General features: G+C 40.1%; 4 protein-coding genes across 4 annotated transcripts in view; 1 reads left to right on the forward strand and 3 right to left on the reverse strand.

The window, feature by feature from the left end:
• The window catches only part of LOC110898736, a 2810-nt gene extending 209 nt beyond the window's left edge, over window positions 1-2601 (reverse strand). The window contains exons 1-3 of the mRNA XM_022145568.2: window positions 2318-2601; window positions 1114-1497; window positions 1-583 (exon numbers count right to left, since the gene is read on the reverse strand). The exon at window positions 1-583 is cut by the window's left edge and continues 209 nt beyond it. Coding sequence (XP_022001260.1) covers window positions 1-583; window positions 1114-1497; window positions 2318-2462 — 1112 coding nt within the window. The 5' untranslated portion in view covers window positions 2463-2601. The remainder of the gene's footprint in view (window positions 584-1113; window positions 1498-2317) is intronic.
• An 18663-nt stretch (window positions 2602-21264) lies between these two features.
• On the forward strand, window positions 21265-24452 carry LOC110903004 (probable polyamine transporter At3g13620). The gene is made up of 2 exons (XM_022149253.2): window positions 21265-21869; window positions 23586-24452. Exons 1-2 carry the CDS (start codon window positions 21292-21294, stop codon window positions 24397-24399), a joined length of 1392 nt encoding a protein of 463 aa, XP_022004945.1. The 5' UTR covers window positions 21265-21291; the 3' UTR covers window positions 24400-24452.
• Window positions 24453-24804: 352 nt separating this feature from the next.
• LOC110898737 (protein LURP-one-related 15) lies at window positions 24805-26422 on the reverse strand. The gene is made up of 3 exons (XM_022145569.2): window positions 26151-26422; window positions 25210-25431; window positions 24805-25142 (listed from the first exon to the last, which is right to left on the reverse strand). Exons 1-3 carry the CDS (start codon window positions 26373-26375, stop codon window positions 24951-24953), a joined length of 639 nt encoding a protein of 212 aa, XP_022001261.1. The 5' UTR covers window positions 26376-26422; the 3' UTR covers window positions 24805-24950.
• Window positions 26423-29651: 3229 nt separating this feature from the next.
• Window positions 29652-39651, reverse strand: LOC110898738 (lysine--tRNA ligase, chloroplastic/mitochondrial). The gene is made up of 14 exons (XM_022145570.2): window positions 39340-39651; window positions 37499-37717; window positions 37311-37422; window positions 36663-36771; window positions 35582-35639; window positions 35373-35441; window positions 35181-35288; window positions 34296-34388; window positions 34083-34187; window positions 32827-33033; window positions 31907-32001; window positions 30912-31002; window positions 30639-30806; window positions 29652-29983 (listed from the first exon to the last, which is right to left on the reverse strand). Exons 1-14 carry the CDS (start codon window positions 39631-39633, stop codon window positions 29891-29893), a joined length of 1821 nt encoding a protein of 606 aa, XP_022001262.1. The 5' UTR covers window positions 39634-39651; the 3' UTR covers window positions 29652-29890.
• Between the last annotated feature and the right edge of the window lie 32438 nt (window positions 39652-72089).

The following is a 72089-nucleotide window of genomic DNA, read 5'->3' on the forward strand; positions in this document are numbered from 1 at the left end:
TCCTTAGGCGTCAAAATAAGTGACTCATCTCCCGAACCAAGTTTCACAACAATAACAGCAAACGCAAGCGCCAAAGCCAAAGTGGTCACCTGACCTTTAAACCGCCCAAACATCTGGTCAAGACCCCCGGTTCGGTCTAGAACTGGTGACGGCAGCTCATCAACCGATCTCTGCAACAATAAAAGATAAAGAAAGCCACCGATTCCACCGGTCAAGAACGCAAATGCGGCGTTTTCACCGGCGGTGAACGATGCGATTGTTGATCCGGTGACGATAAGGAGTGCGTCGTAAAGCAGTAACGAGAACTTTAAATCGGCGTACTCTTTCATGCTTTCTTCGTTTGTTGTTGTACTCGTTAGTAAAGATGACTCGGAAATGTTTTGATCTAAGGTTATATTGTCGGTAGAAATGTTGGTTATTATGTCCGGTCTAAGTTCTACCATGGAGGTATCGTTTCTGTCACCTAGCAATACGTTATCCGCCATGAAATCGTACTGGAAGATACTGTAATCGTGAGTTTCGTCTTCGTTAGAAGAATGTCGTGACCAACACGTAACGCTCGTACCTGCGAGCCTCCACTGACCTACAAAATCCATAATAAAAAAAAATTAATCTATTATTAAATTCACTATTAAGTAAAATGCCATTTTCGTCCCTGAGGTTTGGCCAGTTTTGCGACTTTCGTCCAAAGGTTTGTTTTTCCGCATCTGGATTCAAAAGGTTTGAAATCTTGCCATTTTCATCCGGCTTGTTAACTCCATCCATTTTTCTCCGTTAAGTCAGGGGTATTTCCATCTTTTTTGTTAACTTAAGGGTATTTTCGTGTTTTTTGAACACTTGTACATTATGCTAAATGTTTATACATAAAGTGAATAAGACCGAATTGCCCTTTAAGTTAACAAAAAAGACGAAAATAACCCTGTCTTAACGGAGAAAAATGAACGGAGTTAACGATCCGGATGAAAATGGCAAGATTTCAAACCTTTTGGATCCAGATGTGGAAAAACAAACCTTTGGACAGAAGTCACCAAACTGATCAAACCTCAGGGACGAAAATGGCATTTTACTCTTCACTATTTTATAAAAATATAAAACTCAATGCATTATCTTAACCTGAGTCAAGGCCAATCCAAAGAGCTTCAAGCAATCCAATCGCGGGTCCTTCAAAAGTGAAATGATCAACGCCCCCCCGTCGAAACTGAACCAAATCGGAAGTATCTTGATCGTTTGATTGCAGAGGATTATCTGTACTTGCAGTCGCGGAAATCCGTTGTAAGATTGAGTCACCGTTTTTGTCTACCAAACAGAGTAATATCCCAGAACTTGAGTCGGATAGATCTGATCCATTGTAATTACTCGTACGAATTGTGAGTTTGTATAAGCATTCATGTGTGTCTTCTTTGAAAGATGTGACAAGTTTCTGTAATGATGTTTCTGTGGTTGGTTTTACTTCATCGGCTGGCAAAAGGCGAGCGGGTTTTGCATAGCCCTGAAAATCTAAAGTGATACTGCGTTTTAAAAGCGATTACAAGATATGAAATAAACATATGATCGGTTGTAAGTTGTAACACGACTGCTGCAAGAGTTGGTGTTTGGATGTGCTTCTGCTGTTTGGAATAGTGATTAGGTTTGTAAACGAACCGAATGAAGAACGAGGCATGTTCGTGTTTGTTCGTTTAACTTAACCGAACAAACGATCAGACACGAACAATTAAATAAATGGGATTTTCTTGTTTGTGTTCGTTTGTTAAGAAAATGAGTGTGTTTGTGTTCGTTTATGCTCATTCGTTAATCGTACAAACGAACGCTTCACAAAATTGTATTCAGTGATATTTTGATTTCACAAAACTAGACAAATTTATAGTGGGCCAAAAATTTAAATGAATAATTGAACATTCAAACGAGCGTAAACTAACTAACTAACTAACGTAAACAAACAAACATAAACAAACATAAATGAACGTAAATGAACGAACATAAATGAATATAAAAGAACGAAAGTTCCCGAACATAAACAAACTTAAAACGTACACGGACATAAATGAACAAACGAGACATTTGTTCATGTTCGTTTATTTATCTAAACAAACAAAAGAAACTGTTCATATTTCGTTTATTCTCGCCAAAACAGTTCACGAACCGTTAACCGAATATTCAGTCAGATACTAATAACTAATCTATTTGAGTGTTTGGCACATATGATCAACTGCTTACAAAAAAAAAAAAAAAAACCTCAACAACAAACAGCTGTACAATTATCTACTACTGACCAGCAAAATTGTTATCTTATAAGAACAAATTTAGAGTTTTTACTGACCTTGAAAGTTGGATTTTTTGGAACGTAGGGGAAAACTGGTGTTCCGATGAGCCCTAATTTTAGCAATTGGGGTTGAAATTGGAGGGTTTCTGAGGGGTATTACTGTATGAATACAATTGAAGTGTGTTGCAACGAGTGATTCCATTAACGTCGTGCAGTTGGGTTCTGATTTCAGGTGATTATTATCGGTTTAGGGTGTTTTTGATTTACACGTCTGATCGAGTGAGACAGATCTGGTCGGATGTTGTGTTCTGGGTCGGATCTTTTGGATAGGAGTTTCTAAGCATGTGACTAGTTTCCTCCTGCGTTGGACTTAGCAACAACTTTCGACTAGTGATATGTTTGTCGGATAGACAAGACTAGGCATGTTCACATTCTGAATTAGGGATGGCAATGGGTCGGGTTTGGGACGGGTTTAGGTAATCCCAAACCCAAACCCGGTTAGATAAGCTTGTCCCAAACCCGTCCCAAAACCCGTCGGGTTTCTAGCGGGTAAATACCCATCGGGTATCGGGTTACCCGCGGGTTTCGGGTAAACCCGTTAATTTAAAAAGATTACTTGTTAGGTATACTAATCTCAAAACCCATTGGGTATCTATCGGGTAACTACTAATCGGTTACATTTTGTATTGTCATTATAAAAATATATATCAAATAACTACAATGTATATGGAATAGAATACCTATATGTGTAAAAAAATGGATGTATCATATATATACATATATAATAATATAAAAGCAATTATATCGGGTATACAATCGGGTAAACGGGTACAGTTTATCGGGTAATTGGGTCGGGTAAACGGGTATATCACTAAATCCCAAACCCGTCCCAAACCCGCGAAAAAAATAAAAACTATTCCCAAACCCATCCCAAACCCGATTAACCGACCCCAAACCCGTCCCAAATGTGTCGGGTTTCGGGTTTACCCAACGGGTTCGGGTTTAATTGCCATCCCTATTCTGAATTCGTTGAGGCCGTCCATGTTAAAGTCCTACACTAGCCTGAACCCAAACATTCAAGTACAACTCTAGAAAACCAATTTTCGAACATTTGGCTCGTGACACTAAAGACCTAGGTGCTGTTTGTTTTTTACCCAGAAGCTCTTCTGAGCACTTATGTCTGCGTCGCGCAGAGGCGCGCAGACATAAGGTTCCTGCAGGGTGTTTGTTTTCTTGAAGATCTGCAGACCAAAAACGTCTGCGAGGCCTCTTCCCCAAGCAGACCTGTCCACAAGTCTTCTAACCTCTGCAGACCTTTTCACCCTCTTCAAAACATTCATCTGCCCCACATCTCCGCCACTACCTCCCTGCTCCGCCACCACCTCCACTCCGCCACCACCTCCACTCCGCCACCACCTCCACCTCTGTTATCATCATCATCAAAACCCCCAAATCGAACCCCTGCTCCGACCCCAAATCGAACCCCCAAATCATCAAATCGAACCCCAAATCATCATCATCAAAACCCCCAAATCATCATCATCAAAACCCCCAAATCATCATCATCAAAACCCCCAAATCGAACCCAAATCGAACCAAAACCCTAAATCGAACAAACCTCGAAATCTGTGTGTTTTGTGTGGTGACGATCATGTCGTTCAGCTCCTCCGCAAATCTCGAAGAACGGTGGCCAGAGTCGTCGACATGTCGTTCAGCTCCTCCGCAAATCTCGAAATCTGTGTGTTTTGTGTGGTGACGGTGTGAAGGCGGAGGTGGTGACGGTGGTGGTGATGATGGCGGTGGTGAAGTGGTGGCGGTGGTGAAGTGGTGGCGGTGGTGATGATGGCGGTGGTGCAGATTTTAGAGAGAGAGTAGAGAGAGATAATACTGTGTGTTTTGTGTGTGCAGATTTTAGAAGAGGTTTTATATAAAAAAAACAAACCCCCCTTCTCCTTGCAGACTGCAGACATTTGGTCTACCTCTTCTCCTGCAGATGCCTGCAGATGTGGTCCGCAGACTGCAGACCTTTTCCTACAAAAAAATCAAACAGCACCCTAGATTTCGATCACAGTCATAGGACACGAGGACCTAATGCTTGCATTATGACCATCGATACTTTTTACTTTTACTTTTACTTTTGTCATGAGTGACAGTTTTAGTGTTACAGAAAAGTAGCTTTATATGTTTTAATGAAAAATTGATTGGTTTTTATCATTATTATCGGTCAATGAATTATAATTTGGATTTGTAAATTTTAGTTTGGCAATATAATGATGTATTATTATGTATGTGTTTATTTATGTATTATGTGTATATGGTTATACAGGGTAGAGATATGGTAAAAAGTGTCTAAAATGTAAGAAGGGTAAGAAATGTTTTAAAACATTGGATATTTGATCTAATGGTTGAGATCAATAGGGTATAAAAATGTAAATTGTGTTTTAATTAGAGGGACCTTATGTAAAATTGAAGGGCAATAGTGTCTTTTTCAATGTTTGAAATATGGTAACCATATCATACACGACCAAAAAACTCCTACATTCACTCCTTTTTCCTTAAATATCGGAATTAATGATTCACCTTAATTGTAGGAGGTCTTTGGTTGCATATTCGTCATACATTATCATAAAGAGAACTGTAATCAGGTTCATGGCATGGTGTTTTAAAACAACTGGATAAATTGACTATGATTCAAGTCATGGTGTTTTATCTGGAGACATTGTTCATGGCGTGGTGTTTTAAACATCTATGATTCAAGTCATGGTGTTTTATCTGGAGACATTGTATAAAAATCGTAAACACCATGACTATGATTCAAGCCATGGTGTTTTATCTAGAGACATTGTTCATGGCGTGGTGTTTTAAACATCTATGATTCAAAGTCATGGTGTTTTATCTGGAGACATTGTTCATGGCGTGGTGTTTTAAACATCTTTGATTCAAGTCATGGTGTTTTATCAATACACAACATTCCCAGAACATCTATGATTCAAGTCATGGTGTTTTATCAATACAAAATATTCCCAGATTTTAAAACACCATGACTATTGACGAGGTGTGACCCGAATCGGTCAACCCGACCCGGTTACAACCTATTATTTTAATATAAATATAAATGATTATTCTAGAACTTTCCATATCCGCATGGAAGTTACACAACCAAATCTCCAACTTTTCGGGAAGATCATGTAAATCCCTAACTTACCGGAATATATCCTAGGTTAGAGGAAACCCTAATGGAAAACCTATAAATAAAGGTAAACGTATAAGGTACGATCATCTTGCTCTCATATAACTTTCTCTTCCCAATTTCCTTTTACTTCCACAAACCGAGACTTATTCTCACGCCGGAGGGTGGTTACAGGAATAACCCCATTCCTGTAACGAGTCCTAACGGTGTTTCTGTTTTGCAGCCAAGCGTTCGGGTCACTAATCATTGAAGTCCTAGCCCATAATCACTACATAGGTCAGTGTTTCTTCATTGGCGCCATCCGTGGGACCTATTCAGTGACAGAACCTCATGGCAAGTGATCAGAACGTAGCAGATCAAACGATGACAAACAATAACCTGACGTTGGGGGCGAGCCTCGGTGCCACCACACAGTCTTCCCCAGTCGTTACGAGGTCGCTGGACCCAGAGTTCGAGGCAGAAGGACCACCGCCAGGTTTTGACAACATCACCACCGTCTCTTCCCAGCCTGTGGTGACGAGTCCGTTTCTTTACATGCCCTCACAACTACAATCAAGGGAGTTGGGGGGGGGAACTAGCGGTAATATATTCACCCCAGCGACAACTACTAATGCACAGGCTTCACGCCTCTCCTCCGTCCCTGTCATCGCATCGGCGAGCCCCAGCACCATCGTATCACAAACTAGCATGCCTCAATACTATCAACCTCTGATTTCCAACTCGATGCCACCGCTATACTCAGCGGCGCTCACGGCGGCATTATCAACACCGCCTCACCAGCCGGTCGTCATGCCGGCCAGAATTATGAACGCCCCCGTCACACCAGGAAACCAAGTATACTTCCCTGGGTATTGTTATGCACCCCCTTATGGGTATTTACCCTCGTACGGGGGTTCGGCGTATCCGCTCCAGGGAACCACGCAGGGTAGCACTCAATCGCCATATGCGGCTTACATGCCGCCTTGGTGGAATGTCGCAATGCCACAACCGGTTTATACCCAGACTCCGCCTACGGCTGAGCCTGTGTACGACAGGGGAAACACGGTCAGGCCCCGAGTGTCCCCAATAGGAAACTCCAACCCTATAGTGGGAACTGCCCCGGGTATGGACGCCCCACCAGCACAGCCTATAAATGTGGAAGAAGATGAACTTACCAGACCGTACAAGCCGATAGACGCGACGTTCCGGTCTAAATTCACTCGAAGGATCGCCGAGGCTCCTATCAAGGAAAAACCCAAGATGCCCCAAACGGTTGGCAAGTATGATGGTCTCGCCGACCCGGATGATCATCTCAGTTTATTTAAGAGCGCCGGCGAAGTGGCCTGTTGGTCCATGCCCTTATGGTGCAAAATGTTCGTACAAACGCTAGTGGGCGCGGCCCGAGTTTGGTGGGATAGCCTACCCACAGGTGAAATAGACAGCTTTGAAGATTTAGAATCAAAGTTTATCTTACAGTTTACCCAACAGCGCAGACACACGAAAGATAGAAACGAGCTCCTCCACATCCGTCGGCGAGATAATGAGACGGTAGAAAACTTTATCATCAGATTTAACAAGGAAAGCCTGGCGATCCCGGGCGTGACGAATGATCTGGCATGTGGAGCTTTCCTCCAGGGGGTCAATGATGACGAGTTACTGAGAACACTACATGGAAGGGATGGCGTACCCCCAACAATCGATGAAATACTTCGAATAGCCAAAGTATACGTCATACAAGAGAAGGCGGTAGCAGCTAGCCATGCAGCCAATAGGAAGAAAGAAGCCCTAAAGAACCAGGAGGAAAAAGATCACCGGGGATCTAAAAGCAAAAGTAGGGGAGACCGATACCAGAGAAACGACAAAGACGCGCGGTATGACAGACACCGAAACTCCTATTCAAGGAATGAGCCGTCGAAACCTCGATCCGAATACCCCAACTTAAGCAAGACACCGGCTGAAATTTTAGCCTCAGAAAACCTCAGGCTTAACCCACCAAAACCATTGAAAGATAACCCTAACAAGGATACGAGTAAATACTGTGAGTACCACAAAGGGAGCGGGCATGACACCAACGATTGTTTTCAGCTTAAGAAACAGATCAAATATTTTGTAAAGTCGGGCAAATTGGCACACCTAGTACGAGACATCAAGCAAGGCCCGCCTGTCGTCAAGGAAGAAAATGACAAGGCGGCAGGCAAGAGGCCGCGTGAATTGAACATGGTACACGCGGATATGGGAAGGGGGGCAAAACGGAGTTTCTCCACGCTCGAACCTTGGATGTTGGCAACAATGACCATAGAACCTCGAATGGAGGACTTGCACCTCACTACAGATGCCCTGATCATATCCGCGGCAGTAGGAGACTACCGCATGAGGCGAATCCTGGTCGACACTGGGAGCTCGGAAGACATTATCTATGAACATTGCTTCAACAGAATGCAACCAGACGATAGAAAGTTGCTTGAATCAGTACACGCCCCCATCAAAGGGTTCACAGGGGAAAAGGTTGACCCTATCGGTCAAATCACTTTCCCGGTAACTTTCGGGCAGTCACCTAAAGAAAGAACCATACTCCTGACCTTCCTTGTGGTTCGCCCTGAGTCGTACCACAACGTGATAATCAGAAGATTCACCCTGGGAAAATTGGATGCCATAGTCTCCACAGCAAGAGGTTTCATGAAGTTTCCTACACCGCGAGGTATCGCTACTGTGTTTCGTGACAAGATTGGAGAAGTACTGAGTACCAAAAGATGCCGCCAAGGGCCCACCGGAGCCACGGGCCCAGAGAGATGGGTACTAAGCACACGCCATCCGGACCAGATGGTCACAATCGGGGACACTTCCAGAAGTTAGAAACGACCTGAAGCAATTGTTAAAAAGAAACGTGGATATCTTCGCTTTTGAGCATTCTGACATGACAGGAGTCCCCCGTAATAAAGCAGAACACAAGCTTGCCACGCTCCCAGGCGTTAAGCCGGTTGCTCAGGGTAAACGTAGCATGGCCCCGGACCGACGGGCAGCAGTTGTCAAAGAAGTACGGAAATTAGTGGAAGCTGGAATCCTCAGGGAAACGCAATACCATACATGGATATCCAACCCGATTATGGTAAAAAAGCCAGATGGCACGTGGCGAATGTGTATTGACTTCAAAGATCTAAATAAGGCGTGCCCCAAGGACGCATACCCACTACCCGAGATTGATTTAAAGTTCGATTCCTTGGTACCCTACCGATTCAAATGTTTCCTGGACGCTTACAAAGGGTACCACCAGATCAAGATGTCCAAAGAAGACGGAGAAAAAATAGCGTTTCATACCGATGTGGGCAGTTTTTGTTACACAAAAATGCCTTTTGGTCTACGGAACGCCGGAGCTACTGTAACAACTGTCACTAAAATCAATAATTAGGACGATAATTAGTCAAAAAGAAAACCCTAATTGAGACACCCAAGTAATTCTGCATTAGCCTTAAAATTTTCAGAACAATCGGAATCAGGATCAGGACCCCTAAAACTCAAGGGGGGCAAACCCTAGTTGAATAATTATCTAAATATTACGTTGCTTAAAGCTGATTGGCCAAAAGTTTTGATTCATGCAAGCTAGTCCCGAGCCTAGGCAGCCTATAATTAGACTGCTTAGCTTACGGACCGTAAGGGATCAGGCATACGGTCCGTAAGGGAGTCCCAAAAATTAGTATAAATAGCCGACCTTGGGACTTGAACAATGAAATGAAAACGACGTAAGAATTCTGTCTGTGCGACGAGTTATCAGAGAATAATCACAATAAAACACACACGAATCACGAGGTGCTGCCGCAATCAGGGTAATAACTCGATCGCTATTACGATTCAACGTCCGATCGATTATAACTATCCAACGATTGTTTGAGTGCTGCTCAAATTGAGCTGATACTTTGTTATTCATTGTGATTTCGACTTGAATGTTTGAGTGCTGTTCGAATTCGGACTATGCTCTGTCATTCGTTGTGAATCCATTGAATTATTAAGTATTGCACTTATTAATTGTTGTGAGGGTTTAATCTCGTGAATTGACGTAACTGCTGAATTAGTTACTAACCCGTTTGTGTGTGTGCATTTTATTTAAATTAGGTTAATCACAGGCAAATCAGTAAGGCTTAAACTCTGCTCGTAAAATCTGCAAAGTGAGTCATTCTCTTTTTGTCAACTGTTTTACAAAACTCCAAATTATTTTCAAAAGTTATAATTACAGGGATTAAGTCTTTGTAATCACCAAGTTACAGCCGGTATGTGGGGTTTTGTATACATTACTTGATAATCTTCAACATTGGGGCAGCCAATGGGTGATATGACCATAATCACAGACACCACTGGACAGGTGGGCCAGTGGGTCGAGTGGTAAAGTACCGTGGGTAGTTGGTTTGATAATCAGAAACATTGTAATCGCTCTTAATACTGTGAATTATAACTAATGTGTCGTTTTAGTAAAAATGAATGATTCACTCAGTATTTCTCCGCTGACAAAACCTTTTTCAAACATGTTTCAGGTGATATGTTGTGAGCAAAGAAAGAGAAGTGCCGTGAAGCACTCCCAGCTTAGAAAAGTGGCTCATTGTAAATAAATAAAAGAAACATGTTTTGAAAATAAAGATTTCTCGGAGAAATCACATTATTGTAAATTAGGGGATTTTATCCCTCAGTTATAAAACGGGTAGTTTGAATTATTAAAAGATCATGTTTTAAAAAAAGACTTCCGCTGTCGCCTAAAATTTAAATACCGCAGGATTTCTGTCACGCGGCTCCTGAAACGGGTAAAACCGGGTCGGGGGCCGTGACAGCTACCTATCAGAGACTCATGGACAAGGTGTTCGAGACACAAATCGGACGAAATTTGGAGGTCTATGTCGATGACCTTGTAATCAAAAGCAGGGAAGAAAAGCAAATGTTAGCAGACATCGAAGAAACTTTTCAGCAGCTTAGAGAATATAACATTAAATTAAACCCAAAGAAATGCTCTTTCGGGGTGGAAGAAGGGAAGTTCCTGGGGGTAGTAGTCACCCAAGATGGCTTCAAAGCCAACCCAGAAAAGGTGGCCGCCATAACGCGGATGCCTTCCCCACGAACATTGAAGGAAGCTCAAGCCCTGAATGGGCGGCTGGTGGCAATCAACAGGTTCTTGGCAAGACATGCCGAGAAGTCCCTGCCTTTCATAAAAACGTTGAAAGATTGCCTTAACAAGAAAAACTTCAAGTGGACCAACGAAGCAGAACAAGCTTTGCAAGACATGAAACGCTTCATAGAGGGATTACCCATGCTGACAGCACCAAGGCTTAACGGAGTATTAAAGATGTATTTAGCGGCAGCTCATACGGCGGTAAGCGCTGTGCTCATGGTTGAACGAGATGGAAGGCAAATACCGATATATTACATAAGCCGGGTATTAGCGGGGCCCGAAACACGATATCCCACGTTAGAAAAGCTGGTCTTGGCACTAGTACACGCCACGCGGCGACTGAGAAGATACTTTCAGGCGCACCGCGTGCAAGTCCTAACCAATTACCCGTTGCAACAAGTCCTACACAAGCCAGAGATTTCTGGCAGACTGGCCAAGTGGGCAATCGAACTTGGCGCTTTGGATATCGAATATCAAAAACGAACAGCAGTTAAGGGGCAAGTAATTGCTGATTTTCTAGCCGAAATACCTGAAGGGGAAGCTATTTTAGACCTAGTCGTCCAGGACATCCCGGAGTCTAGTACCGCCCGGCAGACCTGGAAACTATATACTGATGGGTCATCTAGTGGAAAGGGATCTGGGGCCGGTTTAATGTTGATAAGCCCAGATGAGATCAGGCTGATGTACGCCTTACGCTTCGATTTCGAATGTTCTAACAATGAAGCGGAGTATGAGGCACTGCTAGCAGGTCTGAGAATGGCGAAATCTATGGGAGCGGCAAGGGTGGACGCGTATGTTGATTCGCTGCTGGTCAACAATCAAGTAAACGAAACGTACGAAGCCAAAGATGAATCAATGGCAAAATACTTGGCGAAAACAAAGGAACTCATGGATTCTTTTGACAACGTCACGCTCAATCATATACATAGAGGCAAGAATCAGATAGCAGATGCTTTCAGTAAATTCGCCACCTCAGGTATGGAAAAGGAAGTCAAAGTCGAAACGCTGCAGACACGCTCAATTGAACCGCGGAATGTTTCCGCCGTTACAACGGAAGAGCCTTGCTGGTACACTCCGGTTCTACGTTTCCTTGAAACAGGGGAGCTACCTCCCGCCAAGGGCGAAGCACAGAAGATACAAACGAAAGCATTGCAATATGAGATCAATAATGGTATCCTATATAGAAAATCTTACCTGGGCCCACTGCTGCGATGTGTCTCCCCAACAGAGGCAAAGTATCTCATCAGCGAAATCCATGCAGGTCTATGCGGCATACACGCTGGACCCCGGGCGGTGGTAGCCAAAATCCATAGCGCGGGATATTATTGGCCTGGGATGCACGAAGACGCCGTAATGGAACTACGGAAATGCCGCAGCTGCCAGAAATTCGATCCTCAAACAATAAGGCCCAAGAACAGCCTAGTGCCGGTGACAGCAGCATGGCCTTTCCAGAAATGGGCCGTGGATATCGTAAGACCTTTCCCGCCGGCCCCCAGAAAGTTAAAGTACCTAATTGTGGCGGTTGATTACTTCACCAAATGGGTGGAAGCTAAGCCTTTGGCCAAAATAACGGCAGACAACGCCAAAAAATTCCTCTGGGAACACATAGTGTGCAGGTTCGGATTACCGCTCTACCTGGTGAGCGATAATGGAACACAGTTTACAGACAGAATTTTCCAGGAATGGTGCACTAATCTCCACATCCAACAAATCTTCACGTTAGTAGCACACCCCCAAGGAAATGGCCAGGTAGAGCGGACAAACAGAAGTTTGCTGGATGGCATCAAGAAACGACTAGGCCACGAGGGAAGCTCCTGGGTGGAAGAATTGCCAAATGTCTTCTGGGCACATAGAACAATGCCCAAAACAGCAACAACGAAACCCCGTTTAGCCTAACCTATGGAGCGGAAGCAATGATACCCGCTGAAGCGGGATTACCGTCACTACGCCGCCTCAATCAGCGAAGCAAAATACAAGAAAGCATTAGAAAAATATTATAACAAGCGAGTGGCCAAACAGAACTTCAAAACAGGAGATTACGTTATGCGTGACAACGAAGCAAGCAGGATGGAACCTTTAGGCAAGCTGGGCCCAAACTGGGAAGGCCCTTATGTCGTCCAAGAAGATCTGGGCAAAGGGGCCTATCGCCTATCTCGACTAGATGGCACACCAGTACCATGCAGTTGGAACATCGCCCAGTTAAGGAAATGCTACCTGTAAAACCTTGCTCCTAACAGCAAGAGTTAACTATTTTTCTAAGTTCACAATTGTAACTCACCCTCAGCGGTGTCTTTTCGTTTTTACTGCAGTCCAAGTTTAATAAAAAACATTTACTTTTGTTTTCACCATGAGTTACCATCGCACAACGAATGCATCAAACGGTAAAAATACAAACAACACCCTTAAACACGAAATATTTTCATTTACACAAGTCATAGGGTTAAGAAATACAGCGCTTACGACGGGTATCTTGGTAATAGATACATAAACCGCCACAAAACAGATAGGCATTTTTACATACACGTAACCTATCTTACACAAACCAAGTACTTGTCCCTGTCGTTAAAAGCCAACACATGGGAACCAAAAAACAGAACATGTTCAAAACATCTACTGATGGAAGTTGGGTGCCATCACCACTGCAGGGGTATGCAGCACCACATCACCATCAACAAATGTAGCTGGATCAACGGCCAAGTTGCCAGATGATTCACCATCCACCACCGAAACCACCATTCCCGACCCGTCCATTTGTTGCTTCTTGAGGTGACCACCAGAGCGACGTTGGTACGTAATACGGCATCGCCGGTCATGATCCACCGGGATAAGACCTGTCAGAACGTCAGCTGACAAAGATGGCATTCCAGGATCCATTGGCTGGGGGTCCTCGACAACAACGCTCTGGCATGCCCGGTTTGCCCGGGCCGGTGCAACATTGGGAAGTGGCCTTCTTCTTCGAAGCATCGACCTTGTCACCGGATTCTGCAACTGGAGTAAGCCATCTGCAGCATCCAGCACTCGGAAGATTTCGGAAAGACTTTGCCTATACCTTTTCCTCTCCATCCTGTCTAAGTACCAAATAAGGAAAAGGAAGGCAAATTTATAGAGAGGTTAAAAAGACGTGACAGTGATGACGTTAGAAGCATTAGTAGAAAATAATCATTACACGTCACAGAGCTATATTTTCAAAATACGACGGTGTCAGAAATCATGGCATTAGCATTAAAATGGCTGTCAAATCAAAACAGACATGGGCACCAAACCCGAGTCAAATAGTGTCATTAGCAAAGCCACACAGTACATAACAAGTGAAACAAAACAAATCTATCATTCTTCTTCAGATTCCTCCGTGGGGTCCAGCATCAAACGCAACGACTCTATACCATCTTCATTCACTTTATCCATCAAATCGCCATAACAGGGCAGCGGCTCGGTGTAGGCCGCTTCAAGGGCATTTGACATGTCACTTTGGAGTTTGCTTTTGACAGCGTGGAAGTCTGGAGGTATCTTGTCCAACTGGTGGCACTCCATATAGCCTTTATACACACCATCATGATGTCCGGATTGATAAGCGGCGGCGGACAGACGATCAATCAGATTGGTAAAGGGGGACGACTCGCGTAAGTACTCAAACGCCCCCACCAGCCCATTAGTTATCAACCAGTTCCTGTCACCGCGAACAACCGCCAACTGGCTAGTCAAATCGTCCACCTCGGTGTTAGATTGAGCCAACGCATTTTCAACCTCCTTCAGCTGGGAAGCGGAAGATGTAGCCAGCTTGTTATTCTGGGTAACAAGGACATCACAATGGTCCTGGAGTTCCTTAACCCTCCCCTCTCGCTCCTCTAGCTCCGCCTGAAATAGCCGGATTTTGGTATGGGAGGCTTCTACTTCGGCGGTCAGGCCTTGGTATCGTTCCTGAACCTGAGACACATAATCAGTGTCAACACGGAACTTTTCCAATTGTGTCGATAATTCAAGTCTCACCTTTTGGGCCTCCGCTATGGCCTTGTGCTCCAACTCTTCCTGTATGTTCTTGGCTTGAGCTAAAACTCGGTCTTTTTCCGCCACATCGCGGGCCCACATTATCCTTTCTTCAGCAAGATGGGCAGTAACCCTCTTCAAATCCTCCTCAGCCTTGTTTTTCTCTGACAAAAACCTCGCTTCCTTCAACCCAGCAGTTTGAAGTTGACCCTCCAAGCGACGCTTATCATCCGTCAACTCTTGAATAGTAGCCCGCGCTTGGTGGAGTTGGGTGTTATCATGCATCCATATACGACGAATTTCCATTAGCCTTCGCGGTAGGCTCACAGAATCAGATATCGAAGAATTCATCAGATCTTCATTTTTCAACCCCTCCACGTACGCCGCCTCGGCCGGGGGATACGCCCGCTCAACCCAGTGTTGAATAACATGGGGGAAAATCAGCCTTGAAGATTCAGCGATTTTCCATTGCGGCTGATAGCGTTTGTCTTGAGCATTGGGATCCCATCGAACGGTCGGTAAGAATAGGTCATCAATCAGACGGACACCATCATCAGCAATGCCGCTGCTTGACCCCCCAGCCTCACTAGCAGCAGCACCACCAAGGCTAGTCACCTCCTGGGCCATGGATACGGCGGTAACTTCTTTCTCAGCAACAGAAAAAATACTTATGGGCGAATCGAACAAGGATGTACCAACGCCGCATGTCCGAGGTGCAACAATTGGGTCGACGGTCACAGCTACAGATAAGGTAGGAGTAGGAAGCGGCATGGCACAGCTAATAGCAGCGGTAGCGGAGGCCTGGGTTTTGGGCTCCGCGGATACGCCAATACTGGCATCAGGCACCGACAATGCCACAGTTGCCACAGGAGTTGATGTAGCAACCCCAGTTGTTACTCCCGTAGAGGTACCTGCACAATCAAACGAAACAATTTAGAAACACGAAGTTTTTAGACTACATCAGCAAGCCAGGTCAGTAGGTACATACTTATCGGGAAAGCATGAGCAGCTTGTATCGCCTCGAAGGCACTTAGGGTGGGAACAACTAACGTTTTCCTCTTTTTCAGGGCACGTCCAGGGCTCATCATGCCGGCGGACAGCGAAATACCCCGCCCAGGGGCGGCAGCTTCCTCAATAGAAGCAGCAGCAACATTAGTCGCCGTATGTTTCTTTCCGGTAAGCTTTATCCGAGCGGTTTTCTTCTCCAACGCAGGAACACTGGTAGTTGAAGCGGCTGATCGGGGGGAAATGTATGAAGCCGGGTCCGCTGGTGCAGCGGGTAAAATAAACTGTTCAAGGTGCATCCCTAGCACGTCCAGCTCCCCGTCATCCAGCACGCGGTCAGCAGGCTTTAACGCTAGGTGCCGCGGAGGATCAACAAAATCAAACATACTCCATTCACCTGCGGAATGTATATACGTCATTTTCGAAATTAAAGATAAATATGACCAAAGATAGTCAAACATACCTGCATCATCCCTTTGAAACGAAGGGTATCGCCGGATATCACGCCATAACAAACTCATACCGGCCATCACCAGAGCACCTTCAGGGATAACTGTGCACTCGAAGGGACGGCCACACATTTTCGTGTACAGAGCGTTCGATACATACGCGTCCTCTGAAGGACCCTCATCTTTGACCTTATTATTTGGCCCCTTTTCCCTCCAATGCATTTCACCAGGGATAATAGAGGCATCAATATAGAAAAACTTTTTCTTCCAATCTTTATCTCTAGAACTGGTAGGAATATCCCTAAGGCAGTACACATCAGTATCTCTCCGATCGAAGGTAAAAAAAGGAGATTTCCACACAAGCACGAAGAAAGCCCTAAACACAACCAGTTCCGGAATATGACCTAGGGCAATACAGGCAAATTCGAACTGGCGAAGTTTCACCAGGCCAAGAGGATGTAATTGAGAAATATGAATACGGTAAAAATCAAGCACTAATTTGAGAAACTTGGTAACGGGCAACCGGAAATTACAGAACTTGAAGAAATCACTAAACAACGTGATTTTACCCGCTTTCAAGGGAAATGCAGTATCCGTTTTGGACGGCAGTATAGGGTTCCATTCGGACCGGATACCGTAGTCTTGGACAAGGTTGTTGTACGACGTTACGCCCACTTGCAGAACAGCAAGTCGGTAGTGGCGGCAGCAGAAGAAGACGATTCACTGGGTTTTGAGGCCATTTTACGGAAAGAATGATAAAAGAACGATTTGGGGGAAAGAGATTTGAACCCTCATATATAGAGGTGTTATTTATACGCAAAAGTAACCTTTCAAATTCAAAAAGACGTACGGACGGAAATACGTGTCCAAACAGGGTAAAAACAGTTGTCATCCCAATGATGACCCAACTGTCACATCCTATCTTTTTGCCGTCATTTCCCCGAAACATAACAGCACTAAGCCCAACGTATTTGGCAATAAGCATAGTATAATAACTTTTCCTTTTTCTCTCTTAGTCCGAGCTAATGGATTTCTTTCCATGAACTCGGACTGGGGGGACATGACGGGGTGTGACCCGAATCGGTCAACCCGACCCGGTTACAACCTATTATTTTAATATAAATATAAATGATTATTCTAGAACTTTCCATATCAGCATGGAAGTTACACAACCAAATCTCCAACTTTTCGGGAAGATCATGTAAATCCCTAACTTACCAGAATATATCCTAGGTTAGAGGAAACCCTAATGGAAAACCTATAAATAAAGGTAAACGTATAAGGTATGATCATCTTGCTCTCATATAACTTTCTCTTCCCAATTTCCTTTTACTTCCACAAACCGAGACTTATTCTCACGCCGGAGGGTGGTTACAGGAATAACCCCATTCCTGTAACGAGTCCTAACGGTGTTTCTGTTTTGCAGCCAAGCGTTCGGGTCACTAATCATTGAAGTCCTAGCTAGGCCTGTAAACGAACCGAACGAACACGAACACAGGCATGTTCGTGTTCGTTCATTTAACTTTAACCGAACATGAACACGAACACGAACATGTAATCGAACACATTTTTTGTTCGTGTTCGTTCATTAAGAAATCGAGCATGTTCGTGTTCGTTTATGTTCGTTCGTTTAAAGCCTAAACGAACAGTTCACGAACGTAAACGAACACAAATGAACATAAACAAAAAAATTTAAGTGAATGTATTTGAATAAACAGAAACAAACATAAATTAGCATGATTGAACAACAAGTCTAACGTATTACAGTTCGTCCGAAAACACATCTAAATTAGAGTTCATAGAAATACTAATGAGTAATGAGTTATATTTATATAAGTAGTTAGAAAACCTAATATTTATATAAATATAACTATTTATGTATTTACTATAAATTAAACGAACATAAACAAACGTAAATAAGCAAACGTTCACGAACATAAATGAACGAATGTTCATGAACATAAATGAACGAACACAAGGTGTGTTCATGTTCGTTCATTTAATTAAACGAACAAACTTTTATGTTCATGTTCGTTCATTTATTAAATAAACGAACATAAACGAACTTCCCGCCGCACAAGTTCATGAACAGTTCATGAACGTTTGGTTCGTTTACAGGCCTAGTCCTAGCCCATAATCACTACATTGGTTAGTGTTTCTTCAACTATGATTCAAGTCATGGTGTTTTATCCGGAATCCAAAAAACATCGTAAATCATCAAACAAACAGACGATTCAAGTCATGGTGTTTTATCTGGAATTCGAGTCAGATAAAACACCATGACTTGAATCATAGTCAATGTCTCCAGATGTTTAAAACACCACGCCATGAACAATGTCTCCAGATGTTTAAAACACCACGCCATGAACAATGTCTCTTGATAAAATACCATGACTTGAATCATAGTCAATATCTCCAGATGTTTAAAACAGCACGCCATGAACATTGTATCCAGATGTTTAAAACACCACGTCATGAACAATATATGATTAAAAGATGATGAAGAAGATAAAAGAATCAGATGTATAATGTTTCCTAAAATTTTTCCTAATTCAAAATTCGATTTATCTCTATAAAAACTCATCGCAAGTTTTTTTTTTTTTTTTGGCAGTTATCTTTGAAATCAATTAAATGATAAGAAAGTCAAATTACTAATATACACTTTTGAATTAATTAGAATAAAGGACACTTGTCACTCCTAAATTATTTCTCACACTTCTTACAAAAGTCCCACTTTGTACAGGATCCTCTACCTGGTTATACATTATTATAATATATAATAAAACAAAATATGTATATAATTACGCAACTATATATTTATAGTAATAAGGCGTATTTATAATCAACGATTTAAAGAACATTTTAATGTGTATGTATAGTTTTTTATGGTATATTTGTTAAAAATAATAATCTAGTATGTAAAAGTTATTCGATTTATAAAAAATAATGATATAGTATATAAAAGTCATTCGATTTATAAACGACTGTTTCTTTCAAAATGATCACTTGATACTTTACCCTTTGCTTCAACCGTCTTCAAAAGCCAAACAATAAACACCACTAAGTTTAAGGGCTTTGTTACACATACGAAATGTATGAGTCGTGTTAAAATCATACACGTTAAAGCATCATTCATTAATAAATGTCTTTTTTTCATGAAACCTTGTTAATTTTTTAGACGAGTTCGCATCTATTATTTTACTTTAAATGTTTTATTTGTATCCTACACGTATTATATGTAAATGCTGGTTTGTGATTTATAGGTATAAGGCGTACGAATGATCAAAGATGTTATGTGTCTATTTTACACGTATTATATGTAAATGCTGGTTTGTGACTTATGCGTCTATTTTTATCCCTAAGAAACATGCCCCCTCTCTTTAGTCTCAACAAGTTCTTCTCTGACATCTTTCGTCTATGTCTATGGTTGTCCGTAACCACAAACAAATCATCCTTGTCTTTAAAATTTGTTGGCTTCGTTGCCCCGAGGGCCATAGAAATTCACAGATGCCCAAACGAAATGCGCTTAGAAAATGACTGATCCTCTCCCCTGTCTTCCACATACTATAAAGAGAAAAATGTCCGGATAGTCCCTGTGGTTTCACCTTTTTTCACCTATAGTCCCTATCTTTCTAAAACTACTTGAATAGTCCCCAAGGTTTTCCGTTTTGTTCTCGGATAGTCCCTGGGTCTAACTTCAGTTTGTTTTCTCTGTTAAGTGGGTGTTAAGAGGGTGTGAAATGACAAAAATACCCTTTTCTTAAAAGGCCAAACCACAGGGACTATCCGAGCATTTTTCTCCTCTCCCCCTCTTCTTCTGATCCAGCGATATCTCTGTCCAATCCATTTTGACTAGATCTAAATTAACCTAATCTCTCAAATCACAATCAAACCTCAATATCCACAACAATCGTCAACAAACCACAAATACAATACGATTTAACTTCTAATTCTCCAGTAACTAACCTTCTGATTCAATTTTTCGCCAAAACCTTTCGAATCAAACCGCAACAACAAACTGAACATAATCAGTTCGCAAACAAATCACATCCGATTCAGTTTTTCAACAAAACATTTCGAATCAAACAACAAAATAGTGATTTTTTAGGTTAAAAATCAGCATAAATCGTTGCCAAATCGTGGAGAATCTGAGCTAGCAGGAAGCTCGTCGTCGTCTTCGTTATTCATGGCCCGGAATGATGACATCGTTAACTCTTGCGGATTTTCATTCCGTAGCAGTGGTGGGTCATCAAATGCAACTATCGACTTCTGCACACCGATCCACTCGGTTCACAGTTTTACGTTCTTCGGGCTCGGGCAGGAGACTGAAACCAGTCCTGTTGTAAGCGTATCGGACCAGGAGATGAGAGAATCGAAAGAGCAGAAGTCGGTTGAGGTGAAAAGGGGAGGCGGGTCTCGAACTCAAACCTAACCAACCACCACCATCATCGCTTGTCACCGCCGATCGCCGCCGCGTATGGTGGTCGGCACCTCCTTCCTCTCTGATCGAGCCGCCACCCGACACCATCCCTACGCCGTCGACGCCCTTTCTCCAGCTCTGTTCTCTCTCCCTGCAGCTCCGATATCTCTTTGTCTCACGTGTCTTGTCGCCGGAACATAATTCAGGTCCGCCGCCGCTCACGGCGGAGCTCCCATCGGCTCGCCGATCGAACCCGAGAAGAGAGAGGGTGGAGAGTTGTCGGTTGCCGTGGGGGGGGGGTGTTTGTTGTCGCCCGATCTTGAACGAGAAGGAGAAGAAGGGGTGTTGTGGTCTGTTGTCTTATGGAACTAGGGTTTTCATATGTAGAAGTGAGGGAGATGGGTGGTGGGGTTTTATAAATGAAGAAGATGCCCGGATAGTCCCTATGGTTTGGTCTTTTAAGGAAATGGTATTTTTGTCATTTCACATCATTTTAACAGAGAAAACAAACTAAAGTTAGACCCAGGGACTATCCGAGAACAAAACGGAAAACCTTGGGGACTATTCAAGTAGTTTTAGAAAGATAGGGACTATAGGTGAAAAAAAGTGAAACCACAAAGACTATCCGGGCATTTTTCTCTACTATAAAATTCACCTTATACCTAAAAATAAAAATATGTATCCAAACCTCAATACTCTAAATACTTGCACAAATGGTGACGTAGGCTTAGTAAATGCACTAGAAAAGTCAACTTTCACAATAACTAAACACTATTAATAACCCAAACCCATTTCAAAACTCTCTCCACATAACCCAACCAACACACCCTCACCCTCTCAACCCTTACCACTACCATGGGCCTAGAAACCCAACCCAAAAACCCAAACTCACCATCATCCACCACCACCACCACCACCACCAAAAAACTCACTCTCATCCCACTCATCTTCCTGATCTACTTCGAAGTAGCCGGCGGCCCGTACGGCGAAGAACCCGCCGTGCAGGCCGCCGGCCCACTCCTCGCCATCCTCGGCTTCCTCATCTTCCCCTTCATATGGAGCATCCCGGAGGCTCTCGTCACCGCCGAACTCTCCACCACCTTTCCGGGCAACGGTGGGTTTGTCATATGGGCCCATAAAGCCTTCGGCCCATTTTGCGGGTCGTTAATGGGCTGCTGGAAGTTTCTCACAGGAGTTGTTAACACTGCAGCATTTCCCATTCTTTGTGTTGATTATATGAAGAAGTTGTTTCCGGTTTTCGCCTCCGGGTTGCCGAGAACTTTGGCCATCTTGTTGTCTACTGTGATCCTGTCGTTTGTTAACTACACTGGTTTGAATATTGTTGGGCTTGCGGCTATTGGGCTTGGTGTTGTTTCTCTTTTTCCTTTTGTTATCATGTCCATCATGGCTGTCCCTCAAATCCGGCCACATAGGTAATGATAGTTTTAAAGTATGTTACTTATCACATAAATCATGCAACAAAATATGTAAATTTGTTACAACAACAAAGGTTGTTAGACCTGGGTCTCCTAGGAGGGGTGTTTTGTTTCTATCTCCTAGGATGGAAACGAGCCTAGACGAGCCTGGCTAGGTTGGGCTCAGCTCGACTCGTATACAAATTGAGTCGAACTGGATTGACACGCTTATTTTAATGAGTTGAAATGCCGAGCTCTTGCTCGGCTAGTAAAAAGCTCCACCCAACTCATTTTTTACAGTAATATACTATCGGGGTGTCTGTGTGGTGCAGTGAAGAACACAGACACTAGTTATCATGTAACATGTTAATTTTTTTTTTAAATTAAAAAAACAAATTACAGTGATACTATACTCGAATTAGAAAGTTTAAAAAGCTCGTTTTCATGGTGTATTTTATTTTATGTTTTTTTAAAGTATTAGTGCATGAAAAAATTAGGACAGTTTAACAATCGTGGAGGAAGTTGATTTAATGGTTAACAGGATTATACTATATGTTTTAGAGCATTCACATCCATTCCACCATATTTTCACCCTAAATTACATTAAAAAACACTATATTTTCTCTCTCCTTTTCAATTAAATAATATTTTTTACACCTTTATCATTACCTTTTCCCTCTCCTTCACTCACAACCACTTTCAAAATATATTAAAAAATTATAGGGGGTGAACAATGTCCCCAAAATATACAGATGAACAGAACAGTAACATTTTCTCTCTCCTCCACTCATAACCACTTTTTATACTTTTTATATTTTAAAAACACCACACACACAATTTTATTATTTGGATGTGAATGCTCTTAGAAGTTGTAATTATTTACGGTCTCCAAATTTTTTATATTTTTAATATACAGATGATGCATAATTTACAAACAAATAAATAAATGTAATTTTTATATATTAACATTTGTGTTATGTTTTTTGGCTATAAGGGGGGAAGGGCACCCAGGGGTGACGCTTACCACAAAACAAATATCGCCATGTCAAAATTCTTATAAACCATCCTTAAGCCACAAAAGAGTGGTGACGCTTACCTTTGCCATAAACTAATTTTATTATTAATTTCTTTTCATAGAAAGCTACGACCTAAACATAATTAGTGGTTAACGGTCATCTTTGACCTAAAAGTCACTAAATAACCACGAGTAGAGGAACCTGTTCAAACTACCCGCCTTGCCTACCCTTGTGGGTGGCGGCGGTGTTGTGGTACAAGGTTGAACCCGGGGAGGGTGCCTCGTCTGGTATATGTTAAAATTTGGACTTTTAACTTAAAACAAGCCTAACACTGTGTTCCTGAGTTAAGTTAGAGAAAAGAAAAGATTCTCTCATTTTCTTTTCTTTTCTCCCAGTTTCTTTCCAAATTGAAAAGATTAATTTTAGACAAAAAATCTCTTATTTTCTCTTCTTTTCTCCCTTTTAATGAAAGTCTGGAACACAACTAAGAATTATTTCCTTCCAATTCTTTTCTTTTCTCTCATTTAATGAAACTCGGGAACATACTCTAAGAGCCAGCTAAACGAGCTGAGCTTATCTTGACTCAGCTTGTTCACAAACGAGCCTTTTTTGAGCAAACTTTTATCGAGCAAATCGTGAGCTTTTTGAATATCCCAACACTAGTTTGAGTGGGATTTTTTCTAAATATCTTTGTTTTAATTTTGTTTATTATCAACAGGTGGATCAGTTTGGGCCAAAAGGGTGTAAAAAAAGACTGGAGTTTATTCTTCAACTGCCTATTTTGGAACTTAAATTTCTGGGACACAGTTAGTACAATGGCAGGAGAAGTCGAAAACCCGAAAAAGACATTCCCGGCAGCACTCTTCTCCGCGGTGATCTTAACATGTTTAGCTTACATAATCCCTCTAATGGCGGTCACAGGCGCAGTTTCAGTGGATCAACACGAGTGGGAATCCGGGTTCATGGCTGTGGCAGCACAAATGATATCAGGCAAATGGTTAAAAATCTGGATCGAAATCGGAGCAGTGTTATCGGGCATAGGTTTATTCGAAGCCCAGTTAAGTAGCTGCGCGTATCAAGTTCTTGGTATGGCAGATCTCGGGGTCATACCAAAGTTCTTCGGGGTGAGATCGAAATGGTTCGGTACTCCATGGGTGGGGATATTGATATCAACTTTGATCACACTTAGTGTTTCCCAAATGGATTTTACCAATATAGTGGCTTCTGCCAACTTTATATATAGTTTGGGGATGTTGCTGGAGTTTGCGTCGTTCATATGGCTGCGAAGGAAGTTTCCAACGTTGAAACGGCCGTATAAGGTGCCAATGCGGGTACCCGGGCTAGTAGTGATGTGTTTGATACCGTCGGCGTTTTTGATGGTGATAGTGGTGGTTGCTACCAAGATTGTGTTTTTGGTTAGTGGGTTGATGACTTTGGGTGCTATTTTGTGGTATTTCTTGATGAATTATTGCAAGTCTAAGAAGTGGTTTGTGTTTGCAAATGGGGATGAAATTGAAGAGATTTTATCTTGATGTTTTTAATGTTTTGTTATGTATAAACTGGTTAATGATATTGCTATACTAGAGATTTGTCAAAAAAGATAACCTTTTTTCTTTGTTATCTTTTTTTTTTTTGCACATTCGGTTAATTGACTAGCCAGTGGTCTCACTGGAAGCAGCCTCTCTATTCCTACAGTGTAGAAGTAAGGCTGTCTACATCTTACCCTCCTCAGACTCTACCTTAGCTTTGCTATTGGTGGGATATACTCAGAGTATGATGATGATGACATTGGATTAATTGGCTCGTTAAGACTAGTGCAGATTTCATTAGTATCCCTTGATACAATGTATCTACAACGTGCACGTGAAAGGGGGGGGGGGGGTCGTCGCATGTGTGGAAGAGAACTTTTAGTGTGAATATGAAATGTTAACAAAATGTGGAGTCTAGAACGAAAAAAATTATATAACTTTTGTAAATCCAATCCACATATCTATACTACATTGATCAAAAGTAATAGGAGAGCTAGAACACGGTCCTTAAACATCCGAAAAGCAGACGCTCTCATGTTAAATCCATCATCCGTCTATGCCGTTGCACCAATAACTTGAGCATTAGTTTCTACCATTTTCTCAGCATAGTCTTTATCCACGGTTTTCATAGCATCCACAATAGCAATTAGCGCGACCACAAACACGTAGTCTACGTTAGGGTAAATAGTCACCATGAATTTGTTCTTATCCATCTTCACTTTCTTTGATTTGTCTTTTTTATACATCTATAAACAAAATATAACATGTAACTTAACATGACAAAAACAGAAAGTAAAAGACTATGAAAATTACTTGTGCTATTGTCGAAGAAGCCGAATCCCCCGTATATATTTTGCATTTTCTCTTGGACCAGCTTCCTTTAACCTTAAAATCACAAACATCTTTGTTTGCCAAGAAGACATGCAAACTGGTTTTAAACTGAATCATGTTTGGTTGTTTTGTGGTAAATATCATATTCTTGTTAGATCTATTATCGCCCCTATACGCCTTCCACCGATTATGTTGACTTATGATCTGTAAATTAAACAAACAAACAAACACACTCCAAGTAATCAATGAATCTTTATAACAAACAATCGGATAAATTACTACAACATAAGAATGAATAGCGCTGTCCAAAAAGCTTGCGGCTCGGAGCTCGCTCGAAGCTCACTTGGATTTAGCTCGGAAAAAGCTCGCTCGATATGGCTCGGCTCGTGACGAGCCAAATTGGCTCGGTTTGGCTCGCTTGGTAGCTCGGCTCGGCTTAGCTCGAATTATTTTACTTATAATATATTTTATTTTTATATACATATAATATATTACAAAAAAGTGATTGTTATTTACATGTATTTAGACTTATCTATGACATATTTAAAGGTTGATTAACGTGCTAATGAACAAATATTGTATTTACTTGAAATATAAAACTTATTTTGCGTTATTGAACGTGATTTTGTCTTGTAATGTATTAGGTTGAACTTATTTTGAATATGTTCTTTTGAAGTATTGAATAATATTTTAGAATACTGAATTTTGAGAGCTATGTATTACTTTTTATTTTTAAAATCGAGTCAAACCAAGCCGAGCCAAGCCAGCTCGGTTTAAAACCAAGCCGAGCCCGAGCTTAGATTTTCAGCTCGGTTTCAAACCCGAGCCGAGCCGAGCCAGCTCGGTTTATAATCGAGCCGAGCCCGAGCTTGCCCTAGCTCGGCTCGGCTCGGCTCATGAACAGCCCTACGAATGAATGTAACCTTATCGCGGAGCCTAAGAATTATTCTGCCATCGGCGTTAAAGATTGCGCGCTCATAATGAAATGTTGTGTTGCATGCTTTTACTTTGAGCAATGTATTGTTGTTCATGTCTGTGATGACCATGTTTCCGCCTGATTTTCGTTCGACTATGATATCGAATGGATATGGGGCTGTACACTCGGACCCTATTACAGAAATTGGATTAGATGTAGTAGATTGAGCCATTATCAAAGTAAAGCTTGTTGTGATCAAGTGTATGAGTTTGAGCAAGGATATATATACACAATATTTCAAGGTTGACTTATGGATATATACAACAAAATTTCAAGGTTGACTTATGGGGGGATAAGATGCTTGTTGTACATGGCAGGCAGCATTTAACGCAGCCTTCTTTTGACTCACATATGGGAGTTGAATTTGCATTATTTTCCACGAAATGGTTGAGGAGGATGGGTGAGTTGAATGTGTTGGTTTTTTTCTCTTTTTTTATGTTCTTGTATTTATATACACATATTTATTTATGAAAACAATTTCATACAATATACCTTAACATACGCTGCGTACGCGATGGCAAAATCGCACGTTATGTTAAAAAAACTGAAAATCGCATGTTTAAAAAAACTAAAAAGCGCATGTACATAAAAAAGGGAAATCGCGTGTTCAAAAAAGTTAAAAATTGCAGGTACATTAAAAAAGTGAAATCGCATGTAAAAAAATGAAAATCGCATGTTTTAAACCAAATTTCGCATGTTGATACTGAATCTCGTACGCAGCGTAAGTTAAGCCATTTTGTACAATAACCGACCTCTTTATTTATTTACTTTTACTATACATACAAAAGGAAGATGGGGGAATAGTGGCAGACTGACCGACACTTCCCTATTGGCCCGAATAAATTACGATTTTACCTTTAGAATTACGATTTTGCCCCTGGTTCAAAATTATGGCCTTGCCATCGTTGTAGATTTTGACAAATTACAGTTTTACCTCAGTCATAATAACGATTTTACCTCTGGTTCAAAATTATGATTTTGCCCCCGGTTCAAAATTACTGTTTTGCCACCGTTGTTGCTTTTGATAAATTACGATTTTACCCCACTCAAACTTACAATTTTCCTCTGGTTCAAAATTACAGTCTTGCTTTCGTTTTTTTTCCTTGCAAGCCTATGATAGTGTTTTCTTTTAATTGGTTGATGAAATGTAATTTTTATTCGCTAGCGCTCGCTCATTGGTCATGACAAATTACAGATTTGCCCTCAGTTTAAAATTACAGTTTTCTCATCGTTTTACTTTTTTTTTCTAGCAAAAACTATGATAGTATTTTGTTTTAATTGGTACATAAATATTTGGCCTTAGAGTGATGAGTGATTTCATCATTATCATCTTCATCAGATGGTGGTAACGTCACCATAAGGCTATGGGGTGTGGGATAAAGCCCCTAGGGGCTTTATCACGCCACGTCAGCGCCATGTCAGATCCACGTTAGCCAGGAGGCTTTATCACGGATTCTCTTAACTTGCAGGGTGTGGGATAACGCCCCCTATTAAACAAAATTAAAAAAAAAAAAGAAAAAAAATTATTGGATGAAATGATGTGGGCCCCACCTGCAACTCACCTTCTTCCTCGTTACCATGGTGAAGCCCCATCAATGGCGCCCCTCCTTAAACTCGCCGGTGTGGGTGATGGCGCCCTCCAGGCGCTATCGTCGGTGAGGTGGCAGGGGTGGCGCCCTCACACAAGAGAAACGGGGATTGAAAATGAGGAACATAAATGGTGATATGAAGGTGAAACGGTGGCGGTGCTTTGCAAGACAATTTCTCCATGTGGCACTTACTCAGGTGATAGTGGTGGTTTAGTGGTGGCAGAGACTAAGGTGGTGTTTGTTTTTTTGGCCAGAAGCACTTCTGGCCACTTATGTCTGCGCCGGGCAGAGGCGGGTAGACGTTTGGATGTTGCAGCTTGTTTGTTTTCTCGCAGACCTTTCATTAAAAAAGGTCTGCGAGACCTCTTCACCACGCAGACAATGACCCATGTCTTCTTGGAACCTCTTCACCACGCATACCTCTTCTTCCCTGCCACCACCTCCACCACCACATCCCTGCCACCACCGCCACCACCTCCACCTCCGACACCCCTGCTCCGCCACCACCTCCACCGATGGCAAACAAAACCCCCAAATCCCCAAATCGATCTGTTATCAAAACCCCCAAATCGATCTGTTATCAAAACACCATCATCGTCATCATCTGCGGGAAAAGGCTGGCTGGAGAAGGAGATGGCGGTGGTGGTGACAGATTGTAGAGAGAGAGAGTTTGTAGAGAGAGAGAGAGAAAGTCCAAGGCTAGGGTTTGCGGTGGTGGTGAAGGCAGAGAGAGAGATCGAGGGAGGAGAGAGAGAGACGGTGAAGGGCGGTGGTGTAGTGGTGACGACGGTGGTTGTGTAAGGCGGTGGTGCTTGGTGGTGGTGAGGAAGGCAGAGAGAGAGAGCAGATCTGTGTGTGTGTTTGTGTGTGTAGGGTGTGTGAAGATCTTTTTATATATAAAAAAAAAAAACAAACCCTCTTCTCCTTGCAGACTGCAGACATTTGGTCCACCTCTTCTTCTGCAGATGCCTGCAGATGTGGTCCGCAGACTGCAGACATTTTCCCGCAGAAAAAACAAACAGCACCAAGAATACCATTTCTTTTTTCATGGTTTTGCACAACAAATATAAAAGGGAAAATAGCAAGACTAGCCGTTTACCAGTTCACTTTTTAAAAATAGCCAATGAAACAGCTTAACGAGCCGTTACAAACCACTGAAACGACTTAACAAAATCCTTTCAAGTCCCATCAACCAGTGATACGGGGAAGTCCCACTTTTTCTCTAATATTAGAAGAAGCTTTCACTTTTCAATCAATATCTTTCGAGTTATTGTACGCTTTGACTCCGCTAAGTCTTGATGCAAAGGTATATAACTAAAATTATATGACTTGTAAATCCAATCCAATCCTTCTTTACATAAAGCAAATATCGTACAGTAAGTATACTATAAAGGTAAAACTTTTCTGACATGAACACTTGAGGTGTATATCATACATGGTAGAGGATCCTGTACATTAATCCAGAAGTGTGAGAAGTGTATTATAACACTATATAACACAATATAAACACCGTATAACACTATGTAACACTATATAACACTATATAACAAATATAACACTATATTTTGTCTGATAGCATGTTTATGATAGATGTATAGTGTTATATAGTGTTACATAGTGTTACATGGTGTTATATGGTGTTACATAGTGTTATACGATGTTTATATTGTGTTATATAGTATTATATATAGTGTAATAATACACTTCTCACACTTCTGAATTAATGTACACTATCCCTACCCTATCATACATACTAGAAAATATAATTAATTTCATTTTCTCGTACATATCTATTTAAATCATAGTTTTTCTAAACGCCAAATTTTAAGAATAGTTTTTAACAAATAAACCGAGTTCTCTTTTCAACACACATGATATATATAACTTATAAGATCTACGAAATAATACATATGGGCAAGTGACAAACAATGGTGTCAATTCTTTATGTCACAACAAATAAAATCATGGAAGAATATTAATCAGTTGAATAAATGGTTGTTGTCTTGTAGGTTCAATTATTTTAAAGTGATATAATATAATATAATATTATTATGCATTTTTTTAAAACAAACCTTAAAACTCAAAACTGGAGAGTATATTATTGTTGAATCTTAAGCACTGGGAAAGCAATAACATCTCTAATACTGGCTGAATTTGTCAAAAGCATCACCAGCCTATCAACCCCAAGTCCCTGAAATTAACATTACTCCATAAATAAGGAAAAAAAAAACAAGAAGATTTTTTTAGGGGTAAAAATGCCATTTTTGAATTTTCGTCCATGAGGTTTGGCCAGTTTTGTGAATTTCGTCCAAAGGTTTGTTTTTTCCCATCTGGATCCAAAAGGTTTGAAATCTTGCCATTTTCATCTGGCTCGTTAACTCCATCCATTTTTCTCCATTAAGTCAGGGGTATTTTCGTCTTTTTTGTTAACGGAAAGGGAAATTCGGTCTTTTTCATTTTATGTACATAAAATGAAAAAGACCGAATTGCCTTTTAAGCTTACAAAAAAATGGAAATACCCCTAACTTAACGGAGACAAATGGATGGAGTTAACGAGCCAGATGAAAATGGCAAGATTTTAAACCTTTTGGATCCAGATGCGAAAAAACAAACCTTTGGACAAAAGTCGCAAAACTGGCCAAACCTCATGGACGAAAATAACATTTTACTCTCTGACAGTTTATGAGTAAACTACAACTTCGAGTCCCTGTGGTTGACATTATACGTTTTAAGTAAAAACTCAATTAAAATAATGAAAAAAGAATTTTGTACCATTCCTGAAGCCGGTATTATACGTTTTAAGTAAAAAATCAATTAAAATAATGAAAAAAGAATCGGGTTTGTACCATTCCTGAAGCCGGTGGCATCCCGTATTCCAACGCTGTTAAAAAATCTTCATCGAGAGTCACTTCATACGATGTTTCATCGTCGTCATCTTTTGTATCGGATGCTTTCGAAACTGCGGCCTCTCTCTTTTGATTATGTTGCTTCACTTGTTCTTCTAACCGTCCTCTCTGTCGACATTTGTTAGTTACATAACTTTGTGTCGTTTTAAATGATTATATAATAATATAAAAATGAGTTGTCGGTAAGGATTTGTAATTTTGTATAGAATATACCTGGTCCAAAGGATCGGTTAGCTCAGAAAACGCGTTCCCTAATTCCCGACCACAAATAAATAGTTCAAATCTCTCTGTTAAGCCTGCATGCCTGTGTCGAAAACGGAAAATTTTAAAGGATATACAGATATAGTTTGATTTCGAAAAAAACACCAAACGACTGATTCTTTTCAGCGATGTCCCATAGTAATTACAGGTAGGAAGATGGGATGGGATGGGCTGGGCTCGGCTCGGCTCGTTTATTTTATCGAGCTGAAAGTTGAGCTCGAGCTCGGCTAGTAAAATGTTCAAGCCAGCTCGAGCCAAATTCAACCGGCTCGTAATTTTTTTATAACAAAAAACACAAAAGATAAATAAAAATTACACATATATCTATATGTATTATTTTTTAATTTCTAATATTTTAAAGACCAAAAGGCATACAAAAAGTATTATATGTATAATTTTTGTTTATTTTCCCATGTTTTCTTATGTTATTGATTTATTAAACTTAAAATGTTAACACTTCAAGCCCCTCCGACATATTTTTATCATTAATACATTTAATTTAAAATTAATCTATACAAAATAAAATCATTCGAGCCGGCTAGTGAGCTCACGAGCCGAGCCAGGCTTAGCTCGGGCTCGGCTCGATTACAACCAAGCTTTTTTGAGTTTTTTCTGAGCGAGCAGCAAATTGCGAGCTTTTTTAACACCCCTATGAATACAAGATTTAGGAGGTCGTATACACTAAAACCAGACGTTGGATGCATTCCAAGTTCCAATGGTTTTTGACCCAGCCAGTTTGACTAGTTCATCTTTTACCTTTTGTTTTCGAATTTTTTTTTTTTTTCATTTGACTCGTTTGAAGATGGACCGAAATTTTGTTCATTAGTGAAATTGGTTTTGTGCAAAAGATTCTGCTTTTTTGTAGCGTTCTTGTCAGATCATATGATGCACATAATATAAAAAAACATGTCACTAAATAACAAAAATAAATTATAAATTTATAATACCTCCGATGGGGCTTAGCCAAAGGAGATATCTCAACCGGATAATCCAACACAAATGTAGGTTGCACAAGTGTAGGTTCTACCACCATCTCAAAAACCTGAAAAAAAAAACTATTATCATTGGTATTTGATTTAAACTAGCATTAAGTCGATCTAGGACCTGCACGTTGCAACGAACCTGTCAAACGGGAAAAAAAATAGACGGCGTAAAAACGTTGAACCACACACGCACGTTGCGTCATGTTAACTTACAAAATTTAGAGCGAAGTGTAAAACAAAACGTAAAAATGTTGAGAACCACACACGAACGTTGTGACGTCTTAACTCGCAGAATTTAGAACGAAACGTAAAACGAAAAACTTGCGAAAAATGAAAAGTATAGGGGACCAAAGTTGAAAGTAAAAAAGTTGTGAGGTTAAATTGTAAAAGATGAAAAGTTTTGGATTAAAAGTAAAAAAAATCAAATAGTTTTGGGTGAAAAGTAATTTATTAAATACTTTTAGAATCAAAGTAAAAAAAAAGATTAAATTACGTTTTTGGCCCTTGTGGTTATATCACTTTTACAGTTTTACTATATTAGCCCAAAATAAGAATTTTTAACATATCTGCCCCCATGGCCTCTGTAACTAAACATTTTGGCCCCTAAGTCTAGAGATCATGGGAGCCAAAATGGTTAGTTATAGAGACCATGGGGGCCAAAATGGTTAGTTATAGAGACCATGGGGGCAGATATGTTAAAATTCTTATTTTGGGCTAATATTGTAAAAGTGATATAACCACAGGGGCCAAAAACGTAATTTACTCAAAAAAAACATTTTTTTTGGAAAACCCCGCAAGCATTAGGTACAACACCTCTATACACAAAAAGGTTGCTAATTTATAGTATATGAATTAGATCTTGAAAAAAGATTATTGAAATTGACCTCATTAAGCAGGTGACCAACTGACGAACATGCTTCAATCAAATGTCGGTCTTGATTATTTGGACCCATGTTGAGTGCATTAAAAGTGGCTTCTTTAACAGCATTAAGATCGTTTCCCAATTCGATAAAATCAATCCCCGTAGCTTCTTTCACTAAATTGTGCATTGTTTCCCTTCTCCAAGGCCTTTCCAGATTGATTTCTACGCCCTGCACGTAAATTGGTAAATATGAAAACTGCTTTTCAGCTCGTTATTAACTTAAAACGGTAGAAAAGAAACGGTACAACTTTTCAACGATTTATAGTTTTTATACTTTTAATATATAAAACTTATGGGTGGTTGTAAAAAGATTTGAACGAAAATCTATTTTTTTTGTTAAATTATTACTTACAGATGAAAATAGAGTAAGGTACACGGATGGTCCCTGTGGTTTACCAAAATTTTAAATTTGGTCCCTAGCTTTCCAAAAGTACACGGATGGTCCCTGTGGTTTGCACTTTGTAACACATTTAGTCCCTAGCCAACAAATCTAAAGGTTTCAGCAGGTCCAAGTTTAGGACTAAATGTGTTACAAAGTGCAAACCACAAGGATCATCCATGTACTTTTGGAAAAGGCTGGGGACTAAATGCGTTACAAAATATATGTGAAACTGAAAGCTGAAAGAGATGATGGAGATTCAGAAGGCTAGAAGAAAAAAAGTTTTGGATTTTCATTAGGGCTGCAAACGAACCGAACAAATATGAACAAATCCCTGTTTGTGTTTGTTTGTCATAGAAATATATGTGTTTACGAATTGTTCAAGATTTTATGTTTGTGTTAGTTCGTTAACGAAATTAACCCTGTTCGTGTTCGTTTGTTAATTTTAGGCAACGAACGTTCATGAACACAAACGTAAAACAAACGAACACAAACAAGCATTCATGAGCAGAATGTCTAATACAATATATAATACACTCATACTTATTAAATATTTTATTTGTCGGAATTTTGAAGTATATAAATATAATATAAAAACTAAAAACATAATGAACTATCGAACATAAACAAACACGTTACAAAACGTTCACGAACATAAATGAACGAATGCGTCTGTGATCATGTTCGTTCATTTAACTAAACAAACGAAAGGTCTTGTTCGTGTTTGTTAATTTATTAAACGAACTTCCGCCGAACAGTTCACCACCTGTTCACTGAACCTTCGATTCGTTTGCAGCCCTAATTTTCAGAGACAACATTCAATTTAGAGGTTTACACACCTGATAATCAACGGTAAGCTTCGCGTTTACCGCAAGAGCGCATTGAGTTACAATTTCTTCAGCCATGTTCATCATGCTTTCATAGTCTGAGTAAGCTTCATATATCTGCCTCATTTTAAAAACAAAACCGATCAAATCAATAGTTTAAATATACTATTATGGTTTAAATACGTGAGTGTTAAATGATATGAACGAAAATAACGCATATATTACCTCTATAGTTGTGAATTCTGGATTATGACGAGTTGATATGCCTTCATTTCTAAATATTCTTCCGATCTCGTATACTTTTTCAAATCCTCCAACCTATAATGCAATCGTGAATACAAAAACAAGTTTATAAAAATAAGAGTAGAATGTCAAAATCGTCCCCGAGGTTTGGGCACTTTTGCCATTTACATCCAAAATATAATTTTTTTTTTGTAACTGGACCCCCGACGTTTCATTTTTGTTGCCATTTCCATCCAAATCACTAACTCGGTTAAAAATGTATCGTTAACTCAGGGAGGATTTTGGCAATTTCGTTAACACATGGACGATTTTAGCAATTTACCCATTTATTTTTTTGTATTTTAACTTTTTAAATTTTATTTGGAAAAATTACAAGTTTTGTCCTTTATCTTTATACCACTTTTCAGGCGGTGTCCTTTTTGACGAATGTTGACAGACGGTGTCCTTTACTAGGTATTTTGTTGCAAGTTTAGTCCTTTACACCCAACCTAGTTAAAAAACCCTGTTAATTGTTGACATGCGGTGTCCTTAACTAGGTATTTTGTTGCAAGTTTAGTCCTTTACCTAGGTATTTTGTTGCAAGTTTAGTCCTTTACACCCAACAATTAACAGGGTTTTTTAACTGGGTTGGGTGTAAAGGACTAAACTTGCAACAAAATACCTAGTAAAGGACACCGCCTGTCAATATTCGTTAAAAAGGACACCACCTGAAAAGTGGTATAAAGATAAAGGACAAAACTTGTAATTTTTCCATTTTATTTTATATCTTTTAATAAAAATAATTATAAATATAATACATATACCTATACACACATTATTATATATATACACACACACACACACATTTATATATAATTAGAGCCTCACCAACATTCTCTTCAAATGGAGTTCGGTGGCAATTCTTAGGTAAAGATCTCTACCAAGAGAGTTATGGTGTGTAATGAACGGTCTAGCTTCTGCACCACCCGCCGCTCCCTAAAAAATCAAATTACTTTAAGAATACCAAAAAAAAAAAAAAAAATCTTCACATCAAACATAGTTCATAGATGATTTCAAAACCTGAAGAACGGGTGTATCAACTTCAATAAACCCCACGGATTCGACAGTCTGCCGTATGACTGATACAATCTACTGAAGTGAAGCACAAATCAGTTGTAAATCTATACCAGCATTTTACGTAATTATACTTACAAGTTGTAATCTTTTAGCATTATATGAGTAATAAGCATAAAGATGATATAAACATAATGTTTTAAAGTCAAACCTACCTTTGCTCTTTTACGGAACACATCAGCTACCTCGGGATTCGCAATCATATCTACATATCTATACAAGAAAACAAAATTGCTTCAAATATTGTTTTAACGGTAAGCCAACCTGAAGACCATAATATTTAGGCCTGTAAATGAACCGAATGAACACGAACAATTAATCGAACACATATTTTTTGTTCATGTTCGTTTATTAAGAAAATGGCATGTTCATGTTCGTTTGTGTTCATTCGTTTAAAACCTAAACGAACAGTTTACGAATACGGACGTAAACGAACATAAACAAATGAAAATAATTTAACAAGCAATAAACAACATAAATGAACACAAATAAACATAATCGACTAAACATAAACAAACATAAAGTAATTTTCTATATGGATTAGTGATAACATAATTTTATGATAAGTTTCATTAGAATTTAGAAAACATAATTTTATTACTAAAAAGCTCAATTACCAATTAGTTGTACTAATATAAGTGAAACGAACGTAAACGAACAAACATAAACATATTTAAATAAACGAACAAAAAAATGTGTTCATGTTCGTTCGTTTATTAAATAAACGAACTTCCCGCCGAACAAGTTCACGAACAGTTCAAGAACGTTTACAGGCCTAGTAATATTATTAAGAATTAAATGCCATTTTCGTCCCTGTGGTTTGGGACATTTTGTCAGTTTAGTCCAAAGATTTCATTTTTCGCCTATGGGTCCAAAAAGGTTTCACCGTTGCCATTTTAGTCCACTAGGTTAACTAATTAACTTCATCCATTTTCTGTTAACGAGAAAGGACAATTCAGTCATTTTATAAGTAATTCTGTTAACTAGAAGGACAATTCGGCCATATAAAATGACCGAATTGCCCTTCTCGTTAATAGAAATAATGGATGAAGTTAACCCAGTGGACTAAAATGGCAACGCTGAAACCTTTTTGGACCCACAGGCAAAAAATGAAACTTTGGACTAAACTGACAAAATGACCCAAACCATAAGGACTAAAATGACATTTAACTCTATTATTAAAGTATAAAGGAATGCACAAATGTATTTACACCAAAAGGTATATCAAAAACTAACCGTTGCCGATAACGCTTATCCACATCGGTTAGACCATGAAACTTATCCGGTAACGGAAGCAAAGACTTTGTGAGAATCAAAAACGAATTTACACATACAGAAAGCTCCCCTGAAAATACATTAAAAATGATATAAAGACTAATAAATCTGGCATATATTTAATAATATAGTAAATTACGTTTTTGGCCCCTGTGGTTATATCACTTTAACTATATTAGCCCAAAATAAGAATTTTTAACATATCTGCCCCCATGGTCTCTATAACTAACCGTTTTGGCCCCTGTGGTTATATCACTTTAACTATATTAGCCCAAAATAAGAATTTTTAACATATCTGCCCCCATGGTCTCTATAACAACCATTTTGGCCCCTAAGTCTAGAGATCATGGGAGCCAAAATAGTTAGTTATAGAGACCATGGGGGCCAAAATGGTTAGACTTAGGGGCCAAAATGGTTAGTTATAGAGACCATGGGAGCAGATATGTTAAAAATTCTTATTTTGGGCTAATATAGTAAAAGTGATATAACCTCAGGGGCCAAAAACGTAATTTACTCTTAATAATAAGTAGCACTTAACATTCTTTTACTTGTATATACTATATACTATGTGTCTTTTGGTAAACGAAATGAAGAATTGCAAAAGCTAACCTTTTTCGGTCCTTTTAATCGAGCCACTTGCACCCAATATATCGCCTATATCAACCAGGCTTTTTAATTGCTCAAACTGATCATTTTCAAGCCTTTCTTTCTCACAGTAAAGCTGATATTATAATACATATATATCAGTAATAGAACATCTCACAAAGTCAAAAACGCCGAAATTATTATCAGCATACCTGAATTGTCCCAGAATCATCCCTCAAAGTCAAGAATGCGAGTTTCCCAAAAGCCCTACGCGCCACAATTCTGCCCGATATCGAAACTCGATCATTCTCACTGTTTGATTCTTCACCATTTTCTAGATGCTTATAAATCTCTTGCAACTGATTAGCAGTATGAGTTCTATCCCACTTGTAAGCATACGGCTCAAATCCCTTGCTCCTTAATTCTTCCACCTACATAAACATTAAATATCACGTAACTTTCATAACATATAGATCAAAGATTACATTAACTTCGGTGTTCATCGGGTTTGTTATTTGGGTAGTTCAGGTCGGGTTTTTTGTGTATAATATTGTACCCGATACCCGACCCTAATAACAATCACGTCAGGCTGTTAAGTTAATGGTTACGTCGGGTCGGGTTATCAGCGCCCATAGCGGGGGCTATAGCGAATAGCGTAGCGAAGCGCTCATGTGTCGCTATCTGATTTTGATGCCTCCATAGCGGGATTTTAGGTTTTTTTGTTTTTTTTTTTTCTGTTTTAATATAGATAGTGGGATTTTACAGATTTAAATTGCAGGATGTTAGGTTTTTTTTTTTTGTTAAGAGTTAAATGCCATTTTAGTCCATGTGGTTTGGGCCATTTTGCCAGTTTAGTCCAAAGGTTTCATTTTTCGCCTGTGGGTAGGGCTGTAAACGAGCCGAACGAACACGAACAAGACCATGTTCGCGTTCGTTCGTTAAGGAAATTAACATGTTCGTGAATTGTTCACCAACGCATACCGAACATAAGTTTATGTTCATGTTTGTTCGTTAAGAAAATTCAGTTGTTCACGAACAGTTCGTGAACACTGGTCTCAAACACAAACGAGCATTTAACTTGAAAATAAAAAATAAAAACATTATTATCCTTAAACATTGGATGTAAGTAGTTAAATACAGCCATCAAATGATAAATCAAAACACAAGAAGTCTAATACGCCACCAAACATCGAATCAAGTTTAACTAACTTAGACATAATTATCCCAAAAAATGTCTTAGAATGTCCAAATTTTAGCTAACTTAGAAAAAAAAAATAGGGTTTCAAGTTTTCAAGATGTTTAGACAAAAGGTTTATTATTTATTATATTTTTAATATAATCAAACGAACACGAACTAACGTAAACGAACGAACATAACCGAACATATTAGCGAACGTTCACGAACGCAGTCAAATGAACGAGACCCATGTTCGTGTTTGTTCGCTAAGCTAACCGAACGAAATTTTTTGTTCGTGTTCGTTTGTTAAGCTAATCGAACGAACATAAACGAACTTCCCGCCGAACAGTTCACGAACTGTTCGCTGAACGTTCGGTTCGTTTACAGCCCTACCTGTGGGTCCAAAAAGGTTTCACCGTTACCATTTTAGTCCACAGGGTTAACTTCAACCATTTTTTCTGTTAACGAGAAGGGCAATTCGGTCATTTTATATGTAATTCTGTTAACTAGAAGAGTAATTCGGCCATATAAAATGACGTATTTGGATATGTAACATTTCTAAAATTTTCTTCTAGTTCGTCGCTAAACATAATATGGCGCCGCTATTTCATCTCTATCGCTATTGTCCGCTATTCACTATTAACAACTAATATCGGGGCAATTGCACATATTTGTTAGTTATTTGAATTTTTTTTGTTTGCACACATCAATTTATCTAAATTTAACCCAAAAGATTACACCATGTAACAGCAATTTCAACTCCAATTTACTCAACAATCCATCAATTCAATTAAAAATTCAAACTTCAATAAGAAAGCATAAGAAAAAAGAAAACCCTAAAACACAAAACAAAGATAATAATAATAAAAATGCAACCTTTTTGAGACGAATAGCGCGAATGGCGTCTCTGTCGGAGGTGGAAGTAGTGTTGGGAGCGGCGGGTGATCTCCTACCCCTCCCGGCTTGTTTTGGCACGGCGGCGGTGGTGGCAGCGGCGGCACCGGTGGCGGAGGAAGAAGAAGAACAGCAGCGGATGAAAGTAGAAGATTTAGAAGTGGGAAGAAGAGAAGAAGAAGAAGAAGCTACATGAAACAAGTGCCTCAGAGGCCTTGATGACCAGACCTTCAAAGCCTCCATTGTTATTGTTATCTTACCTGCTAGCCTCAACATAATCAAGATTCAAGAATGGACAAGAGGGCATTGTTGTAAATTGTAATTTTCATCTTTATCCAAAAGCAGTTACCAGATACGCGTTTTTTACTTTGTTACGGACGTTACTTTCATGACATTAACGTCATTAAACATAAATAATAAAAAAGAGTATAATGTCTTGGAAGTTGACGTTGTGGTGTAAAATTGTAAAGATAATTTAGACACTGTTGTACAGTTGAAAAGTAACATAGACATCAATGTGGTTAGGCATACATAAAAAAAAGTATAATAATGTGCCACTAATTACCAGGGGCGGACCTAAAGAAGGTCCAGGCGTAGCACGGGCTACGGCTCAACTTTTTTCCGGTAGTGTAAATTTTTTTTTTCGGTTTTTATAGTAAAGACAACTCTAAACAACTACGAGGACATCCCTCAAGAATTTTTTTTACAAACCAATAATAAGTACAGTTGGTGATGATGATACAAACCCAAATAATAAGCTCAAATAACTAAATAATAGCACATTAGATTAGCCCAAATAACCAAATAATAGCCCAAATAACTAAAAAATTTTTCGAAATTGAAGCTTGTCAAGACGGATTTATGCAATCGAATCGGCCCGGAATTTTTGAACAATGTTACGGTTTGTGCGGTTGAAAAGAATTTTTTACTTTATTTATTTATTGTTGTTTTTTTAATATTTTATGATTGCACGGTAAAAAAAAATTGGGGATACCCCTGAGTTAATGTTCTAGTTCCACCACTGCACATTACGGTATAAAGTTGTAAAAGTAATTTAAATAAAATAAAGTGTTAAGTTATTAAGTAGAAAAAGTTGGCGAGACAAAGTTGTTCATTATCGAAAGTTAGAGGTGAACGTGAAACTATAGTGTTTCATGTCAAATGTTTGAAGGAGTCACCTGTGCGTGGGATATAATTTCACAATGTGTTAGCCTTGATTTACATAAGTCCACCTTGGCAGGTCCAAGTTAAAATAGCCCATTACGGATCGACCATCATGAGGTCACCTACTTTTATAATAACTAGTTTTTTTTACTCGTCGCGCGTTGCGGTGGCGTCATACGCGGCGTGATAAATTATAGACTATAATCAACCGACTTGTTTTTGAATTAAATATACGTTGAAACGAAGAGTAATCCGGATTCATATAGTGTAATGAAAATGTATTATATTTGACGTAACTTGTTTCCAAACAAAATTTACTTTGAAACGTCGACAACATAATACGTACATAAAATAAACATGTTTGTTGGCGTCATACTTGGCGTGATAAAGTATAGACTACAATCAACCCGACTCGTATTCGAACTATAGTTACATCGAAGTGTATAGTGCCTCAAATTTATACCGTCGAATGAAAACATATTATATTTCAACAGATTTGTTTCCAAACAAAATTTATGTTAAATTGTAGTCTAACTCAAAACATACATAAAAATAAAACATATATAATTGATCCGAGTCATTTTCAAACAAAGAATATGTTAAAGCATAGACTAACTCGAATTTAAATAACACAAACAAAATTAAAGGGGTTAATTTTGACATTGTCACAAACTTTAAGGGTTTCGTTTGAATAAAATATTTAAAAATAGAGAAAAATATGAAAGGGAAATCTAGTCGCTGTGAAAAAAGAAAGAAAGAACAAAAAAAGAGTTTTAAACATGTGAAATTAATGTATTGCGTATGTAGTAAAAACAATGTTTAAAAAAGAAGGAAAAAGTGATACTGGGAGGATCGAACCCAGTTTGTCTAGTCTAATAGGCAAAGGCTTAACCATCCAATCTACCACTTACTTCGATTTATACCTCTGAAGTAGTTTCAATACATCCAGAAGTAATTGTTGGTGGCTGTGATTTGACATGACATGATAGCCACCGACATTCAATTTTAAGATATAGTTAATTAATTGTTATGCTCACTATATTTTATTTTAACTATATTAATAGAAACTGCTGATGAACAGTAGTTTTTTTAGAATATTAAAATAAGTTTTTTAAATTAATCGATTCATATTGTTTTAACATTCAATTCACCCATGATTAAAAAAGACCATCGCAACTTTCTTTTGATTAACATATTACTTTCTTTTGCAAAATAAATCTCATCTTTTATGTATACGTCACACCCCCAAAATACCACATGCGAAAACCCCCACAAGGCGTGTGACGTACCAGGGTCCAAGCCATCAATCACATTGAACTCATAAATATATTTAAAGAAAACTTTCATTCATTAACATAAAGGGTTACAAACGTTACATATGATTCATTGTGTACAGCGGAAACAAAACTCATTTGTTAAGTGTTTAGTAAACCATGTGTACATAAATCATTTAGCTTGTGTTGAGACTCCATGTATCACGACCCATGACCACTCCAGCATCCCAGACAGCAAGTCCCAATAATATAAACCTACAATCCTGCAAGCATGCAGACAAGTGTGTCAGACGACGCTGGTGAGTTCAAAGTTTTGTTAACGTGTTTAGATACCAGTTACCAGATTAAAACGTTTCACAGATTCGATGATTTGAATTGATGTTGTTATTAACTCGATTACCGCAATGGCTACAAGATGTATTTGCCCAACCCCAATATCTCTATCAAAACATTGGTCATGCTTTAAGGAAATTAGTTCACGCCCGTCCTCCCAGGTACGGTGTGAGGGTGCCAAACCTAATAGCGCTATCAACTAATAACCTCGTTCCCTCCCCAGGATGCATGCTTGGAAAAGAGCAGTGAACTCACCTTAGTTTGCTCGGTTAAAAGATGGAAAGTAAGTGCGGAGTGGAACGGGTCACTCAATTCCTAACATGATTACCGGTTAAAAGTTAGTGTGCGAACTCACACGGAGACGCGGATCCTACACGTATCTAACACGTAGCACATAAAATATTATAATATATATGTACACATGCATGCAAAGTGTCGCTATTCGAAATAGTGACCACATTTTCATCATAAATCACATAATAAATCTTGTCACACAATTTCAGCTTTTAAGTGCATTTTCGGACAATTTGCGGTGCGTTAATCGGGACCGTTCGGGCACCGGATAGCTCCCGAAGAATTACAGAACGTTTCAATCGAACCAGAGACCATAGTATTAAAATTTGGTGACCACATTCCTTATGGATTTTTCATGAAAAATCTTGCGCCAAACCATGATCAGATTTGACGTAATCTGGTCAGGTTTGCCGAACAATTTATTTAAAAATATCCGTGTATCCGATTGGCAGAAACCAAAAACAAAATCACATGTCCTATGCCTAGTATCTACAGTAAAATTTTCACATTCAAACAGTAAACACACACCGAGTTATGACGCAAAACGTTCGCTGCATTTTCAGCAGAAAATGGCAGCTCATAGCAGTTTTACAAACAATTCCGCTAAAAATACCCAGACCTGTTCAAAAAATACCAAACCACTTCTGTTTGAAAGCTATTTCCGGATACTTGGTTTTAGACTCTGAAAGCGTAAGGTTTCGATAATTTAAAGTCCCGGAACAGGCTACGCAAGTCAGCGTATTTTCTGCAGAAAATCGCTGAACTGATATTTACTCGATTTAGTCACTTTTTCATGCATCCTAACAAGTTTCTAGGTGTCGTAAGCGCATAACGAACTTGTGTAAACATAATACAAGGTATCTACATCAGATCACGACACATAATATTAATCACAACAGGTTATAAATTACTTATATCCGATTTATACCACTAAATCATCAAGTTTTATGCTACTATCAATTCCACATTCCTTGATATTCGTTTACAGCCACCATCATAATTATTCCAATTCCATCCTTATGCATTTGTTAATCTAGACTTACTGTTACTATCTTTATTAATAAATCTCACCAATTCCATAACATAATGTTCCATATAACATTAATGAAATCTCATACACAACCAACATACAATCGGCTCACCCTTGGTCTCAACCCGCCCCCAGTTCTTTATAACAATCACATCTCATTATTCATTTAATTAATTAAACATTATCACCAATGAAAACTAGGTTTTTTGCATGAACTCTTAATAACTCACCACTGTTTGTATGCTACTGAATTAAGTTTCGTCATCACCATGCTTCTTCAAATCAATAATTAGTTTAACTATATAAATAACCCTTGCATAGACATCACCAATAACCATACGATCTGACCAAGAACATTGTATCATGCAAACCACCAAACCCTATTATCATGCATAATGGATTTTCATATAATATCATTTGATTACGCAGGGTTTTTCTACATCATGCAATATGCTATTCTAAGTCCTTAATCCACATAGACCCTAATCACGTAACCAAGGTGTACAAGCAATCAGCATCAAAAGTCAATCATGAGTAAACATATTAGAAAACCAAGATGCTATAAACTAACCAGGTGATGTATAGAGTTAGGCACAAAGAATTATCTCTCAAAGAAAGGGTCTTCGACAGGGGGGGGGGGGTCTCCATTCGCCAATCACCGAACTAAGGGAATGTGCTTAGGGTTTTTGTTTCTTGTTATTCGTAAAAAGTGTATGAAATCCATTACATGTATTAAATCGGTGAATCAAGTGGGCTGCCTAATCCCACTTTTGTTTTGCTAATAGATTGGGCTTCTAGGTGGGCCGACTTAGTTTGGGATTTCAAAGACACTAGAGTGAGGTGTGTGTGGGCGGCCCAACATGTGTAACCAGGTGGCCCAAACGTGAGGATATGCTTATTAAACAAAATTATGATGTAAGCGGGCCAAGTATATTCGGCCCAGATACAAGGAATACGAGCCTTATATTTAGCAAGTTTCACATATCACGTATAAACACTCATAAACGTTCAATATTAATTAATAGATTAACAAGTCACATAAAGTTCGTATATGTTACGTCCGAGTATGACAAAAGGCTCTAAAATACAAGTTGTCACAGCATCCCCAACTTGAAAGAAATTTCGTCCCGAAATTTGATAAGTACTGCGAAAGTGACACATGTAATCCAAAAATGACACAATGTTAGGTCAGGATGACTGTGGATTTCCCCAGGTGCCACATCATCCCCAACTTGAAAGGGAATTTCGTCCCGAAATTCGCCAATAATAACAAAGATTAACATAATCGTTTAGATAACTGTGAATCCTAGCGTTTACTCCGACCATTGTTTTCCTATGTGAACTCCGGTCTATGTCTTGAGTTCCAATCCAAGCTTCGCGATTGGAATCCAACTGTGTTAACGAATCTCGACTTCCGGGTCCATGTGTTCGATAAATTCCTCCAGTAAAGGTATCGCACGTGTTTCATCAGACAACCCCTGCCTTGGCTCTGAAACATAAATGACAACGCGTACGTTACCCGATTCATCGGGTAACTCGAGTTTATAGGTTACACTACTAATTCTTCCCAGACTGTTGAATGGTCCATCGTGATGTCAGTCAAGCTCGCCATGCTTCCCAAGCATTCCACACCCTCCCAGGGCGAGACTTCCAATATGACACGTTCGCCTGCAGCGAACTCTCAGTGTTTCCTAAATTATCAGGGTTCCTGGCGATCCCGCGTTGTCGCCACACAATTTCCAATACCGTGTGCAAGTCCTAGACTCGTGATTAGGTTGTCATCCACCTCAATCCACAAGGAGGTTGGCATTATCCTCCACACAATGCCTCAAACAGAGTTGTCCGAATACTAGAAGGGTAACAGTTGTGGTAGAACTCAGCCAAAAGTTTACGTCCTTCCAATTTACACTAAGTTAATTCCTTACATGCTCGCAGCATGTCTTCGAGTGTCGGGGGGGGGGGGTTCGTTTACTCAAACCGCTCGTCCTATGATGATGAGTAACGCTCATGTCTAGATGTGAGCCAAGGGTGTTGTGTATCGCCTGTCATAAATCAGGTATAGCTCAAAATCAGAGGTAATAGGAGTTGGCACCTCGTGCCTATAAGCTGCCTCTCTCAGAGGAACATTCGCAACTTGTGAAGACTCGTCAGTTCCTTGTTTGCAAGCAAGTGTGTTGGTAACGTGAGACCGTCAACGATCACCCAGGTGATAATGTTTCCATTTCGAGTTGTAAGTAGACTAGCGACGAAATCCATGGTAGTCTGTTCTCATTTCCATATAAGTGCTCTGATTGCTAATATCCCACCTTAACTTTCCCACATATCAAACGTCGTTCCCATGCAGGGCTATGTGGGCCTTCAGGTCCGGTCACCCACACATGGCCTTCAGGTTTTTATACATCCTATCAAAACTCCGACGAATAGGATATTCGAGACCCGTGTGCTTCGCCTGCACTAGTTTCCCAAGGTTGCTGTATAGTGAGGTTCATATTCATTCCATGAAGTAGCAAATATCGTCCGACTTGCCAAAGGTTGCTTCCCCATGCCCCGCATGGGTTAATCTTGAGAACTCTCTTCCTTCAGTTCTTCAGTTTGAGTAAGGCGAGTCTGATCAGGTATGTTAGGGTCGATAGCAGGCTGCAAAGCTCGTGCACGTCCAAGTTTCACGGTCGTATTCATTCAAAAGTTCCATCTAGCGATGCCATCACATGTTTAGCCCACACAGGAGGCCCTTGTGATCGGTCTAGGTAGTGCATTTGGTACCGTCCAAGTAATGCCTCCAACTTAAATCCAAATACCAGGGCTTCCACCGCAGGTCGTGACTCGTGCAGTTCTTCCTGTAAGTCCATTACGTAAGTCATCACTTTCTCATATTGCGTCGATGCGTAAACAGTGCAGAGTTGGGATTCGAAAGCTGAAAAGACGTCCTCCCGTTTTGTCTTTCACGAATGCAGCACTCCACTGTGCTAAAGAGATTTAAGCTGCGTGATCTTAGAAAATCCTGTGGTGAATCTGCGATAGAGTCTCGTGTGACCAAGAGACTGTTGCATCCTCGAAGGGATCTTTGGTGCCGAACAATATCTAACGAAACGGGTCTTTAGCAAGATCCACGTGTATTCCCACTCCGTTGATCATATGACCAAAAAGGTATCTCTCTAATCCAAAAGTTACCTTTATCAAGACTTCGCGCGGAGTGGCCCCTCCCTTAGGAGCTCTAAAATAAGATACAAATGCCGCCTATGATGTTCCTTCCTCTTGGAAATGATCCAGAACGTCATCCATAAATATGGTCGATTCATGTGGTTCATAAAGCTGCTGGTGTGTTGATTAACTCAATGGTCATGGTGTATAAAGTTGCAATGGCCGTATTGCGTTCGATATGCCGTTTCAGGAACATTCTCCTCTTGGTCCTCCGTCAATACATGGTCAAGGCAAACAGTTCTTGATTGTCACCTTGCTGGGTTCTGGATAGTCAGTGCACATACGAAAAGGCTTTATGTTCCCGAATATAGCTGGGGCTCCCCAAAGCGAACAAAAACTATGTCTAATAAAACTCCTGTCCAACAGTTACTGTAGATAGTCCTTGCAACCCTCCTGGTGCAAGACGGTATGTAACACGAGTAATCAGGGTTGCCCCTGTCGTGAGGTCAAACTGAGATTCTGCCTAACAGTGGTGGAAGTAAATCTGAAAGCTCCTCGGGTAGCACACTGAGAGGAATCACGAACAATTAGTGGATCCTCGATCCTCTTTTCCTTAGCCTCAACATCAGTAACGGTTGCTAACGTAGCGGGGTGATCCCTCCGTAGACCCTTCTGGGCCTTCATAGATGATATGGCGCGAACCTTTGCACTACTCTGTTGCTTTAGAACAAATAACGATTCTCCACACAAAATTTTCTCCTCACAAGGTATGTCTGTGCGATTTCTGAATAACCAATCCACACTAACTACTGCATTGTAATCATCAGGGGTAGTAGAAGGAAGGTCGATGTCGAACACCTGTCCCCCAAGGTCGTGTTTGCATCCCAGCGAACATATAAAGCTTCAATTGACTTGCATCAGCCGACTCTACAACAGGTTTGGTTTCAATAAGCATCAGGGTTAATTAGAACAGAGACGAAGCGAACAACTACCCATCCAAGCTATCATATTGCTATTACGCCTGGTATAGCCTATGCCAATACTAAACGTCCTTCCATGAGCTTAATTTCCAGTGTTGTTTTCGTCACGAGAATTTCCAGTACTGCCGTTGTTCCCTTGGTTGTCGTCACCTTAACCTAACACAGTCAATCCTTGTCGAGGTCACCTTCGTTTCCATACTGTAAGCTACGATCACGAGTACCTTGATGTTGTCGCGACTGTTGCCTCTATTATTGTTGCCTATAATGGTGTCCCACGTCCTTTCACCAACAAGGTCCATCTTTTCACATTCTGTGCCACATCCTAAGGTACTGCTCATGGTGCAGGCGGTTACACAGTCCGCTCTACAGTTAATCGTCATCGATTTTGTCCCGATTGGTTCGTAAGAGTTGACTCCCATGAGTCGCTGGCTGGGGTTAAGGATTCGATTGGAGTCAAATCGCTGTTGTTCGTTGCCGGTAACTAGGGTCGTTCAAATGCTGAAGTCGGTAAGGTACTACGTTTACCCTCTTGTCCATCGTTCTTGTAAGTTGGCTGAGTAATACACGGTACGTCACGAGAGTATTGCAGAAGTGATCGCGCTTCGGGATCTAAGGCGTCAACATGCTAAGTTCCAGCAAACAAAGATAAGTGAGGAAAGTATAGTCCAATCATTTGACGTTGAGCCATCCAACTCAGGGACGTTCGTACTAGCACCTAACATTCTACACAGTTCGCTAGACGTTCAGATGTGTGTTCAGGTAATACTCGATAGCATCGAGATTCATAAGGATTCAGAAAGGAGTGAAAAGATCACGTTCAAGTAGGAGGAAATCATTGTTGTGACTCCTGTAGATTTGTTACGTTTCTCACTGATTAAATAACAGAAGGGAACCCCTTTTTCACTCGCTAAGCCTCACTGGGACTTACATGCACCCCACATTATTATTATGTGTGCACCCACAATAATATTGTGACTTACATGCTCACCTCAGTTTCCCTTAACTCGTGTCAAATGGTTCTTCAACTCGAATGCCAACAGAGGTTTTCAATACGATAAGATCACAAGAATCTAAGGACTATGACATGATATCAACACATCATAATGTAAGCAAGCAATTAACGTAGTCATGCTATAGTGACGAGTGTGTGTTTGTACGCTACAACATAAATAAATGTACACTACTCATGTAATGTATACCACAGATGAAAAGACGAACCTTGCAATCTGGAGCTGAGTGTCATGGTCGTATTCTCACTTTCAAAACTGTTCGGTTATAGTCTGGTTTTATAAAAACGTTTTTAAAACCAAGTTCACTATAACCAGTGGCTCTGATACCAAACTGTCACACTGTAACAACTGTCACTAAAATCCCTAATTAGGATAGTAATTAGCTATTAAGGAAACCCTAATTGAGACACCCAAGTGATTCTACGCAAACCCTAAAATTTTCAGAATTTTCAGAATCAGGATCAGGGCCCCTAAAACTCAGGGGGGGATAAACCCTAGCCAACGATTATCTTCATAACTAATTATAAAAATCGAATTTTAAGAAACTGACAACACAGCAAGCCTACCTGCACGAAGGGCTACCCTATGAAAATAGGGTGGTCACTCGCGTAGCGCGACGGCTAAGGGGGTACCCCTCGCGCTACGCGACGGTGTCAAAATCTCAGTATAAATAGCAGGGGTTGGGACTTGAAATTTGGCACTTGAACGACGAAAATCGGAGTTACGTAGATCGAGTTATAAGCAAAACAGTCCAACACACACACACAATTATCGAATTGCTGCCACAGAACAGGGTAATTACTCAATCGCTATTACGATTCAGTTTCCGGAATCAATACATTCAAAGAATGTCTAAGTGCCGCCCACATTGGGCTATGCTTTATCGTTGTCGATAATTCGATAATGAGCCGAAGCATTGTACTTTGTCGTTGTCGATAATTCGATATACGAGTTGAAGTACTATACTTTATCGTTTGTCATTTTGATAAATGAGCCGAAGTATTGCACTTGGACATTCATTGTCAAAAGTGATCTCGGGGAATTATCGTAACTGCTGTATTAATCACTAATCCTGTTTTGTGTGCATTATTGCTAAATTAGAAATAATCAAGGCTAATCAGTAGGCTTATACACTGCTCGTTAAATCTGCAATGTGAGTCATTCTTCTTTTTATCAACTGTTTTACAATACTCCAAATTATTTTCAAAGTGTTATAATTACAGGGACTAAGTCATGGATATCTTGATTTATTGGTTAGTGGGGTATTGTGCACATTACTATTTCTCTCAGTTAGGTTCATTGACCTACTAGGGAGAAACGTCACTATTAGAGTTCATTGACCTAATAGTGGTATGACCATCGTCACCATTGTGACTTGTCACCATTGTGACAGAAAGCCAGATAAAAATAAGATATGAACCATTGTAATCGCTCTTATGCTGTAAATTATAACTATGAGTCGTTTCCTAAAAACTGAATGAACTCACTCAGTATTTCCCCGCTGACAAAACCTTTTTCAAACATGTTTCAGGTAATCTGTTGTGAGCAAAGAAAAGTGCCAGGAAGCACTACCAGCTTAGAAAAGTGGCTCAGTGTAAATAAATAAAGAAACATGTTTTGAAAAATAAAGATTTCCATGGAAATCACATTATTGTAAATTACTGGGTTTTATCCCTAAATTATATAATGAGCAGTTTTACTACTAAAAGATCCTGTTTTAAAAAGACTTCCGCTGTCGCCTAAATTAAATACCGCGGGATTTCTGTTCCGCGGCTCCTGAAACGGGTCAAACCGGGTCGGGGGCCGTGACAGAAATAAGGTGGTATCAGAGCCACTTCTCAAGCCACTGATTTAAGCCAATTAAGTATTTAGAAAATACTTAATCTCCATAAATTGCTATTTTGTGATTATTTGTTTATTTATCTGACTAATTGTGTACAGTATGAGCAGATCTTTATATGTTAGTCAAATAAATTGATTCAAGTATTAGTACCTTTATTATCTACAATCTAGAAGTCTTATCAAGAAAATCATAAACCTCGTATGATGTAAATTTCAATAGTACCCAGTAGGAACTAATATTTAAAAAGTTTTCTATAAATTTTATGAATTCTGACTATGTCTATTTGTGCTAAACAGCATGAGTAACTTGTCTGAAGCCCTTCAGAATTTAAATCTCTATCCAGTAAGAGTAGAAGTTTCCAGAGATTTCAATAGGTATATACCAGATATAGAAGAACCTATAGAGTTCGATGCTTTACCTCTCGAGAAACCCAAGCCCAAGGAAATAGAAATTGGGGAAAGTTCTAGGCAAATTGAAAAGTTACCATCTCAGGAAGAGTTAGATTCTATAATGGCAAGCCATAATACTATTAAGCCTGTTAAAGAAAATATTTTTAATTGCTCTCTTGAAACACCACTACCAATGAACTTAGAACCATCTATTCCAAACCCTTCAATCCACTCGCAAATAGACGAATGGTTAATTAATGAAATACAGTTACAAAACTATCCCTATAAGCTTTTTCCTCAAGTTCCATCTAGAACCTTTACCAAATCCACCAATGAGTAACAAGAATAAGGCTGAACTTCGCTTTGGTGAAGAACTAATGGATACTGGGAATAGGATCCAAGAGATTGGGGGGGACAAATCTCCTGGAACTACGATAAGAGGAAACACAGTTACTAGAATATCGTTGACAAAAAAAAAGAATAGGGGATTTATGAAACTGTTATTATGTAATAATAATAGTAAAATCAGTATGTGTAAGATAAATAATAAAATGGTTATATATAGAAGCATGAAATTTTAGAAAATTTACAAATTTTGTTCGTATATGTGATTATGTGCAATTAAGTGTGATATTGGATTATTTTTTTTGTATACTAATTATTTATCTATAACTTAGTTGTCAAATGGAAAACGCTAATAATGAACCAGTTAATAAGGTTAATGATTCTGAGCAACAACCGGGGGATCAATATATGACTAGGCAGGATATAGAAAATATCGTTGCTCAAGGGATAGCCAACACTATTCCAACAATGATAGCTCAAGGGATAGCCAACGCTATTCCAGCCATCGTTGCTGCTGTTAAAAATCCAATAGAACCACAACAACCCGTTCCTAGCAAACGTATTTCTGAAGATAACTTCAGTAATAGCGTAAACGGAGGCAATGATCATGTTAATCATGACAATGAACCACAACCAGCGCCGCTCCCTAAGAAAATGAAAGTTGCAACACCTGGTTGCACTTACAAGGAATTTCTTGCTTGTAAACCATCTGAGTTTGCAGGCAACGAAGGAGCGACTGCGGCACTACGTTGGTTAGAGAAAACTGAGGCAGTAATTGCCATAAGTAAATGTGCTCAGGATGATCAGGTCATGTACGCGTCAAATCTTTTCAAAGAAGGAGCGCTAGAATGGTGGAATACGGTGTTACAATCAAAAGGAAGAAGGATGGCGTATGCTATGAACTGGGAAGAATTTAAGAGCTTGGTAGAAAGAAAATTCTGTCCCGAATATGAAAAAGAACAAATGACAAACAAGTTTTTAACCCACCGAATGGTTGATGTAGATTGTCGAAAGTATACTACGACATTCTTCGAATATGCTCGAGTAGTACCAACCCTGGCTTCGCCAGAGCCAGTACTTATTTCTCGATATATTTGGGGATTGATTTCTGAAATCCGTAACATCGTCAAGGCTGCGAAACCTCGCACGATTGATGATGCGGTAGATTTAGCCAATACTCTGACTGACGAACTAGTACGGACAAGAGAAGAAAATAGAAGGAAAGAAGTAGCCCAAAAGATTACCCAGGTAATCCGTTCGGATAACCATAACGATTTTAAGAAAGGAGGGAATGGGCAATCTTCTACTAGTTCATTTTGCAATTTTTGCAAAAGAAAGCATTTTGGAAGATGCAAAGGATACTGCAATTTTTGCAAAATTCCGGGGCATCAGGAAGAAGACTGCAGGAGGAAGAAATTTTCAGTTTGTTACAACTGTGGAGAAACTGGACATCTTAGGCCAAATTGTCCAAAACTAAACAAACCATCTGACACTAAAGCCAAACCTGCAGAAGAAGCAAAAAGGAATGCAAGAGCCTTTCAATTGACTGCTCAGGAAACAGAGCTTATTCCAGATGTAATAGCCGGTACGTCCTAGGTTACAACGTTTACACAAAAAAGTATTAACTGAATCTGATGCACACCAAAGTTTTATAAATACTTCATTCTATCAAACTCTTAACTTAAGACAAATCTTTACAGTCAAAACATGCAAAAAGGAAAATATAACTCTCAGGTCATATAATTCTTCGCTAACCTAATTCCTATGAAATTAGCCGAATTTGATGTTGTATTAGAAATAGATTGGTAAGTAGCCAACCCTACTCGAATTCTCTGTGATAAGAACTTTATAGAAAATCCAGGTAACCGCCGGAGAAGTATTTATGATTATAGGAAATAAACCACGTAAGGTCATATGATGAATCATGAAGATATTCACTTAGATCCTGCTAAGATAGCAATGGAAGAGTTCGCAATCTTTAAATGGAAATTAGGAATTTTGTAAATTTAGCCGGATACTATAGACAGTTTATTTTTAAATAGGTATATCCTTAACTAAGCTAAAACAGTTAATTCTAAATAAGAACCCAAACAAAAAGAGCCTCTAGCTAGCCTTACCAGAAGGAACAGAAGATTTTAAAGTATATGGTAATGCTTCAAAGTTAAAATTTGGATATATGGTAATGCGACACAAAAAGGTAATTGTGTATGCATCAAGGCAATTGCAAAAGCACGAAGAAAACCTTACCACTTGTAAGCCTAAAAATTAGAAACCACAAGTTATCCTTAAGATTAGGAAACATTATCTAAGCAAGCTTACTATCCATATGGGTCATAAGAATTTAAGATACATATTTGAGCAACAAGAATTAAACATAAGGAAAAGGAAATCCTCAGTGATTACAACTGTGATATTCAGTATCACGAAGGAAAGACTGAAGACGGTTAGAAGAACTATACAAATAATAAACAAAAGCCGTCGAAGTCCGAGTTGGAGACAAAATGCTATTGAAAGTATTTCCTTGGAAAGGAATTTATAAATTCGGTAAGAGAAAAAGCTAAGTCTCTTATACGTAGGACCATTTTCAGTAATCCAACGCATAGGACCAGTAGCTTATCATTTACAACTACCAGAAGAATTAGCTGAAGTACATGATGTGTTTCATATATCCAATCTCAAGAAATGTCTATCAGACGAATCCCTGGTAAGTACCTCTTCAAGATATAGAGGTAAATGAAAAGCTAAAATTCATAGAGAAAACCCTACAAATAGAAAATCGGAAGATTAAGTTCTCAAACACAAACGACTAGTACTAGTAAAAGTCAAATAGGAATCCAGGAAAGGACCAGAGTACACTTGGGTACTGAAATCAAAGATAAAGTGAAAGCACCCTCATCTATTTCAGTGAATCTCGAGGACGAGATTTTTCTTAAGGTGGGGAGGATGTAACAACTGTCACTAAAATCCCTAATTAGGATAGTAATTAGCTATTAAGGAAACCCTAATTGAGACACCCAAGTGATTCTACGCAAACCCTAAAATTTTCAGAATTTTCAGAATCAGGATCAGGGCCCCTAAAACTCAGGGGGGGATAAACCCTAGCCAACGATTATCTTCATAACTAATTATAAAAATCGAATTTTAAGAAACTGACAACACAGCAAGCCTACCTGCACGAAGGGCTACCCTATGAAAATAGGGTGGTCACTCGCGTAGCGCGACGGCTAAGGGGGTACCCCTCGCGCTACGCGACGGTGTCAAAATCTCAGTATAAATAGCAGGGGTTGGGACTTGAAATTTGGCACTTGAACGACGAAAATCGGAGTTACGTAGATCGAGTTATAAGCAAAACAGTCCAACACACACACACAATTATCGAATTGCTGCCACAGAACAGGGTAATTACTCAATCGCTATTACGATTCAGTTTCCGGAATCAATACATTCAAAGAATGTCTAAGTGCCGCCCACATTGGGCTATGCTTTATCGTTGTCGATAATTCGATAATGAGCCGAAGCATTGTACTTTGTCGTTGTCGATAATTCGATATACGAGTTGAAGTACTATACTTTATCGTTTGTCATTTTGATAAATGAGCCGAAGTATTGCACTTGGACATTCATTGTCAAAAGTGATCTCGGGGAATTATCGTAACTGCTGTATTAATCACTAATCCTGTTTTGTGTGCATTATTGCTAAATTAGAAATAATCAAGGCTAATCAGTAGGCTTATACACTGCTCGTTAAATCTGCAATGTGAGTCATTCTTCTTTTTATCAACTGTTTTACAATACTCCAAATTATTTTCAAAGTGTTATAATTACAGGGACTAAGTCATGGATATCTTGATTTATTGGTTAGTGGGGTATTGTGCACATTACTATTTCTCTCAGTTAGGTTCATTGACCTACTAGGGAGAAACGTCACTATTAGAGTTCATTGACCTAATAGTGGTATGACCATCGTCACCATTGTGACTTGTCACCATTGTGACAGAAAGCCAGATAAAAATAAGATATGAACCATTGTAATCGCTCTTATGCTGTAAATTATAACTATGAGTCGTTTCCTAAAAACTGAATGAACTCACTCAGTATTTCCCCGCTGACAAAACCTTTTTCAAACATGTTTCAGGTAATCTGTTGTGAGCAAAGAAAAGTGCCAGGAAGCACTACCAGCTTAGAAAAGTGGCTCAGTGTAAATAAATAAAGAAACATGTTTTGAAAAATAAAGATTTCCATGGAAATCACATTATTGTAAATTACTGGGTTTTATCCCTAAATTATATAATGAGCAGTTTTACTACTAAAAGATCCTGTTTTAAAAAGACTTCCGCTGTCGCCTAAATTAAATACCGCGGGATTTCTGTTCCGCGGCTCCTGAAACGGGTCAAACCGGGTCGGGGGCCGTGACACACACCCCCAAAATACCACATGCGAAAACCCCCACAAGGCGTGTGACGTACCAGGATCCAAGCCACAAATCACATTGAACTCATAAATATATTTAAAGAAAACTTTCATTCATTAACATAAAGGGTTACAAACGTTACATATGATTCATTGTGTACAGCGGAAGCAAAACTCATTTGTTAAGTGTTTAGTAAACCATGTGTACATAAATCATTTAGCTTGTGTTGAGACTCCATGTATCACGACCCATGACCACTCCAGCATCCCAGACAGCAAGTCCCAATAATATAAACCTACAATCCTGCAAGCATGCAGACAAGTGTGTCAGATGACGCTGGTGAGTTCAAAGTTTTGTTAACGTGTTTAGATACCAGTTACCAGATTAAAACGTTTCACAGATTCGATGATTTGAATTGATGTTGTTATTAACTCGATTACCGCAATGGCTACAAGATGTATTTGCCCAACCCCAATGTCTCTATCAAAACATTGGTCATGCTTTAAGGAAATTAGTTCACGCCCGTCCTCCCAGGTACGGTGTGAGGGTGCCAAACCTAATAGCGCTATCAACTAATAACCTTGTTGCCTCCTCGGCAACTGTCGGTAGATGTAAGGGGTCTTATATGATAGAAACTGAGAATAATAACAAACATCCCAAAACCTGACGTTCCTCCCTGGAACGTTACCCGATATCCCTCCCCGGGATGCATGCTTGGAATAGAACAGTGAACTCACCTTAGTTTGCTCGGTTAAAAGATGGAAAGTAAGTGCGGAGTGGAACAGGTCACTCAATTCCTAACATGATTACCGGTTAAAAGTTAGTGTGTGAACTCACAAGGAGACGCGGATCCTACACGTATCTAACACGTAGCACATAAAATATTATAATATATATGTACACATGCATGCAAAGTGTCGCTATTCGAAATAGTGACCACATTTTCATCATAAATCACATAATAAATCTTGTCACAAAATTTCAGCTTTTAAGTGCATTTTCGGACAATTTGCGGTGCGTTAATCGGGACCGTTCGGGCACCGGATAGCTCCCGAAGAATCGAACCAGAGACCATTGTATTAAAATTTGGTGACCACATTCCTTATGGATTTTTCATGAAAAATCTTGCGCCAAACCATGATTAGATTTGACGTAATCTGGTCAGGTTTGCCGAACAATTTATTTAAAAATATCCGTGTATCCGATTGGCAGAAACCAAAAACAAAATCACATGTCCTATGCCTAGTATCTACAGTAAAATTTTCACATTCAAACAGTAAACACACACCGAGTTATGACGCAAAACGTTCGCTGCATTTTCAGCAGAAAATGGCAGCTCATAGCAGTTTTACAAACAATTCCGCTAAAAATACCCAGACCTGTTCAAAAAATACCAAACCACTTCTGTTTGAAAGCTATTTCCGGATACTTGGTTTTAGACTCTGAAAGCGTAAGGTTTCGATAATTTAAAGTCCCGGAACAGGCTACGCAAGTCAGCGTATTTTCTGCAGAAAATCGCTGAACTGATATTTACTCGATTTAGTCACTTTTTCATGCATCCTAACAAGTTTCTAGGTGTCGTAAGTGCATAACGAACTTGTGTAAACATAATACAAGGTATCTACATCAGATCACGACACATAATATTAATCACAACAGGTTATAAATTACTTATATCTGATTTATACCACTAAATCATCAAGTTTTATGCTACTATCAATTCCACATTCCTTGATATTCGTTTACAGCCACCATCATAATTATTCCAATTCCATCCTTATGCATTTGTTAATCTAGACTTACTGTTACTATCTTTATTAATAAATCTCACCAATTCCATAACATAATGTTCCATATAATATTAATGAAATCTCATACACAACCAACATACAATCGGCTCACCCTTGGTCTCAACCTGCCCCCAGTTCTTTATAACAATCACATCTCATTATTCATTTAATTAATTAAACATTATCACCAATGAAAACTAGGTTTTTTGCATGAACTCTTAATAACTCACCACTGTTTGTATGCTACTGAATTAAGTTTCGTCATCACCATGCTTCTTCAAATCAATAATTAGTTTAACTATATAAATAACCCTTGCATAGACATCACCAATAACCATACGATCTGACCAAGAACATTGTATCATGCAAACCACCAAACCCTATTATCATGCATAATGGATTTTCATATAATATCATTTGATTACGCAGGGTTTTTCTACATCATGCAATATGCTATTCTAAGTCCTTAATCCACATAGACTCTAATCACGTAACCAAGGTGTACAAGCAATCAGCATCAAAAGTCAATCACGAGTAAACATATTAGAAAACCAAGATGCTATAAACTAACCAGGTGATGTATAGAGTTAGGCACAAAGAATTATCTCTCAAAGAAAGGGTCTTCGACAGGGGGGGGGGGCTCCATTCTCCAATCACCGAACTAAGGGAATGTGCTTAGGGTTTTAGTTTCTTGTTATTCGTAAAAAGTGTATGAAATCCATTACATGTATTAAATCGGTGAATCAAGTGGGCTGCTTAATCCCACTTTTGTTTTGCTAATAGATTGGGCTTCTAGGTGGGCCGACTTAGTTTGGGATTTCAAAGACACTAGAGTGAGGTGTGTGTGGGCGGCCCAACATGTGTAACCAGGTGGCCCAAACGTGAGGATATGCTTATTAAACAAAATTATGATGTAAGCGGGCCAAGTATATTCGGCCCAGATACAAGGAATACGAGTCTTATATTTAGCAAGTTTCACATATCACGTATAAACACTCATAAACGTTCAATATTAATTAATAGATTAACTAGTCACATAAAGTTCGTATAGGTTACGTCTGAGTATGACAAAAGGCTCTAAAATACAAGTTGTCACAGCATCCCCAACTTGAAAGAAATTTCGTCCCGAAATTTGATAAGTACTGCGAAAGTGACACATGTAATCCAAAAATGACACAATGTTAGGTCAGGATGACTGTGGATTTCCCCAGGTGCCACATCATCCCCAACTTGAAAGGGAATTTCGTCCCAAAATTCGCCAATAATAACAGACGTTAACATAATCGTTTAGATAAATGTGAATCCTAGCGTTTACTCCGACCATTGTGTTCCTATGTGAACTCCGGTCTATGTCTTGAGTTCCAATCCAAGCTTCGCGATTGGAATCCAACTGTGTTAACGAATCTCGACTTCCGGGTCCATGTGTTCGATAAATTCCTCCAGTAAAGGTATCGCACGTGTTTCATCAGACAACCCCTGCCTTGGCTCTGAAACATAAATGACATCGCGTACGTTACCCGATTCATCGGGTAACTCGAGTTTATAGGTTACACTACTAATTCTTCCCAGACTGTTGAATGGTCCATCGTGTCGTCAGTCAAGCTCGCCATGCTTCCCAAGCATTCCACACCCTCCCAGGGCGAGACTTCCAATATGACACGTTCGCCTGCAGCGAACTCTCAGTGTTTCCTAAATTATCAGGGTTCCTGGCGAACCCGCGTTGTCGCCACACAATTTCCAATACCGTGTGCAAGTCCTAGACTCGTGATTAGGTTGTCATCCACCTCAATCCACAAGGAGGTTGGCATTATCCTCCACACAATGCCTCAAACAGAGTTGTCCGAATACTAGAAGGGTAACAGTTGTGGTAGAACTCAGCCAAAAGTTTACGTCCTTCCAATTTACACTAAGTTAATTCCTTACATGCTCGCAGCATGTCTTTGAGTGTCGGGGGGGGGGGTTCGTTTACTCAAACCGCTCGTCCTATGATGATGAGTAACGCTCATGTCTAGACGTAAGCCAAGGGTGTTGTGTATCGCCTGTCATAAATCAGGTATAGCTCAAAATCAGAGGTAATAGGAGTTGGCACCTCGTGCCTATAAGCTGCCTCTCTCAGAGGAACATTCGCAACTTGTGAAGACTCGTCAGTTCCTTGTTTACAAGCAAGTGTGTTGGTAACGTGAGACCGTCAACGATTACCCAGGTGATAATGTTTCCATTTCGAGTTGTAAGTAGACTAGCGACGAAATCCATGGTAGTCTGTTCTCATTTCCATATAAGTGCTCTAATTCCTAATATCCCACCTTGACTTTCCCACATATCAAACGTCGTTCCCATGCAGGGCTATGTGGGCCTTCAGGTCCAGTCACCCACACATGGCCTTCATGTTTTTATACATCCTATCAAAACTCCGACGAATAGGATATTCGAGACCCGTGTGCTTCGCCTGCACCAGTTTCCCAAGGTTGCTGTATAGTGAGGTTCATATTCGTTCCATGAAGTAGCAAATATCGTCCGACTTGCCAAAGGTTGCTTCCCCATGCCCTGCATGGGTTAATCTTGAGAACTCTCTTCCTTCAGTTCTTCAGTTTGAGTAAGGCGAGTCTGATCAGGTATGTTAGGGTCGATAGCAGGCTGCAAAGCTCGTGCACGTCCAAGTTTCACGGTCGTATTCATTCAAAAGTTCCATCCAGCGATGCCATCACATGTTTAGCCCACACAGGAGGCCCTTGTGATCGGTCTAGGTAGTGCATTTGGTACCGTCCAAGTAATGCCTCCAACTTAAATCCAAATACCAGGGCTTCCACCGCAGGTCGTGACTCGTGCAGTTCTTCCTGTAAGTCCATTACGTAAGTCATCACTTTCTCGTATTGCGTCGATGCGTAAACATTGCAAAGTTGGGATTCGAAAGCTGAAAAGACGTCCTCCCGTTTTATCTTTCACGAATGCAGCACTCCACTGTGCTAAAGAGATTTAAGCTGCGCGATCTTCGAAAATCCTGTGGTGAATCTGCGATAGAGTCTAGTGTGACCAAGAGACTGCTGCATCCTCGAAGGGATCTTTGGTGGCGAACAATATCTAACGAAACGGGTCTTTAGCGAGATCCACGTGTATTCCCACTCCGTTGATCATATGACCAAAAAGGTATCTCTCTAATCCAAAAGTTACCTTTATCAAGACTTCGCACGGAGTGGCCCCTCCCTTAGGAGCTCTAAAATAAGATACAAATGCCGGCCATGATGTTCCTTCCTCTTGGAAATGATCCAAAACGTCATCCATAAATATGGTCGATTCACGTGGTTCATAAAGCTGCTGGTGTGTTGATTAACTCAATGGTCATGGTGTACAAAGTTGCAATGGCCGTATTGCGTTCGATATGCCGTTTCAGGAACATTCTCCTCTTGGTCCTCCGTCAATACATGGTCGAGGCAAACAGTTCTTGATTGTCACCTTGCTGGGTTCTGGATAGTCAGTGCACATACGAAAAGGCTTTATCTTCCCGAATATAGCTGGGGCTCCCCAAAGCGAACAAAAACTATGTCAAATAAAACTCCTGTCCAACAGTTCCTGTAGATAGTCCTTGCAACCCTCCTGGTGCAAGACGGTATGTAACACGAGTAATCAGGGTTGCCCCTGTCGTGAGGTCAAACTGAGATTCTGCCTAACAGTGGTGGAAGTAAATCTGAAAGCTCCTCGGGTAGCACACTGAGAGGAATCACGAACAATTAGTGGATCCTCGATCCTCTTTTCCTTAGCCTCAACATCAGTAACGGTTGCTAACGTAGCGGGGTGATCCCTCCGTAGACCCTTCTGGGCCTTCATAGCTGATATGGCGCGAACCTTTGCATTACTCTGTTGCTTTAGAACAAATAACGATTCTCCACACAAAATTTTCTCCTCACAAGGTATGTCTGTGCGATTTCTGAATAACCAATCCACACTAACTACTGCATTGTAATCATCAGGGGTAGTAGAAGGAAGGTCGATGTCGAACACCTGTCCCCCAAGGTCGTGTTTGCATCCCAGCGAACATATAAAGCTTCAATTGACTTGCATTAGCCGACTCTACAACAGGTTTGGTTTCAATAAGCATCAGGGTTAATCAGAACAGAGACGAAGCGAACAACTACCCATCCAAGCTATCATATTGCTATTACGCCTGGTATAGCCTATGCCAATACTAAACGTCCTTCCATGAGCTTAATTTCCAGTGTTGTTTTCGTCACGAGAATTTCCAGTACTGCCGTTGTTCCCTTGGTTGTCGTCACCTTAACCTAACACAGTCAATCCTTGTCGAGGTCACCTTCGTTTCCATACTGTAAGCTACGATCACGAGTACCTTGATGTTGTCGCGACTGTTGCCTCTATTATTGTTGCCTATAATGGTGTCCCACGTCCTTTCACCAACAAGGTCCATCTTTTCACATTCTGTGCCACATCCTAAGGCACTGCTCATGGTGCAGGCGGTTACACAGTCCGCTCTACAGTTAATCGTCATCGATTTTGTCCCGATTGGTTCGTAAGAGTTGACTCCCATGAGTCGCTGGCTGGGGTTAAGGATTCGATTGGAGTCAAATCGCTGTTGTTCGTTGCCGGTAACTAGGGTCGTTCAAATGCTGAAGTCGGTAAGGTACTACGTTTACCCTCTTGTCCAACGTTCTTGTAAGTTGGCTGAGTAATATACGGTACGTCACGAGAGTATTGCAGAAGTGATCGCGCTTCGGGATCTAAGGCGTCAACATGCTAAGTTCCAGCAAACAAAGATAAGTGAGGAAAGTATAGTCCAATCATTTGACGTTGAGCCATCCAACTCAGGGACGTTTGTACTAGCACCTAACATTCTACACAGTTCGCTAGGCGTTCAGATGTGTGTTCAGGTAATACTCGATAGCATCGAGATTCATAAGGATTCAGAAAGGAGTGAAAAGATCACGTTCAAGTAGGAGGCAATCACTGTTGTGACTCCTGTAGATTTGTTACGTTTCTCACTGATTAAATAACAGAAGGGAACCCCTTTTCCACTCGCTAAGCCTCACTGGGACTTACATGCACCCCACATTATTATTATGTGTGCACCCACAATAATATTGTGACTTACATGCTCACCTCAGTTTCCCTTAACTCGTGTCAAATGGTTCTTCAACTCGAATGCCAACAGAGGTTTTCAATACGATAAGATCACAAGAATCTAAGGACTATGACATGCTATCAACACATCATAATGTAAGCAAGCAATTAACGTAGTCATGCTATAGTGACGAGTGTGTGTTTGTACACTACAACATAAATAAATGTACACTACTCATGTAATGTATACCACAGATGAAAAGACGAACCTTGCAATCTGGAGCTGAGTGTCATGGTCGTATTCTCACTTTCAAAACTGTTCGGTTATAGTCTGGTTTTATAAAAACGTTTTTAAAACCAAGTTCACTATAACCAGTGGCTCTGATACCAAACTGTCACACCCCCAAAATACCACATGCGAAAACCCCCACAAGGCGTGTGACGTACCAGGATCCAAGCCACCAATCACATTGAACTCATAAATATATTTAAAGAAAACTTTCATTCTTTAACATAAAGGGTTACAAACGTTACATATGATTCATTGTGTACAGCGGAAGCAAAACTCATTTGTTAAGTGTTTAGTAAACCATGTGTACATAAATCATTTAGCTTGTGTTGAGACTCCATGTATCACGACCCATGACCACTCCAGCATCCCAGACAGCAAGTCCCAATAATATAAACCTACAATCCTGCAAGCATGCAGACAAGTGTGTCAGACGACGCTGGTGAGTTCAAAGTTTTGTTAACGTGTTTAGATACCAGTTACCAGATTAAAACGTTTCACAGATTCGATGATTTGAATTGATGTTGTTATTAACTCGATTACCGCAATGGCTACAAGATGTATTTGCCCAACCCCAATGTCTCTATCAAAACATTGGTCATGCTTTAAGGAAATTAGTTCACGCTCGTCCTCCCAGGTACGGTGTGAGGGTGCCAAACCTAATAGCGCTATCAACTAATAACCTCGTTGCCTCCTCGGCAACTGTCGGTAGATGTAAGGGGTCTTATATGATAGAAACTGAGAATAATAACAAACATCCCAAAACCTGACGTTCCTCCCTGGAACGTTACCCGATATCCCTCCCCGAGATGCATGCTTGGAAAAGAACAGTGAACTCACCTTAGTTTGCTCGGTTAAAAGATGGAAAGTAAGTGCGGAGTGGAACAGGTCACTCAATTCCTAACATGATTACCGGTTAAAAGTTAGTGTGTGAACTCACAAGGAGACGCGGATCCTACACGTATCTAACACGTAGCACATAAAATATTATAATATATATGTACACATGCATGCAAAGTGTCGCTATTCGAAATAGTGACCACCTTTTCATCATAAATCACATAATAAATCTTGTCACAAAATTTCAGCTTTTAAGTGCATTTTCGGACAATTTGCGGTGCGTTAATCGGGACCGTTCGGGCACCGGTTAGCTCCCGAAAAATTACAGAACGTTTCAATCGAACCAGAGACCATTGTATTAAAATTTGGTGACCACATTCCTTATGGATTTTTCATGAAAAATCTTGCGCCAAACCATGATCAGATTTGACGTAATCTGGTCAGGTTTGCCGAACAATTTATTTAAAAATATCCGTGTATCCGATTGGCACGAAACCAAAAACAAAATCACATGTCCTATGCCTAGTATCTACAGTAAAATGTTCACATTCAAACAGTAAACACACACCGAGTTATGACGCAAAACGTTCGCTGCATTTTCAGCAGAAAATGGCAGCTCATAGCAGTTTTACAAACAATTCCGCTAAAAATACCCAGACCTGTTCAAAAAATACCAAACCACTTCTGTTTGAAAGCTATTTCCGGATACTTGGTTTTAGACTCTGAAAGCGTAAGGTTTCGATAATTTAAAGTCCCGGAACAGGCTACGCAAGTCAGCGTATTTTCTGCAGAAAATCGCTGAACTGATATTTACTCGATTTAGTCACTTTTTCATGCATCCTAACAAGTTTCTAGGTGTCGTAAGCGCATAACGAACTTATGTAAACATAATACAAGGTATCTACATCAGATCACGACACATAATATTAATCACAACAGGTTATAAATTACTTATATCTGATTTATACCACTAAATCATCAAGTTTTATGCTACTATCAATTCCACATTCCTTGATATTCGTTTAGAGCCACCATCATAATTATTCCAATTCCATCCTTATGCATTTGTTAATCTAGACTTACTGTTACTATCTTTATTAATAAATCTCACCAATTCCATAACATAATGTTCCATATAACATTAATGAAATCTCGTACACAACCAACATACAATCGGCTCACCCTTGGTCTCAACCCGCCCCCAGTTCTTTATAACAATCACATCTCATTATTCATTTAATTAATTAAACATTATCACCAATGAAAACTAGGTTTTTTGCATGAACTCTTAATAACTCACCACTGTTTGTATGCTACTGAATTAAGTTTCGTCATCACCATGCTTCTTCAAAACAATAATTAGTTTAACTATATAAATAACCCTTGCATAGACATCACCAATAACCATACGATCTGACCAAGAACATTGTATCATGCAAACCACCAAACCCTATTATAATGCATAATGGATTTTCATATAATATCATTTGATTACGCAAGGTTTTTCTACATCATGCAATATGCTATTCTAAGTCCTTAATCCACATAGACTCTAATCACGTAACCAAGGTGTACAAGCAATCAGCATCAAAAGTCAATCACGAGTAAACATATTAGAAAACCAAGATGCTATAAACTAACCAGGTGATGTATAGAGTTAGGCACAAAGAATTATCTCTCAAAGAAAGGGTCTTCGACAGGGGGGGTCTCCAGTCGCCAATCACCGAACTAAGGGAATGTGCTTAGGGTTTTTGTTTCTTGTTATTCGTAAAAAGTGTATGAAATCCATTACATGTATTAAATCGGTGAATCAAGTGGGCTGCCTAATCCCACTTTTGTTTTGCTAATAGATTGGGCTTCTAGGTGGGCCGACTTAGTTTGGGATTTCAAAGACACTAGAGTGAGGTGTGTGTGGGCGGCCCAACATGTGTAACCAGGTGGCCCAAACGTGAGTATATGCTTATAAACAAAATTATGATGTAAGCGGCCCAAGTATATTCGGCCCAGATACAAGGAATACGAGTCTTATATTTAGCAAGTTTCACATATCACGTATAAACACTCATAAACGTTCAATATTAATTAATAGATTAACTAGTCACATAAAGTTCGTATAGGTTACGTCCGAGTATGACAAAAGGCTCTAAAATACAAGTTGTCACAGTATACAATTGTAATAAAGTTAAAACCTTTTTGCATATTTGTAAAATTTAAAATTGTGGGTATATAATATGTGATGCATACATTTTATAAAACTGATACCTTAACATATAAATATATGATATTTAAAAAACACAGGTGTATTATTAACTAAAAGAAAATGAAAAAAATAATCATTTTACTCTTTTTGTTATTTATGAGATTATTAAAAAACGGTAATGACATGATTTAAAACGTGTGTATATCTATATTTTAGGATGTTTAGCCTACGGTATCGTCACAAACTGATCTGACCTTGACTAAACAACATCGGCAGTGGAATTGGTGCCATCGGAATAGTTACCAATTTTTTGTTTTTATGGCCTTCGATCGATGTACAACGGTTGATACAAAGAGTGTCGATGTCCAAGTACCGCAATAAACCGAACCGATTCCGACCGAAATCCCGCTGCATCACGCGGGGGAATTTTGCTAGTTAGTGATTATTTTATACTAACTCGATATGTCCTTTTATTCTTGTATATGGTTCAATAAATTGTTTTCATATATCACATATGGAAGTTCGTGACAATTTATTGCATATGTTCAGAACTAGTAACATATTTAGCAGCATTAGATTAATTAGATTGGCGTACTTGCATGGAATAACAGAGTGACCACTGGTCACAATCTTTAGACATTATGACCCATACATTGAAACGCTCGAATTCGAGGGCATGGACCTGGCCAGATACCTTCCTACCAGGCCATCTCCTTTATCGGGCTAGTGAATTCACCAGACGGTCTTTAACGAGGCATTACCGATCTACCAAACACAACGATGGACTAAGTTTAGCATAGTTGTAAATATGTTTATGTTATAATTGTATTATTATGTGTGACAAACACCAAGTTATAAGTATGTAACAGATCATGGGTTAATAGAATATTATTGTAGAAATATTGTGATTAAATGTATTATATTGTTTCCATATTCACGAGATCCTTATTGATCTCAATTGTATTATTTATACCAAGGTTAATGAGAAGAGAAGGCAAGCATTGATAATTATCTCTTACATGGTATCATTGTAACCCTACCCCCCACCTTCTTGCTGCCGTCTTCCTTTACCTCTGCCGACCTCCTTCTGCTTCGGCAGCTGCTTCTCTTCTCCTTCACCTCATGAATACCCCACCTCCTACCCTTCCCGCTCCGACGGACCCCAAACCCGAGCCGACGGATACCAAAATCCATCCGGCGGTTACCGTTTCTAACATTAAAAACTTCATCCCTATCCTTCTCGAGATGGAAACCGGACAGTATTCTTCATGGTGCGAACTTTTTCGCATTCACTGTCGGGCCTTTCAGGTTATTGATCATCTCTCCCCCAAGCCGGATACCAAACCGGCTACCACCACCTCCACGGATCTCAAACCGGCTACCCCCACGGATGAACTTTGGGATCGGCTAGATGCCATTGTCTTGCAATGGATTTATAGCACGATCTCAAACGACCTTCTTAGCACCATCATTCGTCCGGGTAACACCGCCTATGATGCATGGTCCACTCTTGAAGGCCTCTTTCATGACAACAAGAATGCTCGTGCCATACACCTCATGCAACGCTTTGCAACCACCCGGCTAGACGGATTCCCCAATATGTCCGCCTATTGTCAGGCTATCAAATCTTTAGCCGACCAACTCGCAAATGTAGGAGCCCCTCTTGACAACAAACGCCTTGTTCTTCATCTCCTTGCCGGGCTTACCGACCAATATGAAGGTATCTCCACTATTCTTCAGCAAAAGGAACCTACACCATCCTTCTATGAGGCCCGGTCACAACTTTGCATGATTGAAAACCAGAAGGCAGAAAAAGCTATCTATGCATCTCAACAGGCAGCCCATGCTCTCACTGCCACAACTACCAAGAACCCCAACCCACCGGATCAATCCACCAATAACACTGCATACCGCGGCCGTGGCCGAGGACGTGGTGGTCGCGGCCGAGGACGGGGTGGTCGTGGTCGTTCACAGCAACCTCACGGTGCTTGGACTTCACCGACCACTTACACTTGGACACTCCCTGCTCCATGGAACCCACCCACTCAACCCCCCACCGCCGCCAACTCATCATGGCTTCAATGGGCTCCACCGCCACCACCGTGCCCCTACCCGACTACCTCGCCACAATCAGCTGCTAACCCAGGTCAAGGTATCCTCGGTCCCGGCCCAAACCAGGCTCATCAAGCATCAACGGTTCCTACTGATATCCAACAGGCACTATACACCATGTCCCTCAATCCTCCATCTTACACCAATGGCGTCATGGACACTGGTGCAACTATAAGCATGGATCCCAATGCAGGTAATTTCCATACTATTTTTAATAATGGCATGAATGAAAATATTATTGTTGGTGATGGCACAAACATTCCGGTGCTTGGACATGGACCTCAAACCTTCCCACCACCTTATCCACCCTTTACTTTAAACCGTGTCCTTTACGCCCCAAACCTCATTAGAAAACTTATTTCTGTCCGTCAATTTACAAAAGATAACTCTGTTTCTGTCGAATTTGACCCTTTTGGTTTTATTGTGAAGGACTACAAGACCCGGGCTCCCATTATCCGGTGCAACAGCAGCGGTGATCTCTACACCTTCTCCAAAGACTTTCATTGCTTCTCCACTTCCATCACTGCTGCTCAGTCCTCCACTTTATGGCATCAACGTCTTGGCCACCCCGGCCCTACCTTATTGCAATCTTTAAAGAATTCTAATTCTATTTGTTTTAAGACTTTGAATAAATCCATTTGTGAACCTTGCGTGTTTGGCAAAAGTATTAAACTTCCGTTTCATTTATCTAATAATGTTACTTTGCAACCGTTTGACATTGTGCATAGTGATTTATGGACCTCTCCTGTGTTAAGCTCGGGAGGTCACCGTTATTATGTCTTGTTCTTGGATGATTATACGAATTTCTTATGGACCTTTCCTATCTCAAACAAATCACAAGTTTACCACACCTTTGAATCCTTCACCACACTTGTCCACACTCAATTTCATCGCAAAATAAAAACTTTTCAATGTGATAATGGGAAAGAATATGTCAACGCTTCATTTAAAAATTTCTTTGACAAACATGGCATTCTTTTTCGCCTCTCTTGTCCCTACACCTCATCCCAAAATGGTAAAGCCGAGCGTAAAATTCGGTCCATTAACAACATCACCCGAACCCTCCTTTCTCAATCCTCCCTACCTACAAATTTTTGGCCTTATGCACTCGAGACTGCAACCTACTTAATTAACATCATACCCTCAAAAACTCACAAATACCAAACCCCCACATACTTACTTTATCAACAAACTCCCACCTATGCCCATCTCCGTGTTTTTGGGTGTCTTTGCTACCCGCTCATCCCCTCTACTAACATTCACAAACTTCAACATCGCTCCTACCCATGTGTCTTTCTCGGTTATCCACCCTCTCATCGTGGCTACCGTTGCTACGACCTTCGATCTCACACCTTCAATATATCTCGTCACGTCTTATTTGACGAGACTACCTTCCCCTTCCAATCTCTCACCTCCACTTCCCCCACTCTCACCTATAACTTCTTAACTGATCCCATCTCACCCCACCACTGGCCTTCGGTCGGATCCCATATCAACCATCCCTCCCCAGCCCATACCCCCCATGCAGCCCAACACCCTTCGGCCCCTACCTCACCGTCACCCCAGACGGTTTCCCCTCAGGCCCAAGCCGCTCCCTCTACACCGATTCTTACCCAACCAGCCCAGCCACATACCGCTGATCCTCAATCGGCTCATCTCCAACCAACATCCATCCCACCGGCCCACCCCCTTACTAACCCCAATACACACCCGACCCACCTTCATACTCCCCTCACCGCATCTCAGGCCCATCCAGCTTCTCCTCCCTTGTTCCACAACTTCAGTCCACTCCACCCTACACCCACTGTCTCTCCCTCGGCCCACACCTCTCACCCTTCAAACCCGGCCCACTCTCCTGTATCTAACCCTGCCTCACCTCTTACAGCTGAGATTCCCGTTCGGACCATGCGCACCCGCGCAATGGATGGGATCTACAAGCCTAAACAGCTCTTTAATCTTAAAACTACCTCTATCGTCCCTATACCTCGAAACCCGACCGTGGCCTTGTCCTCACCGGAATGGTTTGATGCTATGACTAATGAGTTTCGTGCCCTTATTAAAAATGATACATGGGAATTGGTTCCACGACAGTCCAACATGAATATAATTCGCAGTATGTGGCTCTTTAAACATAAGTTCAAATCTGATGGCACTCTTGAACGGTACAAAGCCCAGTTAGTATGTGATGGGCGTTCACAGCAAGTTGGGATCGATTGTGGTGAGACTTTTAGTCCGGTGGTTAAGCCAGCCACTATTCGGACTGTTCTTTCGGTTGCACTGTCCAACTCTTGGCCTGTACATCAGTTGGATGTCACCAATGCCTTTCTGCATGGCACTTTACATGAGACTGTTTACATGCACCAACCAATGGGGTTCCGTGATAAGAATTTTCCCGATCATGTATGCCGGCTCAAGAAATCCTTGTATGGTCTAAAACAAGCTCCTCGTGCCTGGTATCAACGGTTCACTGACTATGTTCTTACGTTGGGTTTTCACCAAAGTGGTTGTGACGCCTCCCTGTTCATTCTTCATAGCCAGGGACATACTGCATACCTTCTCCTTTATGTGGATGACATTCTTCTTGTCACCTCATCTACTTCTCTTCGGGAACAACTTATGGGTTATCTTTCTGCAGAATTTGCTATGAAGGATCTTGGTTCTCTCAGCTTCTTTCTCGGGATCTCTGTCTCCCGTACCCAGGATACTATGTTTCTGTCTCAACATGGTTATGCAACAGACATTATTGAGCGTGCAGGGATGGCTTCCTACAAGCCAGTCGCCACTCCTGTTGACACCAATTCTAAATTAAGTGCTCACTCAGGCGATGTTTTTGATAACCCCACTCTTTACAGGAGCTTGGCTGGAGCGTTGCAATACCTGACATTCACTCGCCCTGACATTAGCTATGTTGTGCAACAAGTCTGTATGCATATGCATGCTCCCCGGACAGATCATTGGAATGCGCTAAAGCGCATCATCAGGTACATCCAAGGCACCGTTGATTATGGCCTAACCTTATCCTCTCACCGTGCTCCTGCTCTTCTTGCATACACTGATGATGACTGGGCAGGATGCCCTGATACGCGTCGTTCCACGAGTGGTTACTGCGTCTACTTCGGGGACAACCTTGTCTCCTGGTCCTCTAAGCGCCAACCCACCATCTCTCGCTCCAGTGCTGAAGCTGAGTATCGTGGTGTTGCCAATGTTGTTGCGGAAATATGTTGGCTTCGAAATTTGCTCCTTGAGTTACATCGCCCGCCAGATAGAGCTACCATTGTTTACTATGATAACGTCAGTGCCATTTACCTATCCGGAAATCCAGTTCAACACCAACGTACAAAACACATTGAACTCGACATTCACTTTGTCCGGGAACAGGTTCAACGGGGTCAAGTACGGGTTCTCCACATTCCTTCTCGTTATCAGGTTGCTGACATTTTTACAAAGGGCTTGCCTAGAGTTTTATTTGAAGACTTTCGTTCCAGTCTCAGCATCCGTTCACCTCCCGCTTCGACTGAGGGGGTGTAATAGAATATTATTGTAGAAATATTGTGATTAAATGTATTATATTGTTTCCATATTCACGAGATCCTTATTGATCTCAATTGTATTATTTATACCAAGGTTAATGAGAAGAGAAGGCAAGCATTGATAATTATCTCTTACATGGGTATAAGAGTATAAAACCCGTCTATAGTTAGATGGCTTGGCGCCAAACAACCGCCCACGACAGTCATATAAACTGTCAAGTGAACTGTTATACCAGTTGGCCTATAACCGACACATGTAGGGATCCATATTCCATAGACATGTCGTGTCACCAATACATAAATAAGAACAAAGTATAGTTCCAAAATTTCATTAATATAAACGGTTTGACGAAGGAAAATATTTATGTAGGTTAAATGTTTTTCTTTGTCAAACCGTTTATATTAATGAAATTTTGGAAATATAATTTGTTCTGATTTATGTATTGGTGACGCGAGCAATATTAATTAGGCTTGTCCTATAATGGGAAGACTCACTTTGCAACATAACCTACCCACTACAAAAGTGGCGACCTCTTTAGCGACGATTTTGGGCATCATTAGCCGAAACAAATGTCGCCGCTAAAACTTCAGATTCTTGTAGTGACTTTAATAATAAAGTTGCCTCCCCAACCCGCTTTTGAATTTAAACTAAAGTTACTTGCTGTATAACTGCTATCAAAAGGACCTTCA

This window comes from Helianthus annuus, chromosome 13 (genome assembly GCF_002127325.2).
Source record: "Helianthus annuus cultivar XRQ/B chromosome 13, HanXRQr2.0-SUNRISE, whole genome shotgun sequence".
NCBI classification, from domain to species: domain Eukaryota; kingdom Viridiplantae; phylum Streptophyta; class Magnoliopsida; order Asterales; family Asteraceae; genus Helianthus; species Helianthus annuus.

Coding starts and splice junctions, on each gene's coding strand:
- LOC110898737 (XM_022145569.2), bottom strand. CDS start 26,375: ATGGCTCAATCTACTACATCTAATCCAATTTCTGTAATAGGGTCCGAG. Junction 25,432..26,150: donor TTCTTAGGCTCCGCGATAAG/GTTACATTCATT, acceptor TTTAATTTACAG/ATCATAAGTCAACATAATCG. Junction 25,143..25,209: donor CTTCTTCGACAATAGCACAA/GTAATTTTCATA, acceptor TTTTGTTTATAG/ATGTATAAAAAAGACAAATC.
- LOC110903004 (XM_022149253.2), top strand. CDS start 21,292: ATGGGCCTAGAAACCCAACCCAAAAACCCAAACTCACCATCATCCACC. Junction 21,870..23,585: donor CCTCAAATCCGGCCACATAG/GTAATGATAGTT, acceptor TATTATCAACAG/GTGGATCAGTTTGGGCCAAA.
- LOC110898738 (XM_022145570.2), bottom strand. CDS start 39,633: ATGTTGAGGCTAGCAGGTAAGATAACAATAACAATGGAGGCTTTGAAG. Junction 35,640..36,662: donor GATAAGCGTTATCGGCAACG/GTTAGTTTTTGA, acceptor TTTCTTGTATAG/ATATGTAGATATGATTGCGA. Junction 29,984..30,638: donor TGCCACCGGCTTCAGGAATG/GTACAAACCCGA, acceptor TGTTAATTTCAG/GGACTTGGGGTTGATAGGCT.